This window comes from Vulpes vulpes, chromosome 12, assembly GCF_048418805.1.
Source record: "Vulpes vulpes isolate BD-2025 chromosome 12, VulVul3, whole genome shotgun sequence".
Classification (NCBI taxonomy): domain Eukaryota; kingdom Metazoa; phylum Chordata; class Mammalia; order Carnivora; family Canidae; genus Vulpes; species Vulpes vulpes.
Window position 1 is genome coordinate 125,790,553 of NC_132791.1, and position 71,839 is coordinate 125,862,391.

Genomic DNA, 71,839 nt, shown 5'->3' on the forward strand with positions numbered 1-71,839 from the left:
AATAAAACCTTAAAAAAAAATCTCCATCTGCTTCTCTCTCATAAGGACACTTGCCATTACGTTAAAGCCCACCAGATAAATTCAGGAAAATGTCTTCATCTCAAGGTATGTCATTTAATCACATCTGCAGATCTCTTTTTGCTAGAGTGTAGAGGCTGCTTTTAGGCAACAGGCTTGCTTGCACAATGGAATGAAGAAAGGACTCACAGCTGGCTGAATACAAACCGGTCCATCCTGCGACCCAACTCAAAACATCCATAAGCCCTAACTGACCAATGAGTTACTTACACCTGGACACAGGTACCAAAAAAGGCAAATTCCACGCATTCTATTCCCATATCTCCCCAACTTCCCCATTTAAATACAGCCCCCACCCACTGCCCCTGGCAGACAGTCTCTCCTTTGCTGTCTACCTGTCACACCCTTGTCCTTGTCCAAAGCTCCCTTGCTGTGTATTCCATAAACTTCTTTGTTCTGCCTCAGGTGAATCTTTTCACCACCTATACCCACCAGCCTCCACCCAATCAGGTCACCCCACATTTGGGGCCCCCATCTGACCAGGACAGATACCACATATATTTAAAAGAACATTCTCAGATTCTAGGGAGATTACTTAAATAAGATTTTTTTTCTTTTAAGATTTTATTTATCTACATGAGAGAGAGAAAGAGAGAGAGAGAGAGCATAAGCGGGGGGGAACAGTAGGCAGAGGAAGAGGGAGAGCAGCAGGCTCCCCACTGAGCAGGGATTTCCCCATGAAGGGCTCCATCCCAGGACTCCAGGATCATGACCCAAGCCCAAGGCAGATGCTTAACCCACTAAGCCACCCAGACGCCCCACTTAAATAAAACCTTAAAACCAAAACCAAAACTGATTTAGGTGAGAAGAGACTTTATTTGAAAGAATTATCAGAGGAGGAAGATTATTGCAAAAGGGGGAGGAGGACTCTTCCTTGCCTAGGAAAAAAGTGGAAGGAGGGATCCCTGGGTGGCGCAGCGGTTTAGCGCCTGCCTTTGGCCCAGGGCGCGATCCTGGAGACCCGAGATCGAGTCCCACATCGGGCTCCCGGTGCATGGAGCCTGCTTCTCCCTCTGCCTGTGTCTCTGCCTCTCTCTCTCTGTGACTATCATACATAAATAAATAAAAATTAAAAAAAAAAAGTGGAATGAAAGAGTGTTTTGGGGATCCCTGGGTGGCTCAGCTGTTCTGCGCCTGCCTTTGGCCCAGGGCGCGATCCTGGAGTCCCGGGATCGAGTCCCGCGTTGGGCTCCCGGCATGGAGCCTGTTTCTCCCTCTGCCTGTGTCTCTGCTTCTCACTCTCTCTATGTCTATCATGAATAAATAAATAAAATCTTTTTTTTTTTTTTTTTTAAAAGAGTGGCTTGACCAAATAGTAGATCAGAGAGTGTTTCATCTTGAGGCGACCGAAGTCTCAAGAGGGGCCCATTAAGGGTGGTTATAAGCTGGCTCAGGCTGTGGCAGGGATAAGTCCCAGGCCTGGAGGAAGAAGAGGAAAGTAGCTAGTTGAGTTAACAAGTATTCTGTTCTGAACAGTCAGTGGGAAAAAGCAGTTTAGCCATCATTTAGGAAGGAGAGGATGGGAACTTGGAGGGTCTGTCTGGTTTTGTCCTGAGTGAAAACAACTCTGAGTCTTATCTGAGGCATATGGGAAGTGTGTGTTTCTTTGGAGCATGCCACTTCTAAGAATACCAAAGTATGGAGCATTAAAAAACATTTTTTTTTTTTTAAAGAGAAAAAGTATGGAGAGTGCAATAGGAAGGGCAGAGGGAGAGAGGAGAATCTTTTTTTTTTTTTTTTTTTAGAGGAGAATCTTAAGCAAACTCTGGGGGGGGGGGGGCACAGCTGGGATGTCCCTCCTAGAGCTCGATCCTAGGACCATGAGATCATGACCTGAGCCAAAAGCAAGAGTCAGAGCCACCCAGGTGCTCCACTATGGGTGCATTTCATAACCATTATTATCTTCCAGGAGCACAGGACTCAGGTAAAATTCAACACTGTCAATATATAAGGTTTAGTGGACTGTTTGCTTTACAAAACCGAGATCACATCACACGTACTTCTGTATATTTTGCTTTTTTTTTCACTTAAAAATAGCAAGATAAACTCTTCCCACCTCTTGGTACAGCTCTTTGCGGGAAGATGCTGTTGCACCATAATACTCAGTCACCCCTCTACTGGATGACCATGTTCTTCAACAGTCAAAAAAATGATTTTAAGTTTGGGGTTCCTGTTGCTGCTAAACTCGGGGTTCCTAAGGCCACACCATTTTTAAAAATCCATTTTCTTTCTTAGAACCTTGTCACAGAATTGCCAACTCATTTGAATTTACCTTTATTTTGCTCCTTCATACCCGTCCTCCACCCTCCTCTGGCCCTGGGAGGGAGGTGGTCGGGGAAAAGAAATGGTCCCACGCCTCCCTCTCTCTGTCTCTCTCTCTCTCTGTCTCTCTCTGTCTCTCTCTCTCTCGTCTTCTGGAGAGGATCGATGAGGATCGGGAACCTTTCCACCTCAGGTGGTTGTCTCTCCTCCGCGGAGAGGCATCCCACGGCGTGGCCCTGGCTGCAGGGCGCCCCGGGTGCCTGCCGCCAGCTGGTGACAGCGTGCGCAGCGCGGCCCCATAGAGACGCGGTGCAAAAATCCCCTTGGGATCTTACCCAGGTTTTGCAATTTAAAGAAACAGCTCTGAAGCGTCCTCAGTTCTTTTAGATGGTAGGTGTGTTTCGTGACCTAGTCAGAGGGAGGGTGGCCGGCCGGGGAGGCAGGGGAGGAGTCAGCCGGCCCTCTCCATTTAGCAAAGTTCCGGCGCTGCAAAGTCACTGCTCTTTGGGGCCGGTGTAACCTCGGCTCACGTGCCGGCGTCGACCAGGGGCCGTAACACCCCGGGGTGCCCGCGCGGTGTCGCCCATCCCCGCGGCCCCACCGCCAGGGCGCGGGAGCAGCTCCCCGGGAGGGGCCAGGTCGTCGCCTGCAGACGTGTGGGCCCGGCCGGGAGAACGGACGGTGGAGGCCTGGCGGCGGCCCAGCCCGGAGGAGGAGGCCCGCGAGCGAGCGCCGGGGGAGGGAGCGTGGGCGGGAGCGCAGGGGGCGGGAGGCCGCGAGCGCGGGGCCGGGTCCCCAGGCCGCCCAGGCGCCGTCCCCGCCCGCCCCGCCCCGCCCCGCCCCGGCCGGTCGGGGGTTCCGGGCGCCGAGCCTGCAGGGGCGCATGGAGGCGGCCTCGTCCGCGGGACCCGGCGCGCCGGGAGCGGCGAGCGCGCTGGGCAGCCTGCTGCGCGGGCTCCGGGGCCGGCTTTTCACCTGGTGAGTGCGGGGGCGGCGGGGGGAGCCCGGGGCGGCGGCGGGGGCGGGGGCGGGGGGGTCCCTGCGCGCTCGGGGTGCGGGCGCACGCGGCCGGGTGGCGGCGCGGCGGGGCTCGGGCGGCCCCACGTGTGGCTCACCTGGCCTCGTGGAGCCGCGCGCCCCGCCCTCGCCGCCCTCGCCGCCCTCGCGGAAATCGGGCGGGTGTGCTTGGGCGACCGGGGCTCTCGGCCGAGCGGGCGCGGGGAGGGCGGCCCGGGGATGCTGCGAAGGCGGCGCGTCCCGCCCACCCCGGGCAGGTGGGCAGCTGGCGATGGCGGCGCCGCCAGGCGGTCACCCTCGGCCCGCGATCCTCCCTCCACGAGGCAGTGAGTTCCCCCGAGTGAGAAATCGGGGTTAAGTTTGAGGTCCCGCCCCGAGGCCGCCCGGAGCCCGCGGCGCCCTGGCCCCGGGCGAGGGGGCGGCGGGGGAAGCGCGCGTCTGCGGTGGGCGCGCCCGGGGGCGGCCGAGGAGCGCTCCGGGGACCCGCCGCGGCCCCGGGCCGGGGAGCCCCCTGCGGCCGCCGCGGACCTGCCTCCTGCGCACGCAGGACCTGGGGACTTAGGACCCCAGGACCCCGAGCCACGGTGCTTGAGCTCAGGGCCTGGCCGGTTATGTGGACGCTGTCGTGCACTGTTACCACTCTGTGAGTGGCACTATTCTAGACGCTTCGCTGGCCGAGAAGCAAACGAGGCTGAGCATTTCGCCCAAGACCAAGAGATGATGACCCGTGAAGGGTGGTGCCCACAAAACCCAGTCACAACTGTGATTTAACCACTCCTGGCCGCCGGCACCGCGTCTAACAGGCATTTGCTTTTGTTGTTGTTGTTGTTTTGGGGTTTTTTTTGTTTTGTTTTTCCTTCTAATTAACGTAAAAAAGTATCCAATGAAAGATTGTGAAAACTCATTTTCTGGTTTACCAGATCAAGAATGGTGTGTGCATTTTTGTTGTGTAAAAGAATAGTTTGAAATAGATGCGTGTACTTACAGGGCAAAGTTGGCCAGAAATCACCTTGTGTCCTCCAGTTGTGTATGTCCTGATAAATGTCCACAGGTTCTCAGCTGGGAGGCAGCATAAGGTAATGGCTAAGGGCCCAGATTCTGGAATCCTATCCCGTGTGTGCCACTTACCAGCTGGGTGACCTTGGGCAAGTCACTTAAGTTCTCTGTGCCCCAATTTCTTATTTGTAACTGGAGATAATAGCAGTTTCTACCTGGTGGGGAAATGGTGAGGATTATGTGGCTGACTCCATAGCCTGGCTCATGGTATGGCTCTGTAGAGGCTACTTGTCATTTCCATCAGTCTCCATTCTTGGGTGTTGGGAGATGCCAGAGGCCCTGAGGATGGACAGACAGTATTGCAGAGAGCAGTATAGCAAGATGTAAGAATAAGGAGTAGCGATGATTTCTTTTTTCTCCTTATGTTCTAATATTTTCAAAATATTGGCATATTGTACAGTCAGGAGTATCTAATAGCTTCCTAAATATGAGATTTTTTCTGTCTCCAAGCACACTTTTTTGTACCTCCTTTACAGATTGTGACTTTCTTCCTTGTGTGATAGCTGTTTGTGGCCATCTTATATCACTGGCGGAGTGAGTCCTTCATAGCAGGAATTAAGAATTTTTCCTTTTTCTATGTCCCATAACCCTTAGCAGACTCCCAGAGCCTGGATGCGCTGGACTCCATCTCATGACCCATGAGATCAGGACGTGAGTCAAGGGATCCCTGGGTGGCGCAGCGGTTTAGTGCCTGCCTTTGGCCCAGGGCGCGATCCTGGAGACCCGGGATTGAATCCCACGTTGGGCTCCCGGTGCATGGAGCCTGCTTCTCCCTCTGCCTATGTCTCTGCCTCTCTCTCTCTCTCTCTGTGTGACTATCATAAATAAATAAATTAAAAAAAAAAAAAAAAAAGGACCTGAGTCAAAACCAAGTTTACACACTTTGGTTAAGCTTGAGCCACCCAGGCAGCCTGGTTGGCAGAGTTCTTTGTTCATTAAGGTTTCCATTCTTAATGTCTGGCAACCATCCAGACTTGGATTCTGTTCACAGTTTTTCCTTGTCTGACCCAGCAATCAGAAAAATTCAGTTTACTAGATATCCAGTATTCTGTATACTCAATATTTTATTTTATTTTTATTTTATTTATTTTATTTTTTTTTGAGGATCTATGATGTTCTAGGTTCTGGACTACTCTCTGGCCTACAGGGATGAGTAGGATTTAGTTTCATGGAGTTCACGATCAAGTTATGGTAAGAAGTTATGGCAGATGTTCTAGAGGTGAGCACAAGTACAGATGGCACAAAGGGTGAGGTGTAGGGTTAGGGAGCATGGCCGGGAAGGGGATCAGGAAATTAGAAGCATGAATAGGAGGTTTCTAGGTGAACTAGGAGAGGAAGGCCAATCCAGGCATGGATGTACGAGAACGTTTTGCTTAAGGAACTGCAAGTGGCTTGGTGTGAGGTGGGTATGGGCATGAGGAGGAAGGAGCACTGATAGTCGGTGGACAGGTGAGCACCTGTGATTGTCTGGCAAACGACCTGGCCCTTGGGCTCCTTCTTTCTGTTCAGTTTCCTCGTTTCAAAGGTTAAGGCCCAGACGTTTTTGAAGGAGTCATTTAGGGGTGTTCGTCTATTCATTCAGCAAACATCTCCTGAGTGCTCACAGTGTGCATAGCAAGGTCTCAAGCTGGCATGCACTCTGCTGAAGAGCACTGTTCTCTGGTGGCAGTGAAACAAAGATGTAGGTGGAAGGGCTTTTTATGGTTTGTGTAGTGCAGGATTGGGCAACTCTAGATCCTGCCAGTCTCCAAAGTAGCTCCTTCCTTCTCCTTTTCCTTTGTGAGATTATTAAATTAACATCTGCCTCCTTTACCAACTCCAAGAGGTGAGAAATACTACATTTTTTAAAAAAGATTATCATGATGTATTTGAGAGAGAGAGAGAGAGTGAACGTGTGCACGACAGCACACAAGCAGGGGCAGAGGCAGAGGGAGAAGCAGACGCTGAGCAGGGAGCCCATATGGGACTCGATCCCAGGACTCTGGTATCATGCCCTGTGCTGAAGGCAGATGCTTTACTGACTGAGCCCCAGGTGCCCCAATACTACTTACTTTTTAGTCACTACTATAGACTCTGCTGAGCACAGCGCCTACCTTACAATAGATACACAATGAACATCAGATGGTTGAATGAATCCCTAATCCCCAATAGGAATTTTATAATAGATCACATTTCTTTTTTTTTTTTTTTTAAGATTATTTATTTTAGAGAGAGAGAGACAGAGAGCCAGAGAACACAGGCGTGAGTAGGGGAAGGGACAAAGGGAGAGGGAGGGAGAATCCTAAGTAGGCTCCCTACCTAGCGCTAAGCCTGATGTGGGGCTCAATGTCCCGACCCTGAGATCACAATCTGAGCTGCAATCTGAGCTGAAATCAAGAGCCAGATGCTCAACCAGCTGAGCCACCCAGGTGCCCCCATGTCTCTCTGAAATAAAAACAAAAAGAAAAGACAAAAAAACAAAAAACTGCTCTTTCTCGTGGCGCCTCCGAGGCGGTAGGCCGCTTCGGGATGAAGCTGAACATCTCTTTCCCAGCTACTGGCTGCCAGAAGCTCATTGAAGTGGATGCTGACCGCAAACTGCGTACCTTTTATGAGAAGCGTATGGCCACAGAAGTTGCTGCCGATGCTCTGGGCGAGGAGTGGAAGGGTTACGTGGTGCGAGTCAGTGGTGGCGATGACAAACAAGGCTTCCCCAGGAAGCAGGGTGTCTTGACCCAAGGCCGCGTCCGCCTGCTGCTGAGTAAGGGGCATTCCTGCTACCGACCCCGGAGGATGGAGAGACGAAGCGCAGATCTGTTCGGGGTTGCGTTGTGGATGCCAATCTCAGTGTTCTCAATTTGGTTATTGTGGAAAAAGGGGAGAAGGATATTCCTGGACTCACGGATACTACTGTGCCTCATCGCCTGGGGCCCAAAAGAGCCAGCAGAATCCAAAAGCTTTTTAATCTGTCAAAAGAAGACGATGTCCGCCAGTATGTTGTTAGAAAGCCCCTAAACAAAGAAGGTAAGAAACCTAGAACCAAAGCACCCAAGATTCAGCGTCTTGTTACTCCACGTGTCCTCCAACACAAACGTCGGCGTATTGCTTTGAAGAAACAGCGCACTAAGAAAAATAAGGAAGAGGCTGCAGAATATGCTAAACTGTTGGCCAAGAGAATGAAAGAGGCCAAAGAAAAACGCCAGGAACAGATTGCCAAGAGACGGAGGCTGTCCTCTCTGAGAGCTTCTACCTCTAAGTCTGAGTCCAGTCAAAAGTGAGATTTTCTAAGAGTGACAAAATAAATAAGATCAGACACCAAAACCAAAACCAAAACAAAAAACTATGTTTATCACAGTCATGTTGTCTTGTATCTCTGTTTCTCAGTCTGGCCTTATTGACAGTTTAGGTGGAATAATTCTTTGTTGTGGCGGACTGTGTTGTCGGATGCAGCAGCACCCCTGATCTTAGCCCACTAGATGCCCACAGAGCACCCCCCAGTCCCTCCCACCCCTGAGCGGTGATGATCAAAATTCTTTCCAGACATTGTCACATGGCTCCTGGGGGAAAACTCCCCTAGTTGAAAACCTCTGATTTAGCCCTATTGTTTCTAACTGAGTGCTGCAGGGTGTGCCGTCCTCCAGTGATGCCCGCCCCCCCCCCCCCCCCCCCCCCCCCCCGGGGAGTTTCCATCTCTCAGCCGCCACAAACCACACTGTGACAAGTATGCTCACACGTGTCCCCTTGTGTACTGGGAAGAGCCAGTGGCCAGGCTCGGGCTCCTGATAAACCCCAGGCTGGAGACTCTGTGGGCGCCACAGCCTTACTGCTGATTGCTGTTGTCCTGTACCCTTCTGGCAGGCTGTTCTGGGACCATGGCAGCTGCCCTGGAAGGAGGAGGAGCCCTCTCTCTCTCGGCCCATTTGCCCTAAGAGCTTGGAGGGCGTGGGTGGGGGAATGATCTTTGGCTGGACAGTTTGAACCTTTTCATTAAACATCTCAGTAATGCAGGGAGTTGGTCAAGGGACAGGCAGTAAAGCGTAGGACAGAGGTGAGGGTGGACTTCACAAGCTTCCATCCAACATGACCTGACTGGGCCCCTGGCTGTCCCCTGCCCCAGGCTAGTGACCTCTCCCTCCTGCAGACAACCTTTAGGTTACTGCTTGCTTATCTCTGCTCCTTCCTTCAGGTTGATTGTGAGAAAAATGAGATGATGGCTGCTAGTGCTTATTCCTTTTTTTTTTCTTTTTAAAGGTTTTATTTATTCATGAGAGACACAGAGAGAGACAGAGACATAGGCAGAGGGAGAAATAGGGTCCCTGCAGGGAGCCCACTGGGGGGACTCTATCCCAGGATGTTAGCCAAAGGCTGATGCTCAATCACTGACCCACCTAGGTGCCCCTTCTTTTTCTTTTTTAAAAAAATATTTATTTGAGAGTGAGTGAGAGCGAGTGCGTGTGGGGAGAGGGACAAGCAGACCCCATGCTCAGTGTGGCACGGAGCTCAGTCTCATGGGGCTCAGTCTCATGACCAGGAGAGCAGCACCCTCCCTAGATGATCACTGTGCCACCTAGTGCATCTTGACAGCACTTCTAGACTCTTTCCGGGGCCCACCTCCAATCCCTGTGGTCACAACTTCAGAGTAGGCCTGTATCTCTGTCACAGGGATCTTGTCACAGCTGCCACCCCTGCCTGTCCCTGCTTGCGGTAGCCAGCTTGATGCCAGGTACCACCAGAGGCTATGGGTAGCTGCCAGCAGGTGGGGACTCACTCCATGCCCAGCTATCAGGTGTTTCCACAATCCTGTACAAATATGTTTACTTCTGTTGATGGTGGGTAACTTGCCCATGGGTACATGGCTGCTGAGGCAGAGGCCTGACAGTTTTCTTTAATTCCTTTTTTTAAATAAGATTTTATTTATTTATTTGAGAGAGAAAGAAAGAGAGTAAGGGAGAGGGAGATGGAATCTGAAGCCAACTCCACACTGAGCACAAAGCTCGACACAGGGCTTGATCCCACAACCTTGAGATCAGAACCTGAGCTGAAAACCAGAGTTGGACGCTTGATGGATGGAGCCACCCAGGTGCCCCAGGTTCCTTTGATTCTAAAGACCAGGCCTGCTTTAGTAGTTCAGAAATCCCTCTGCATCCTGTTGGGGCTCCCCTCAGGACCTGCCCCGGGTTCACAGACCAGGGACGCTTGTGGGGTTCCCTGGAGGGTCCTCAGTTGGGAAGTAGGAAGTGGTGGGCTTCTGGGTGGGTCTCTGGCACCCATCAGGTCTGTTGCTCTGCCTGGTTTATGCCAGATGTTTGAAGAAAGGGCTCTGGAGCTAAAAGAGAGCTGCTGGTTACCCGATAGAGCTCGAACTGTGGCTTGAGCTCTTCCCCCTCTTCCTCCCCACTTCTTTACCTTTACAATGATTACATTTCTGGTGATGTTCATTGTGGTAAAATGTATGTAGCATAAAATTTACCATTGTAACCATTTTTAAGGGTACAATTCGGTGACATTAATTACACTCACAGTGTTGCACACCTATGACCACTGCCCATTTCCAGAATTTGCTCGTTATCCCATACAGAAACTCTAACTCCACGTTCGCCTCTCCCCTCAGTCCCTGGGAAGCACTATTTTCCTTTCTTCTTCTATGACTCTGACAATTCTGGATCCCCCATGTAAGTGCAATCATGCAATATTTGTCCTTTTATGAGAGCCAAGCTTCTTGATGTTCACGATGGGGCCCCCTGTCACCGGCCCACCTCCCTTGCCAGGCTCGTCTCCCAGCATGTCCACCTGTCAGAGGGGATGCTGGCGACAGGGACATGCCTATGATCCCCCACAGACACCTTGGTCTGCACCCTTGCACCTGCAGCTTCCTCTGTGGATGCTCTTCCTGCCCCCCTCTGTGGCTAGCTACTTAAAGACTCTGTAGATGCCCAAGTCAGTCAGGCAGTCTTCTTCTTCCCTCTCCACACACATCTTGACTTAGGTCCCTTCTTCTGTACCTTTCAGACACTGTTCCTCATTCATTACACTTACCATATTGTGACATAAAGGTAATCATCACCAGCCTGGGAGAATGCCTTGTGGCTGGAGATGGCAGTTCATCTTTGAAATACCTGTACTGCTTACTTTGTGTCTGGCTTTGAACCGAAATGGTAGCAGTTGATTCCTTGGAACAGTAATAACCTGTTTGCAGCAAGATTTTGTAAATTAGGTGTAAGGATGAGGGCTGAAATTAAAGCAGGCTATTTTTGAAGTCTGAACAGTAGCCACCCTGAATTGCCTCCCAGGTTCGTTACTTGGGTATATCAGTTTTGGTAAGGTTATTAAAAAAGCTACAAAAACTCCCTTATAGTATTATTTATTGAGGATCATCAGAAAAACAAATCCTTTCACAGGTGAATTTTATGGATAACTTAAAACATCCTCCTTCAATCTATTAAAGTTTTTTTAAATCTAATTGAGTGGCAGTATTCATGTAATGGATGACTCACTTCTGTTAACTAATTCATAATTTTGGGTAGTAGTTCTTCAGCATTTTACTGGTTGTTACTGAATAACTTTCTAGGGCATGTTATTATTTGGTAGGTCCATTTGCAACTAATCCTGGAGATTTTGCCCAGAAAAAAATAAAACATTTAAAAGTCTTCATGGTAGGGACACCTGGGTGGCTCAGTCTGTTGAGTGTCTGACTCTTGATTTCATTCAGGTCATGATCTCAGGGTTGTGAGATTGGGCCCTGTGTCGGGCTCTGCACTGGGTGTGGAGTCTGCTTCAGATCCTCTGTCTCCCTCTCTCTCTCTCTCCGTTTCTCCCCTCACCTGTCTTCTCTCTAAAAAAAAAAAAAAGTCTTCATGGTATATTTAATTTTTTTTTAAGATTTTATTTATTTATTCACGATAGACATAGAGAGAGAGAGGCAGAGATACAGGCAGAGGGAGAAGCAGACTCCATGCCAGGAGCCTAATGTGGGACTCGATCCTGGGACTCCAGGATCGTGCCCTGGGCCAAAGGCAGGCACCAAACCACTGAGCCACCCAGGGATCCCCTCGTGGTATATTTAAAACAAATATATGCAACTACTTGCCTTTAAGTAAAGTGCATTCAACATAACACCTTTTCTTCTTGATTCAGGATCATCATTATGAAGTTTAATTATTCTGCTGAGTGGCAGTAATAGTAATATGCTGCTCAGGAGCCACTGAAGTGAATTATTTGTCATGTTTTTTCCTGCCTTTTTTCTCACAGTTGTCACATGTGATTTTTTCTGTGTTATTGAACATATCTCCAGAAGCCTGCATTCTTTCTAAATGATGGCTTCCAACTTGCTAACATCGTAGAAACTGGATAACCCAATCTCTCAGAATTGCTTGTAGTGAAAGTATAAATAGGCCCTGAATAAAGATTTAGATAATTTTCATTTTAATAAATTTAATAAAAACTTTTAGTCCACAGATTTAGGGACTTTTTTTTGTGTTAATTAAAGTCATCAGATTAAGTGATCACAGGAACTTGGCTATTTATGTTAATGATGTAGAGAGAGAGAATCTATGAAAAATCACAGTTAGGTCCCAAACTTCTTTCTAGTAATTCCGAAGCAGGAGTATTTAAGGAACATACTGACTTGGGTCTTTAACAAATCCTTCCTGAGAGTCTGAGGCTAGTATTGTGTGAGATTTACATCTTGCCAGAGTAGTATTGGGATGAGCCTGCTCAGGCGGATTTAGAAGAGAGGCGCCTGGCTGGCTCAGTCACTGGAGCATGTGACTCTTGATCTCAGGGTTGTGGGTTCAAGCCCTATGTTGCATGAAGAGATTACTGAAAAAAATAAAATCTTTTAAAAAAATTGTATTTATTTATTCATGAGAGACACACAGAAAGAAGCAGAGACATAGGCAGAGGGAGAAGCAGACTCCCCACGGGGAGCCTGATGCAGGACTTCATCCCAGGGCCCTGGGATCACACCCTGAGCCAAAGGCAGACACTCAACCACTGAGCCACCCTGGTGCCCCCAAAATAAAATCTTAAAGCAAAAGAGTATAGAAGAGCCATTTCTTAAACTTTTCACAGTGGTATCAAGCCAAAGATAAAAACAATAATTAATAAAGTCCTTGTTGAGTAAAGCTTAGTTGATACACTTAGAACAACCTCATTATTCCAGGGCTTCAGGGTGGGCTAATTCAGTGTCATCCTACAATAATTTTCTTCTCCGAGCATTATGATGCTGTCATTGCCAGCCCCACTGGACACGTGGAAGCTGAGACACAGAGTGGTCAAGTGTTTTCCCTAACAGTCACACAGTCACACAGTTACACAGTAGTAAGGAATGCAGTGAGGTTTTGCCTCCTCCCCTGCAAGGCAGTCTGGCCCTAGAGCCCATACTCCTAACCACTGTACTACCTTACCTCTTGCGAGTTAGGCAGCAAACTGGAAAAAAAAAAAAGGCCTTGAACAATTAACGCTGTGTCCCCTTCCCTCATTGTCCCTCCACCCCCTCCCCAGGCTCTTTGCTATTTGTGTCTCCAGGTGTTCCAGAAAGTATATAACATCACAGGATATAAAATATAATGTGTCTTCCTGGATCATCATTTATTTTCTATTTTTTTATTTTTAATTTTTTTATTTATTCATGATAGACATAGAGAGAGAGAGAGGCAGAGACACAGGCATAGGGGGAGAAGCAGTCTCCATGCAGGGAGCCTGACGCGGGACTTGATCCCGGGACTCCAGGATCGCGCCTTGGGCCAAAGGCAGGCGCTAAACCTCTGAGCCTCCCAGCGATCCCCTATTTTTTATTTTTTTACATAAGCTCTGCCCCCAGTGTGGGGCTTGAACTCATGACTCTGAGATCAAGAATCGAGTGCTCCACTGGCTGAGCCAGCTGAGTGCCCCTGATTTAATTTATTTTTTAGGCTCCAGTTGCATGGAAGTGGAGTAATAATCCCTGGCTCATAACATTCAGTTGGCCCATGAATGGCTAAATAACTTTTTTTATGCAGTAAGTTCCACAAACCCATCACCACCCTAGAACTAGAATCATGATGGTAACTCCCTTTTTTTTTTTTTTTTTTTAAGATTTTATTTATTTATTCATGAGAATACATAGAGAGGAGAGAGAGAGAGGCAGAGACACAGGCAGAGGGAGAAGCAGGCTCCATGCCGGGAGCCCGATGTGGGACTCGGTCCCGGGTCTCCAGGATCACACCCCGAGCTGTAGGCGGCACTAAAACTGCTGAGCCACCGGGGCTACCCATGATGGTAATTTCCATATACCCAGTCATGCCCTCTACCCACATTCCTCCCCAACCAGAGATAATTACCATCCTGAATATACCTCTCCCCATTCCCTTGCTCTCATTCTTTTGGGTACGATTTTGTGCCTCTGTTTATTTCTAAAAAGTATGCTTTTATTTATTTTTTACTTTATTAAAAGGATATCATACTACAGATAATCTGTTGTGATTTATTTCCCCTTCTATATCACACTGCCAAGATTCATCCGTGCTGTTGCCTAATGCTGCAAGAACCCTCACTGTGACTCTACAATATTCTTTCCTGTGCATATACCATAGTTTATTAAATCACTTAATGGACATTTGGTTTTTTTCCAGGTTTTTTCCTATAGCGAAGAGGATTTCCAGGAACATTCTTCTACAGGTCTCCTATTGATCACATATAAGCACTTTTTTTTTTTTTTTAAGAGAGAGAGAGTGAGATCATGTTTGCATGAGCAGAGGGAAAGGGAGAGAATGTTAAGTAGGTGCTGCACTCAGAGCAGAGCTCAGATCTCACAACCCTGAGACCACCACCCCAGCCAAAATCAAGGGTCAGATGCTCAACCAACTGAGCCTTTCAGGCACCCCAGCACTACTTTTACACACACGCAGGTGTATATAGAGCTTGTGGGAGGGGGCCAACTAGGTGGTAGAGTATGTGACTTTTCAACTTCACAGAATGCCAAACTGGTTTCCCAAAGTGGTTGTGCCAGTTTACACTACCAGCTGAGTATGAAAACAAACACCTGAACACTTGGTATTATTAGACATAAAGTTTTGACAGTGGAATGAATGTAAGATGTATCTCTCATCTGCATATCCCTGATCACCAGTGCAGGTGGGCCTCTGTTCACTGGCCTTCCACGTTTCCACTTCTGAGAGATGCCCCTACTACCTGTGAAAGAATCACATTTTGCACATTATTTCTATACTAAATGGTTTGCCCTATACACAGTGCAATTTACATGGATTTTTAAGGATCACCCTTGAAAGTTGATGAAGCTTGGGGCTGGCACCAGCTTCCCGTGGAAAATGGTAATTTGCTTCTCTTTGCCTAATAGGGGTGTTCCGTTGAAAAGTTTGGGAGTTGGCTGGGTTAAATCAGATGCCGGGAAGCTGACTAAGGAGGGGAGTGAGTTTTTCTGGTGTGAGCCCTTGCGGAGTATTGAAAAGCTCACAGGAAATCTACCTTCCGCCTCCACCTCCCGTTCCCTCCAGGCCGAGTGCCAGGAAGTTTCTAGATCAGGCTCAAACTGCTCTTTTCTGGTGCCTGGTTGGTGTTTGGTGAGTGTGTTAATTAGAAATCCAGCTCACTGCTGGTGTAGGTAAAACAGAGGATTTATGACTTTACAGAGTTTGAGGAGGTTCAAGTGCCAAACCGCAGAGGGCAGGGACACAGCTGGAGCCCGGAACCCAGCCGCACCGGGATTCTGCGTCTGTGTTTGGACTGGCTTTGGATTTCCTTCTTTTAACTGCTCACTGGTTGATTGTCTTCACCCCAGGATCCCATTTGACAGTTTAAACCAGACACAGAAACAAGCAATTTTGTTTTGATAATCCACAGGAAGGCTCATTTAGATTTTACAACAGTTTAAAAAATAGTCCTTCCAAACTTCTGATTGAGCCTCAGAGGGCAGGCGGTAGTAGAAATTTAAAGTTTCGTGGGCTGGGCTGTGGCTTCTTGACTGCCTCCTGAGAACAGGGTTAGTCTGTTTTCTTCTGTGCTTGTGCCAGACCAGGGCGGGTGGAGAGAGGGTGGTGTGTCTGTCATAAACCCTCATCATCCAGACTCTTGAAACAGCATGCACTTGTTACCCTGTAGCGATCCCATCCTTCAGAATCTACCCTTCCTCCATCCCCAACCCTCCTTGCCCACCGGCCTGGAGCTCCTGTTCCTGGCCTCTGTGTGTTCACATGGGTGCCCCTCGGAGAATTCTCACAGAAGTGTCCAGGGATTGGGAGGGTCCTGCAGGGAAGAGGCCAGTCCTCCACATACTGACCACAGTTTATGCTGCCCCCTCCCCACATTTAGGCTGTAGGGCTTGTGGTCCTCACATATCCAGAGAGAATAGGTGATTTGTCCATTCATTTCATGTTTTCTCATTTCAACCAATCACAAATCAGAGGATGGAGGGAGGCTATCACATATAAATATTATGTCCTCTCATTTTCATTAAAACATCCCTTAGTAAAATAATTGTTGAACATATATAATCAAATGGGCCATGCTAATCAATACACACTGTTGGAGATGCAGGATAATTTGTTTCTCTTCATCTCCTTGCATAGTTCAGAATCTTCAATATTATGATTTATTTTTGTTATCAGGGAGGCAGTGTGTAGAAGGGGGAAAACAGAGACAATGATTTTTTGATTTAAAAAAAATTATTCATGAGAGACACACACAGAGAGGCAGAGACATAGGCAGAGGGAGAAGCAGACGCCCTGTGGGGAGCCCGATGCAGGACTCAATCCCAGGACCCCGGGATCATGACCTGAGCCAAAGGCAGATGTTCACCTGCTGAGCCACCCAGGTGCCCTTGATTTTTCGACCTTAGGCAAGTTGGTCACTGGTGCAATTGTACACATTCCTATCCCATGAGAGGTTTCATGAGTTTTAAATGGAGTAACTTAGGTAAGCACTTAGCATGGCACCTGCCACGTCGTTATTTTTATTAAGCCACCTCACTTTTATTAGGCTGAGAAAGGCTTTTGAGTCCCTAATAGATACCAGTAGTACACTTCCAGTGGGACAGTGATGATGAGCTGCACTGCTTGGTTTGCCCTCCAGGTTCTACCAGATGCTAGCTGTGTGATATTGGGCATGTTGTGTGACATCTCTGTTCCTCAGTTTCTTTATAAATAGCAATAACAGTAGCACCTGCCTCTTAGGATTGTTGGGAGGATGGAATTAATTAGAACTGTGAAATCCTGAAATTGTTGAGCCTGTGCCTGGTACATAGAGTGAACTCAAGTGTGTTAGATACTGTTTTCACTGTTAATAGTAACAATTTTAACAACAATGATGGTAATTACAATAGTAACCCTAAAAAGGGTAACCACAACCATAATAATAACAATATTAGATACTGTGTAGATATGTATATGGGGGAAGCACAAAAGTATCCATGGCATAGTTTCTGCATGTATAATCTAGTAAAGCAAATGCAACATAACACACTACAGGCAGGTTGTAGAAAATGGTTCCAGTGCTGTAGGAACTGAGAGGTCATCATTCTGGAAATGAGCACCTTTCTAATTTTCTTCCCACAATTATTCTTTTAGCGAAGGGGAATGGAAAAAACCCAGACTTTTGAGCTTAATTTGGATTTTGATCTAGCGCTCTTATTTACCTTATGAACCTTATTGAAAGACTTGAATTTCAGCAAGATGATACCTACATTTTAGGGTTGTATGAAAATCCGGTAAGTTCATGTACATAAGAGGTTAGTACGGTGGCTGTCACTAGTCTCCCTTCCATTTATGGCAGAGGGGGTGAGTATTAATTTGTTTCCTCTGTATTCTTGACTATCTAAGGGTCATTCAGGACAGAACATTTAAGAAGAGGTCACTGAATTTATAATTTTTACTTTCGTTTGCATAAAACTAGTTTGATGGCATGGTTCCCTTTTCTCCTTGGCAAATGGTGAAAGTGTTTAAGTGTAGGATGGCTCTTGATCAGCATTGTCTGCAGTTAATTTGAGACCTGTCTTGTTACTAAGGAAATTCATTGAGATGAATATAAATAGTTCTAACATCACGATTCGAGTGTCGTTTTAAGGTATCACACCCGTTGTTGACCTAGTATTACTTTTTTATTACTGTTAAAATAACACCACAAATGTAGTGGCTTAAAACAACACAAGTTTATTACCTGACCAGTTCTGTAGGAGGGAAATGGGACACAGATGAATCCAGGCTAAAATCAAGGCATTTGACAAGGTTGTGTTCTTTCCTGGGAGGTGTGGGGGAGGGTGGATTTCCTCGCTCTCCTGTTGGGAGGCCGCCTGGCTTCCTGGGCTCCTGGGGTCCCCCTCTGTCCCCCTCTGTCTGCAAAGCCAGCATCGCTGCCTCTCTTGCTGACTCTCCTCTGACTACAGCTGGGAAAGGTTCTCCCTTTCAAGAAATCGTGTGATTAGATGTGGCCTCCCTGAATAAATCCAGGATAATCTCCGCATCTCAAGGTATTTATTTACCGGTGATCCCATCAGCATAGGCCCTCTTGCCATGGAAAAAGGAAAAAAACTGTTTTCCTGTACTCAGCACTTTACTTCTGACCACAAATGTATGTGGATTTTTCTTACAGCGCCATTTCTCCATACAAACTTGAGTGTCTTATGATTTAGTTATGACACTGCCTGGAGTTAGCAAAAACCCCATAGGCTAAAGGCCCAGTCCCCCAAGATTGCCCTCCTCCGGCTCCCCACCCCCTATTTTAGACACCAGTCATGTTTCCCAGGTTGACACCTTGTACTTCTGATTGTCTGACTACACAGCAGAGGTTCCCATGGCCTCTGCCTTGGGCTCAGTAATTTGCTAGAGCGGCTCCTAGAACTCAGGGAAACAGTTTATTAAATTACCAGTTTATTGTGAAAAGATAAAACTCAGAAACAGCTGGATAGGAGAGACACATAGGGCAAGGTATGGGGGAAGGTAAAGGGCGTGTAGCTTCACCGCCTCACCCCCCTCATCCTCACCTCAGCACATCAGGGTGTTCATGGGACCTGGAAAGCCTCTGAGTCCTTTAGTTAGGGTTTTTTTTTTTTTTTTTTTTTTAAGATTTATGTATTTATTTTAGAGCAAGAGTGCAGGGTGGGGAGATGGCAGAAGGAGGGAGAGAATCCTCAAGCAGACTCCTGGCTGAGCTCTGAGCGGGGAGCCCAAAGTCGGGCTCCGCGTGGGGCTCAGTCCCAGGATCCTGAGATCATGACCTGAGCTGAAATCAGGAGCCAGATGCTTAACATACTGAGCCCTCAAGCGCCCTTTTCCATTAGGAGTTCTAGGGAAGGCTTCACTATGTAGGCACAGGTGATGAATGAAATCTTTGGTCATTGGGGATTGGCTCTACCTCCAGCCCCTGTCTGCTCCCTGGGGTGGGGCTGAAAGTCACACCCCCATTAACTCCTGTTGGTTCGGGTGGCAACCGGCTCCCCTCCTTTAGGGGCTTTCCAAAAGTCACCTCATTAACATAAACTTGGTGTCATTGAATGTCGCTTGCTATGAATGACTGAAGATGACCCATTTCTCATCACCTTTAGAAGCTCTGGGGGAGGGGCATGATTAAAATGTATTTTTTTTTAAGGTTTTATTTATTTATTCATGAGAGACATGGGGAGAGAGAGGCAGAGACACAGGCAGAGGGAGAAGCAGCCTCCCCCCCACCCCCATCGGGGAGCCTGTTCCGGGACCCTGGGATCATGACCTGAGTGGAAGGCAGATGCTCCACCACTGGACCCCCCAGGTGCCCCTGTATTTCTTATTATCTCACGGTATGTGAGGTGACCTCTTCACAGGTTCCTGGGGCCTAGTGTGTTGGCATTTTTGAGGAGCCATTATTCTGTCTACTACATTTGGTGGTAGAATCTAAACATGCCTCCAATAAGAAAATAGAGCACAAAGACCAGACGCTGGAAAAAGGTAAACAAACAATAATTCATAAAAATATCAAGGAATTGTTTTCTCAGCTCATCTAACCCACACTCTTTGAAATAATCAACCAAGATTTGCTAGACTCTCTTGAAGCTGCAGGATACATTTGAAAGAGATGAAGTGGCTGCTCCTCTGGATGAGCTACCTCTACGGGCTCTAGTCATGGAGGGTAATGGGCAATACGGACCTTTCTGCTGGGCAGCAGTTCCTGTTCTCTTTCTCTTGACCTGAACAACTTGTCTTCATTGACCAAGTCTCAGATGAAGAATCCCTTGATGAGGAAAGCCTCCCACGGAATCTGAGATTAGGTTACATCCCATTCAGACAATTTTGAGAACGCACATGGACCTAGATGTAGGTACAATGCTAAATGAAGTGAGTCATCTTGTTCCTTCAGTGTTTTTCTTCCCTGCTGAATTATGAATTCCATGAGGGCAGGGCCTGTTATTTCTTTGTACTCTGGAGTCTGGCGGGGTCAAGAACCGACAGGGTAGTAAAAAAATATTGGCTGAATTGAACTGGATGCCATTAAGAAGATGGTAATAAAAAGGTCACTGTGGCCTGGTGAAGTTGCTGCCAGGTTGGACTATTTCCACCAAGCAGACGAGGAGAATTCTCACACATTCTGGTCTCTAGTGGGAGTCTGGGAGTGGTGTACTAGTGCAAGGGCTACACCCTGTCTCCAAAAAGGCACAGATATAAACTTGATTTGATCGTCCCTGAGACAGATCAGCTAGGTGTGCCATGTCCAGGCCATAGGTGTGGTTACCTTCAAATACTTCAGCTGGCTGTTCTCTCTGCGCACTTCTGTCTTTGTTCAGGGTTGTGTGTGTACAATTCAGTAGCCAATCAAGGCAGTGCATGCTGGCCCCTTCAACTAGTGCTCACTTGATTGTCTGCCAAACTATTTTTCCAGAAGATTTGATATTGCTAGCTTTGCCTTATTGGCTGTGGGATGATGTGATGATTAAAGTGGACACATTGCAGAAGGTTGTGTATTTTAGTAGTGTGGGTAGTATTAAATCGGTTGGAGTGTGTTAGGATATATTTGCCCATAAAATTCCAAGTAAAATATAAAATAGTTATAATATTATGGTAACTGATTTTATTCTATGATAACCGAACCTGCAGTTATCGTGGACTATATTATAAAATATGTGGGAAAATATAATATTGAAGTCATATTCAGTGATCTGGATAAAAGGCCAGGCATTTAAAAAAGCGCTCAAATCATCTGATCTGTACTTTTGCAGCTTTATCCATTTTCATCAAATATTGGTTAGAGAGAGAAAAAAAGCTATAGATCATCTGTTTTGAAGTTATTTTATTTTTTTAGATTTATTTACTTATTTGAGAGAAAAGGGGAGCGTGTGTGTGAGTGAGCCAGGGAATGGCGGGGAAGGTCAGAAGGAGAGGGAGAGAGAATCCTAAGCTGACTTTCCGCTGACCATAGAGCCCCATAGTGGGCTCAATTCCAGGACCCTGAGATCATGACCTGAGCTGAAACCAAGAGTCAGACACTTAACCAGCTTCATCATCTGGGCACCCCTGAAGTTATTTAATCATGTAGGAAGGAACATAGTAGGCTAGCAAATGCACTTAGTGCTGGGGGTTTCTATTTTGCACCTGATTTTGCCACTGTTGAACAACATTAGTTAGGTGACCAATTTCACCCCTCTGAGCTTCACTTTCTTCATCTGTAGTTCAGTGGCACTGTCCCGTGGGTCAAAAATTAAAAACGAGAGGGTACAGAAAAGTTTTTGTAAATGACAAGGCACTGTAGAAAACAGGTATTCTGATGGGGTCTATTAGCATGAGTGTAATAAATAATACTTGATTCTGATGGATACCACATTGGCAAATCCAGGGAGCTTTAAGTCAGCAGTTTGGAAACCTCAAATTGTCAACAAAGAATCACAGGTCATAGAAGACTGGGGGAGAAATGAAAAAGAGAAGGTGAGCTCTGAATCCAAATTAGCACAAGGATTCAAAATGAGTCAAGAAGGCTTCTGAAGTCATTCTTCGTGCTGGCTTCGGTCCCTTTGCTTTCTTAGTTCTTTTTTTTTTTTTTTTTTTTTTTTTAAGATTTATTTATTTATTCATGAGACACACACAGAGAGAGGCAGAGACATAGGCAAAGGGAGAAGCAGGCTCCTTGCAGGAAGCCTGATGTGGGACTCGATCCTAGGACTCCAGGATCATGACCTGAGCCAAAGGCAGACACTCACCGCTGAGCCACCCAAGAGTCCCATCTTGGTTCTTTTAAGAAAGAACACAGATTGGAAAAAAATAGATTTCTCCTTGCTAGAAAATTTGATATGTACAAATGGAGAAAGAAGAAAACAACCAAAAAATGTCCTATAATCCCACCTAAAAGCTCTGTTAATTTTAAGGTTCCATCAGGCAATTTAACTCATCCATCACTGTAGTCATTGACTTCTTACCTCTTCCACTAGCACCCTTAGGTTGTAGACCCTCTGGTGTTCCCAGAGTCAGAATGGAAACAGTTCCCAGGCCCCTGTGTGGCTCAGTTGGTTGAGCATCCAACTCTTGATTTAGGCTCAACTCTTGATTTAGGCTCATGTCATGATCTCAGGGTCATGGGATCAAGCCCCATGTTGGGCTCTGTGCTGGATGAGGAGCCTGCTTGAAATTATCTCTTTCTCACTCACTCTCTCTCAAATAAATAAAATCTTTGTGGGGGCAGGGGGAGAAAGAAAGAAACAGTTCCAGGAATGAGCAAGGTTGGGAAGGTCCAGAGGTTGAAGTTCGTACTGGGTGAAAATACACTGAGGTACAATTAAAGTGAATGGGTGCAATTGGGTAGGTTCCTTGCTGGGTTTAGACCCCATATTAAGCTTGCTCTTCTCTCAACTTCTGTTGTATTGTTACAGAATACTGAAAAATGGGTTAGTCCCACTCCACAGCCTCTAGTCTAAGAAGTTCAATAGGACATATTGTGAAGATAAATAGAGGAAACATGTTTTGCAGATTTCAGAAGTGTCCTTTCCATTGTTTTGTATAATAATCTAAATATAGAAAATTTGATGGGTGTTATTTGTGGCACAATTTTTGGAAAAGCTTGCTTCATTACTTAGTTTAAGTACTGGACTGTGGTTTTGGCAAACCTTTATGAGCATGCTTCTAGCATTGTAGATAAGAAAGCTGACATCTGAAGCTCTGGATTCCTGTACGTTGGCGGAATATTCCAGTTTTCTGTGTCTGGGACATCATGGTCAGTTCATATGAGGAGATCATCAGTCTCTAGATAAAATGATTCTTTCTTTCAAGCTCACATTTATGCCTGAAAATAAATGTGTTAATTTATAATCAGAATTGTTGCTGTTAATTTGACCGCTGCTCACAGGAAGACCATCCCAATAGAAAAATCTGCATAGGAGATACAGGATCTTCAGTTGTGTGGTGAATGTTAGAACAAAGACAAAGGAAATTACAAGTCTGTCCAAATCACCCCCCACCTTCATGACACCCATACTTCTGCTCTTGGTATCTGCCTTCCAATTATGAGACATGTGATAATAGATCAGGGGACTCTTGCTCTCCCTTGTAGGACGGGAAAAACTGGTAACTTGCCAAATTTCCTTTTTCTGGAATTTATATTGTCCAGCAGAGCAGAACACTGTCACTCCATCCATATCAATATGCAATGCAACTTATTTTACATTTTCATTTTATTTTATTTTTAAGATTTTATTTATTAGAAAGAGAAGGTGTGCACGCACCCCAAGCAGGGGGAGGGGCAAACAGCGGGAGAAGCAGACCCCCCTGCTGAGCAGGGAGCCAAATTGGGGGTGGACCTCATGACCCTGAGATCATGACCTGAGCCAAAACCAAGAGTCAGACGCTTAACAGACTGAGCCACCCAGGTGCCCCTCATTGTAGTTTTGGTTTGCATTTCCTTGATGATGAGTGATGTTGAGCATCTTTTCCTGGGACTGTTGGCCATCTGAATGTCTTCTTTGAAGAAATGACTGTTTATGTCTTCTCATTTTTTAATTGGAGTATTTGATTTTTTTTTGATGTTGAATTGTTTAAATTCTGTATATATTTTGGATACTAACCCTTTATGGGATATATCATTTGCAAATAGCTTCTCCTGTTCAGTAGGTTGCCTTTTAGTTTTGCTTCCTTTGCTGTGCACGGCTTTTTATTTTGATGTAGTTCCAACAGTTTATTTTTGCTTGTGTTTCCCTTGCCTCAGGAGACATATGTAGAAAAATGTTGCTACAACTGATAATAGAGATTACGGTCTGTGCTCTCTTTTAAGGTGTTTATGGTTTCAGGCCTCTCATTTAGGTTTTTAAGCCCTTTGGAGTTTATTTTTGCCTTTCACCCATTTTCAATACTTATCAACTCATCTTGTTTGACCTCTACACTTCCTCCCTCCTGGATTATCTGGAAGTAAATCTCAGGCATCATACAACTTCATGCATAAATATTTCAGTGTTAATCTCTAAGAGAGAAGGACCTAAAAAACATAGTCATAATACCATTTTCCATCTAAAAATTAACAATAATTCCTTAATATCAAATATCTAGTGCGTGTTCAAATTTTCCCAACTACCACATAATTTTAAAAGTTTCTTCACATCGAGATGCATATAAGGTCCACACGTTTCAGTGGGTTGTTATATTGTTATATTGACATCTTCTGTAGGCTTCCTCTTGCTCTTATTTTCTTGCAGTTTATTCCTGAAGAAACTGTCATGTAGAGTTTACCACATTCAGGGGTTTGCTGATTGTATCCTTCTGGTGGGTTTACAGTATTTCCTTCTCAAAATGTTTTTAAATGCATAGAGTAACATAAATGGGGTATAAATGGGGTTATAATGGCCACCAGTTACATCTGTTTGGGTATTGAACTATTAAAAACACACTGTGATACATGTTGGTGTATATGTTTCTTTTTTAAAAAAAGAACACATTAAATAAGGGATCTCACCGTGGGAGTTTATCTCTCATGATGTGCAGTCCTGATGAATGTAAATGGTATTTTGAATTTCAGCAACAGTTGCCATCTGATAAGAAAATGTTTGTGATTCTTTGGCAGCAAGGTCTTAGGCACTCATACTACTGCTTTAGTTAGTTGCCGATTTCATAATGGAAGGGAAAATTAAACTTCAGTTAAATGTTACTGAAAATCCGAGTGTATTTTTTTTCCCATCCAAGTTCATAGTTTCTCCTGAATATTTTCATTGACCCGTCCATGGACCTCATTAAAAACCCCGTGGTCCTTCCCCCACCTTTGGCAAGAATATTTCATAGATATTGTGTACTGCCATCAGGAGATGCATAATGTTTGCTTGTTTCTTTGTTATGCTAGGAGCTATTGAGGTTTGTTGCCTAGATTCATTATGTTATTAGGGGTTGTAAGCTATTCTGTTTCTGTCATTCCATTTTTAATTATTATTCAAGTATTTCTACATAGACAAATTCTGTCATCCACTCATTACCCTGAAGTATCATTTGTATAGGAAGGGGAGGGTAAATGTTTGCTTCTTCCTCTTTATATATCAGTTTTCAAAATAATGGGTTGTTGGTTCCCTAGCATCCTTTAAAATGACCAGTGAGTTTTACTTTTATTTTTTATTTTATTTATTTTTATTTTTATTTTTTTAAAGATTTTATTTATTTATTCATAGAGACACAGAGGGGGTGGGGCAGAGACTCAGGCAGAGGGAGAAGCTGGCTCCATGCAGGGAGCCCAATGTGGGACTCAATCCCGGGTCTCCAGGATCACATCCCAGGCTGCAGGTGGCCCTAAACCGCTGTGCCACCGGGGCTGCCCTATTTTTATTTTTTAAATATTTATTTGTTATTTTAGAGAGAGGGAGAGATAGAGAGGGAGGGAGAGAGATTCTCAAGCAGACTGAGTGGGTAGCCCAAGGCTGGGCTCGATTCCACGATCTTGAGATCACAACCTGAGTGGAAATCAAGAGTCAGACCCTTAACCCACTCAGGTGCCCCATGAGTTTTGTTTTGTTTTATTTTATTTTATTATTTTATTTTATTTTATTATTTTTTAATTTTAAGCATTGCTTATTAATTTGTGGATTCAAATGTATTTCATGTATTTCAATCCATTGCAGTTGTTGTTCCTGATGTTCAGAATGTCTTTTCGTCATGACTCCACTAGTCTTTTGATCACTTTCTTGCCATCTGGTGTGACAAGGTATTCCAGGCTTATTTTGCACAGTTCTTACTCCAGGTCTGAAATCAGCCATTCTCCAAGGGGCCTTAGTTCTTTTTAGTGGACAATAATATTTAGTTGCCATATCTAGGCACTAAATGTGTTCATGATTGTTGGTTGGTCATTGTTTCAGACTGGCTTTTCAGTGCACACAGATAGGAATTATCTATTTTTAAGTTATATAAAATGTCCTTTGAGTTAATTCTAATTTTCAGTGGCGTTCAGAATAGTAAGGGGTTTTATTTTTTAAAAGATTTTATTTATTTATTCATGAGAGACAGACAGAGAGAGAGATTGAGAGAGAGAGAGAGAGGCAGAGACATAGGCAAAGGGAGAAGCAGGCTCCATGCAAGGAGCCTGATGCAGGACTTGATCCCAGGTCTCCAGGACCACACCCTGGGCTGAAGGCGGTGCTAAACCACTGAGCCACCTGGGCTGCCCTGCCCGGGTTTTAACTTACCCTGTTCAATCTTACGTCTTCATCTCCTTTTACCTATGCTATAAATCAATATGTTAGTATAATTTCTGCTTTATTCTATGGAATATATACACAGTCCCAAAATAATATCAGCACCTTGGTGGCTCAGTTGGTTAAGTGTCCAGCTCTTGATTTCGGCTTAGGTTGTGATCTCAGGGTTGTGAGATTGAACCCTGCACCGGGCTCAGCACTGGGCATGGATCCTACTTAAGATTCTCCCTCACTCCCTCTCCCTCTAACCCTGCCCCCCATCTTCCCAATACTGCCTCCAAATAGTTTAAGATATTTTACAGTTCTTGCTGTTCCTATGGTCTATTCCATTAGGAACACATAGTCAAATTAGTGTTTTAAAATTACTTGAAAGAATTCTTCTCTATTTTGTTTTGCTACCAACTTGAAGCATCCTTAAGTCATGTAACATTTAGGATTTTATTTTATTTTATTTATTTTATTTTATTAAATTTATTTCTAAGTAATCTCTATACCCATCATGGGCCTTGAACTCACATCCCCAAGATCAAGAGTTGCTTGCTGTACTGACTGAGCTAGCCAGGCACCTGTGTGTGTGTTTTGTTTTGTTTTGTTTTTCTTTTGGATGTGCCTTTTTAAAATTAAAAAATTTTTGTTGTATGATTTTGTAAAACATTCACATGGCTCCCAAGACAACCTGTAAAACAAGATATATTCAGACATATACCTTTTACTTTGCTCTCTTTCCTGACCTAGAGATAACTTGTAAAAACAGTTTTGGTTTTATCTTTACACTTAAAAATAACAAATTTAGGTAAATGCTAGTATTCCAAACCCATTTTCCTCCACATTTGCTGCTTTTTAAAGTATACCCTGGCAGTCGTGTTCTAGCAGCATATAGAAATGTCTGCCTGGCTTTTTATAGAGCACAGTACTCCTTTGTGTTTATTCGGCTGGTTCCCTATTGTTAGACATTTAGGTTTTTTCTTTAGTCTTTTACTATTATTGATAGTGTTGTAATGCATAGCCTGTACATATGCCTCTTTTTTTTTTTTAAGATTTTATTTATTTATTCATGATAGTCACAGAGAGAGAGAGAGAGAGAGAGAGAGAGGCAGAGACACAGGCAGAGGGAGAAACAGGCTCCATGTAGGGAGCCCGACGTGGGATTCGATCCCAGGTGTCCAGGATCGCGCCCTGGGTCAAAGGCAGGCGCCAAACCGCTGCGCCACCCAGGGATCCCATGTACATATGCCTTTTATATTTTTTTTCTTTTTTAAAGATTGATTTATTTATTCATGTTAGACACAGAGAGAGAAGCAGAGACACAGGCAGAGGGAGAAGCAGGCTCATGCTGGGAGCCCGACGCGGGACTCGATCCTGAGACCCCAGTATCGCGCCCTGGGCCAAAGGCAGGCGCCAGACCGCTGAGCCACCCAGGGATCCCTGCCTTTTGTATTTTTGCCAGAGTATCTTTGTGATAGACCCCTAGGACTGAAATTGCTAGAAATGCACCCTATCCCCAGGACCTCCCCCAGTAAAGATTGTGTCATTTTGCTTTCTTACTAGCAATGGTCAGAAGTTCTGTTAAGCTATTTGAAGTGTCAAAAACAGATTCTGACCAGATTGCTGTCATTAATTCCATGGATTCCTAGAGTTGAGAGACCTCAGAATTGGAAGCACTGCTCTAAGGCCCTGCTACTCAAAGTGTGGTCCATGGACTAGAAGCACAAGCATCATCTGAGACCTTGTTTGAAGTGCAGAATCTCAGGGTTCTCTCCAAATTTACTGAATCAGAACATGCAATTTTTAAATATTTGTTTATGTGAGAGAGCATGAGCATGAGTGGGGGCAGAGGAAGAGGGAGAAGCAGACTCCCTGTTGAGCAGGGGCCCGATGCAGGGCTCCATCCCAGGAGCCTAAGATCATGACCTGAACCAAAGATAGTCGCTTAACTGACTGAGCCACCCAGGTGCCCCCGGAATGTGCAATTTAACAAGATCTTCAGGTGTTTCACATCACATTAAGATTTGAGAAGCACTGGTCTTGAATTACGGTCTTTGGTGCTTTAGCCACCAGCCAATGTGGCTACTTAAAGTGAATTACATTGAAATACAGTAAAAACTTCAGGTCCTCATTCATATTCCTAGCCACATTTCACATGCTTTCTAGCCACTTCTCAAACATTTCCATCCCTGCAGTAATTCCAGTGCACAGCGTTGGTCTGTGGCTCCAACGACCTCTAACCTCTAGCCGTGTATGGCTGTTTTAATTTAAATTGAAGTTACATAACATTCAAAATTCAGTTCCTCATTTCCATTAGCCTATTACAAGTGCTATGCTTTACAAGTGCTTTATTGCTATGTATGGCTGGAGGCAACTGTATGGAATGGTGCATCAATAAAACATTTTTGTCATTGCAGAAACCTCTGTTGGACAGCTCTGGTCCAAAGGTTTCCAAAAGTCTGGGTGAGCCATAGGAAGGCAGGAAAGAACATTCATTGAAAGCCTAAGATGGTAGGTACTTTTTATATAGGTTACATTAATTAACCTTTAACCCATACAGGTGGTTTTATACTTATTAGAAAAAAACAGGAGTTCACCTGGATGGCACAGTCAGTGGAGCATCTGATTCCTAATTTCGGCTCAGGTTCTTCATTACATGAGTCATGGGATGGAGCCCTGTGCTGGGCTCTGCACTCAGCTGGGAGTCAGCTTGGGATTCTCTCTCTCCCTCCGTCCCTGTCCTCCCATTTGTGTGCGCATTCCCTCTCTCTCTCTCTCTCTCTCTCTCTCTCTCTCGGACTCTCTCTCAAATAAATAAATCTTAAAAAAAAAAAGACAGTTTTGAGAGACTAATTCAACTTCATAACACTAATAAAGGGTGGAGTTAGGCCATCTGATTTGATTCTTTCCACTGTAGTCACAGGAAATTCTTTCCTAGAGATCACATCTGGGGTACAATCTCCAGCCTTTTATCAAACAAAACACGATATTAACCACTGTTTGCCACTTGCCTGCACCTGTTTCTCTTCTCTTTCATGTTTCAGATTTCCATCTAGGCCCCAGTGTTCTCTGATTCCTGTGCTCATATTCGTTCCTCTAGAACCTTGCTTGCATTTACTTCTAAGTGTCTCCTAGCTATACAGTATTTGTCTGCCTTGCATTTTAATATTACAGAATTTCATTAACATTATGACATCTCATTTAACATTACCACATCTTAAGAATGAGTTACATTTATTCACTAATCTCTTAAACATTTACTGAGCATCTGCTCTAAGTGAGACATAATCTAGTGGGGGGGAAAGAAAACCCACACTACCTTTCCTTACCAGCCTTTCAAAAAATTATTTATTTATTTATTTATTCATGAGAGACAGAGGCAGAAACATAGGCAGAGGGAGAAGTAGGCTTTCTGTGGGGACCCCGATGTGGGACTCAATCCTGGGACCCCAGGATCATGCCCTGAGCCAAAGGCAGACAGATGCTCAAGCACTGAGCCACCCAGCATCCCACCTGCCTTCCTTTTAAGGTAATGATATATACTAGTATGCTTTCTAATCTTTGAAATTTGGCTTCTGTGGCCTTGAATATGCCTTTTTAACAGACTGTAGGTTCTTCAGAGTGCTAGCTCCTCATGTTTATTAGAATTACGTGATACACTGATGGCTAAATTTTTGAATCATAGAAATGTAGATATGGAAAGACTATAACCTGTTATCGAGGTTGCTTCTCACTCTGTAAAGAAAGACTATTTTCTAGCTTGTTGCCAGTATAATTTAAAATGCTCTAGTAATAGACACTGGATAATCTTATATGCTGAGTGTGTGGATTTGGTCTAAATGAATATTTCTTTTCAGAATTGTTACAGGATTTTTATAGATGGGCTGGAAGTTATTGTTCTGTGCCAGGTATTTACAGGTGGCAGGTGTGATGGATTTCACAATCTCCCCAAGGAAGCTGTGCTCAACACAAGTCTTTTAGCCCTAATATGAAATCCTGCTTTAGCTGACAAGGTGCACCCCAGCAGCACAGATTTATTGAGACATAAAGTGAAGAAAGATGATTTGCATTCCAACAATGCATTTTATCACTCATTTGAAACTTTTTTTTTTTTTCCAGATAAAAGGGGGAGAATAACTCAGTGGTTTGCTATCCTTGTTGTATATTAAACTCACCTAGGAGGTTATTCAGATAGACTGGTATTTGGACCCTACCTCCTGAGAATCTCATTGAGCTGGTTTGGGCTGAGGTCAGGTTTGTTTATTTGTTTTAAATCCTCCAATGATTTTTTAAAAATATACATTTTACACTTAAGTTGAGGACTGCTGGTCTAACTTGTAAGATAAGAGCTAAAGAAATAAATCAATCTGATCATTGTGTCTCATGTATATTTGATGTAAAACTAGTGTTTGAAGTAGGCAAGAACTCGTAGAGCTTTTTCTTCTTCATTCCTGAATCTTCTTGGAAATTGTTGACTTTTCTGGTCCGTAATCAGGTGTTTCATCCTCTGTGAACCTTCTCTTGCCAGTCTGGATCCTTTCTTCCCCTTGGGCACACACCCAACCCTGACACTTTCCCGTTTTGTTGTGGTTCTGTGTGGTGGGATCTCCCTCCTTGACTAGACAGAAAGCTAGCTCCTTGACATGTTTGAAAATGGCCAGTGTCCATTAAGCACATACATGTACCAGACACTATGTTGGTAGACGTAATGTCCCTGTCCTCTTGGAGTATAGAGTTGGAGGGAAGAGATCCATAAGCAGCGTGCTAGGTGCTATCATAGATGGAGGTGGTACTTTTTCAGGGCACAAAGCGTGAGCCTCCTGATCTGCTCTGGGTAGAATAGGGTCTGGGACTGGGAAATACTTGGGCCTTTTAAATTCTGAATCTCGGGCAGCCCAGGTGGCTCAGCAGTTTAGCGCCGCCTTCAGCCCAGGGTGTGATCCTGGGGTCCCAGGATCAAGTCCCACGTCGGGCTCCCTGTATGGAGCCTACTTCTTCCTCTGCCTGTGTCTCTGCCTCTCTCTCTCTCTCTCTCTCTCTCTGTCTCATGAATAAATAAATAAAATCTTAAAAAAAAAATTCTGAATCTCCCTTTAAAAATTTTTTTATCCCCTCCTGCTTTTTTTAAAAAATGATTTTATTTATTTATTCAGGAGAGACACAGAGAGAGGCAGACACATAGGCAGAGGGAGAAGCGGGCTCCATGCAGGGAGCCTTACGCAGGACTCGATCCTGGAACCCCGGGATCACAACCCAGGCCAAAGTCAGATGCTCAACCGCTGAGCCACTCAGGTGCCCCAAATTCTAAATCCCTTTTGCTTGGCATGTGTTAGGCACCCAACAAACTTTAGTGAATTGAAGACTGAAGAGCTTCTGGGCTGAATACATGAATAAGAGAAGTTAGAAGATAAGGTTTCATTAGCAAGTGTGTGCATGAGTATGTATTTTGGAATGGAAGGGATATTAAGATATGTACTTTTATATTTTCTGGAAGAAGAAAGAGGGGCAATAAAATGCTTTGAAACTCTTTTCTTCTTTCCATCCTTAATAGGAAGTTCTTAAATTCATACTATATTCAAGTGGTAGTAATGTGGCTGGCAGTGGCCACATTCATTTATCTCCTGCCTGCTTTCCCACCCCTGCCCCCTAAGTAGCGATGACTCTTGTTTGCTGTGCTTTCCGGTGGCCTGGCTCTCGCAGCGTGCAGCCACCTGAGGAGGCATGTCTTAGAGTTGGACCACATCCTGCCATTGAAGTTCATGGCGGGGGAGTTTCCATCTGAAAAACCGTGACAGGATATGTCCCATGGTTAGGTGCACGTTGCTTCTGGCAGCTTCCCTTAGAAAGGGACAAGTTTTTTTATGGTTTAGAGAGGCCCCCATGTTCAGTTCCAGATTCGTGGGAACTTGGACCTTGTCCAGATGCTTAAATGTGAAGCCATGGTAACAAAAGTTGTGTCCCTGTCCCCAGCTACATACTCAGGATCATGTGAGGAAGGGGATCTAAATGAAGAAATGGTTCCAATTCTCCTGCATTTCATTGTCAACTGGTATCCTACTAACACACATTCTCCACATAATCCTCACAACTATCCAGAGAAGAAGTATCATTACCCTCCTGTCACAGATGAGAAAAATGACTGAAGGGCTCCATAATTCACCCACAGTCGTCCAGTGTGGAGGAGGGAAAGGAAGTCAGTGCTCTCAGCTCTTAAAAGACTAAATAGATCAGGTTCAAATTTGCTTAAAGAAAGGGACCTGAGGCAACATCCTGTCCTCCCTGGAAGAAAGTCTCAGGAGTACAGAACTTTGGTGCTTCTTCACATGATCCTGAGTATGTAGCTGGAGACAGGGACACGAAATGGATACATGTTCCCATGTTTTGGCTTTGGTTCTCTAACTTCTGTAGACTCCTGGTGCTCTATATAGACCAAGTAGCAAATTTCTTTTGTTTAGCCTAAAATCTAGAATAAGTTTCTCCTTTAGAAAGAAGTGAGCACAAGGGGAAGAGGTCAGAACCCCTGGATCCATGTTGTTTTATCACGCTGTGATGGGTAGAGCATCCCTAGAAAGGATGCTACCCTTGTGGGAGCAAGTGCTGAACTCTGCTCACCTGGATGAAAATTTCCTTCAGTAGCCTAAAAAAATGTCTTTACATCTGGCCGGTTACTGATACCATTCTTCCTCTCGAAGGGTGGAGATTCCTTCAGTGCCTTCCTTTTGAAAGTAACATAGTAAACAACATGAAATAATAGAACCTTTTGAAGAGCCATCTAGCAAAGCAAATAAAATCAAAGATGCTTCTGCTAGCCTAAGAGCAACGATTCCACTCTTAGGTATTTCTCCAGAGCAAATGATTCCTTTAAATTTCATGAAGCAAATAGGAAGTCATTATATTTGTAGGATGCTCTGAGTAGTCCCCATCAGGCCATCCTGAGTGCTTATAATCAGGCCATCCTGAGGAGATTATATCTTAGCATATCAGCAACCCATTTGTAAAAACCAGAAAAATTCTTAGCTATGTACATTGGGAGACATAGGCGAGAATATTTGCAGAGGCATTGTTTATAAGAGCGCATGCACACACACATACACACACACACACATTCGAATACAACCTAAATATCAAGAAGGGAATGGATCAAGTGATGATCATGTAGTAGAAAGGAATGAACCAGAACCAGTGTAGCAACATGGATGACTCTCCCATAATGATCAAAATAGTGAGTTGTAAAAGTAAACATACATATTATGCTGTTCATATAGAATTTTAAAATAGGCAAAACAATACTATTTATTGCTTAGGGATATTTACATAAATATTAAAATATATGGAAATGTATGGCATAAATACCAGGAGAGCTGAGGCGGGGGACAGCAGGAGGAGGATGTGTTGATGTTGCCTCTATTTTATTCTGATAGATACATAAATACATGTTGGCTATACATTATACTTTGTTATATTATATATAAAATAAAAAATTAAAGCTGTGAAAGAGTAGTCCCAGATGAGACTGGCAAAGAGAGCCAGGAGTCAGATGATGGGGTGCCCTATAGGCCATTTTAAAGTTTAGTTTTTGTTTAAGCATAGAGGGATCCATAGTAAGGTTTCAGGAAGCGTGGGAGTGGTTAGCCTTCGGGACACCGACTCCTGCTACTGAGTGGAGATTGGGTTTGTGGAGAGTGGCACAGTTCACACAGTAGAGCGCTTTCTCCTTAAACTGCCATTTTCTCCTGCTTCCAGAATGTTCTTCCTTCCTTGTTCTTTCCGTCTTCTCTGGCCATACCTCTTCATCCCCATGTTTAATTCCTCATCTTTCTCAGGACTGTTAGTGTTGCTGTTTCCGAGAATGTTTTTTTTTTTTTTAACTTCTTTTCTTTTTTAGGTATATATCTTAGTATCATGTATATCCCAACTTCAGTTACCATCTCTTTGCTCTTGATTCTCAAATTTGTTTCTACAACTTAGTCCTTTTTCCCAGCTCTAAATTGCCTACTGGATATTTTTTCTTGACTGTCTCATAATTAAAGTCCAGCATATCTGAGATGGAGTTATTATCTTGTGCAGATGCGCCTTTTTCTGCTGCCCTTTGGCTCTTGGTTAACCATATTGAGATCTATCCAGTTGCCTGATTTAGAAAACCAGGTATTCAGATCCTCTCTGTCCACTGTCCTCTTTAACTGGTTTTCATGTTAGGCATTAAGGGAAGGTCTTGGTGCTATGTGCTATGACATATTTAGGGACTCAGGAATGATTACTGACTTGCTGGTCACTTTACTCTGTCCCATTTAGAATATTTCAGTGATCTCACCACCAGCAAGATAAGATGCGAACTTTAGAGCATTATATCCAAGGCCCTTCTTGATCTGGCTTGTGTGGACTTTTACCATCCTCATCTGCTACCATATTCCTCTCTTACCTCTTTTGCTGTTACAGCAACCCACTTGAAATCCCTGATTGTGCCATATTGCCTTAGGGCTGTGTGCCTCGGTATATGCTGTTCCTTTTGCTTAGAATGCCTTTCCTTGCTGTGTTTGGCGACCTGTTGAAGTTTTGTAAGCTAGCCCATTGTAGCACTTGTCTTGCCCTAATTCCTAGTTTATGTGTCTCTTTATCCCCAGTAGACTCTGAACCTCTGAGGTACAGAGGGTGCCTATTTAGTTTGATTGTTTTTTTTAATTTGAGAGAGGGTGTGTGCACACATAGTGTGAGGGAAGAGCAGAAGGAGAGGGAGAGAATGTTAAGCAGGATCCATGCCCAGCACAGAGCCCAACAGGGGGTTCCATCCCATGACCCTGAGATCGTGACTTGAGCTGAATTCAAGTTGGACACTTAACCACCTGAGCCACCCAAGTGCCCCTCAGTTTTTACCTTCATGTCCTGGCATGTGGCAAAGGCTCTACCAGCGTGTTTAGTGTTGACTCACCCAGTGGACTTCTCCTTTCTCTTTCTGTCCCTGTGCTAGGATTGTTTGAGGTCAGTTGCAAATTACTGAAGCAACATTCCAGAGGAAAAAAATACATTGTAAACTCTTAGAGACAAAGAGATCTTCTTTGTCTTCTGCATTCTTAGTATTTTCTACTTTGCTTAGAGAATTATTTATATAGAGAGCAATTTAAGCAAAAAATTGCAGTGTTCCCATTCCTGATCTCTGATCTTCCAGGAACTATCTTCATAATCTATTTTCAATTCCTTTTTTGTCAGTCTTCAAGTTTTCACTCATACTGCCTTCTGCTCATCTCCCAGATGTTTAAACTTCCTTGCTCCTTTAATAAGATGATGATGATGATGATAATAATAATAATAAATCTGTCTTCAACACTGTTGCTTATTCTTCCATTGGCAGTTAGTTGTGTCTCCAACTAAGGTCACTGGTGTCAGGGTTATGGTATCAAGCCCCGTGGTGGGCTCTGCACTCAGCACAGTCTGCCTGAAGACGGACTCTCTCCCTCAGCCCCTCCCCACCATGAGCTTGCTCAGTGTGCACACGCGCTCTCTCTCTCAAATAAATAAAATATTAAACAAACAAACAAAAAGAAACCCAGAGATCATTTCAACCCTTCCCCCTCAGGGTTAATGGGCTGCTAGGTTCTGTGCACTCAGCCCCTGTGGCATCTTTCATGTCATCCTCTACTTTTCATCGGCACTGACAAGGCTTTGGTTGGTTGTTAAGATGCCTCTTTTTTTAAATGCCAAAGGCAGAGTCTGGGTTTTTCTCTTTTATGGATCCAAAGTGCCAGCTTCTGGAGCTAGGCTGATTCAGAGGCTTGGCTGCACATTGGAATCACCCAGGTAGCTTGGAACATCACTGGTGCCTGGGATCCACTGCCAGAGATGATGCAGTTGGTCCTGGTACAGCTGGACATTGGTGTTCAAAATCTCCATTATTCGGGGGTACCTGGGTGGCTCAGTCGTTTAGCGTCAGACTCTTGATTTCAACTCAGGTCATAATCTTGGGGACATGGAATCGAGCACTGTGTCCGGCTCCGCACTCAGTGGGGACTCTGCTTGAGATTCTGTCTCTGTTCCTCCGCCCATGCACACTTATGCATGTGTCCTCTCTTAAATAAATAAATAAATAAATAAATAAATAAATAAATAAATAAATAAATAAATAAATGCTTTAAAAAAGTGTCCATGATTCAAACATGCAGGCTACCTTGAAAGCCATTGCTTCTTAGTTGAAGAAATCAAGTCTCTGGAAGAATGAAAGATGAGAAAATGCTAAATACTTACTGCATAGGAAGAATTTAAAACTAGAGTTAAAGTTGCATTAAAGAAAAATCACACATACACTTCAGATAGTATATGACATAGCTTGGAAATCAGTCTCTATGTGATCAGTAAAGTGGGGGAAATATGTATTTTTCTGGGAATGAAGGGGAAAATCAGAAATGTGAAAGAGTAAAGATACAGTGACTCAAGATACAAAACTTTAGTTTTTGTGTAACCAATAAAGTGAAATAAAGAAGCACCTGGAATAATTAGAATATTTCTTTGTGTGGACTGTGTGTGTGTGTGTGTGTGTGTGTGTGTGTGTGTGTAAAGAATAACTTGTGAATTATTCTGATTTTCTCCTTTATTTTCTAGGAATATTTTGAAGACAATTGCCCTGGGTCAGATGTTGTCCTTGTGTATATGCGGGACCGCCATCACCAGCCAGTACCTGGCAGAAAAATACAAAGTGAACGCCCCTATGCTTCAGAGCTTTATCAACTATTGCTTGCTGTTTCTATTTTATACAGTGATGCTGGCATTTCAGTCAGGTAGGTCAAATGTGGAAATGACCTTTTCAACAAATTATTTTCATAAAAATGTTTGGCTTCTAGATATTTAGAAAATAAAATGTGAAGTAAAGCCAAAAACAGAAAATTATTTTTTCATAGACGTTAGTAGAAAAGTATGAATGCTATGAAAATAGTGACTGGACATTTATGTGTAATTCTCTGAAATTGTTGATTAAAACAGGAAGCACCAAACTATTTCAGAAGTTGTCAAAAAAAAAAAAAAAAAAAAAAGGCACTGGGGTGCCTGGCTGGCTCAGCACAGGATTCTTGATCTTAAGGTTGTGAGTTTGAGCTCCATGTTGAATGTAGAGATTACTTAAAAAAAATAAAATTAAAAAATAAAAATACAAAAAAAGTGTAGATGCCATTATGAGTTAGGTTATTTTTTTTCTCCTGTGGTTGATACATTTAAGAGAAAATACTAAAAAACCCTTAAAAAGAGGCTCACTCTGCAAAATATGTATTTCCAGCCAAGTGGAGAATGTTAAATGGAACGTCGGTTGCATGTGGATCTAGTCTGTGTTGTGAGAGAAACAAAGACAAAGAATTGACAAGGAATTAACATCTTTATCACTGGCTTTTTCTTTTTAAGAATTTATCAGTTTTTTCCCCCAAGTTTTATTTATTTTAGAGAGAGAAAGTGCATGCATACAAGCAGCGGGAGGGGCAGAGGGCAAGAATCTCCAGCAGACTCCCCACTGAGCCTGACATGGGCTCCATCCCACCACCCTGAGATCACCACCTGAGCCGAAATCAGGAGTCAGAGGTTTAACCACCTGAGCCACCCAGACGCCTGGGTGAAATTGTTTTAGAATCATAGAATTATGATTTCTAGCTAGCTAGAAAATGGGAAAAGCTAGATTCTGGCCAATATTATTGTGTCAGGCATCATTTTAATTGTTTAATGCATTTTGGTTATGTGTTACCTCACTGGATCCTCCCAAGGAAGCAAGTAGGTGTGACTATTATCTCCACTTTGCAGATGAGGAAACTGAGGCATGTAGCACCTAGGTGACTGGCTGTGAGTCATATAGGTGGGATGTGGTGGAGCTAGGATCCAGCCCAGACAGCCTGCCTCTGAGCCCCACTGTCCCCACCGCTCTGCACCAGGAGCTACTAGTCCTGGCAGACATCCTTCCCGCAAGGATAGAGCAGGACTCATGAAATAGTCCTTCATGAGAATAAATGATATGAAATTGAATTCAGAAATGTGAAGACGATGGGTATAACCCAAACTGATCGAGAAGGGCAGACCTTCCATTTTCATCACTTTAAGGTCTGTAACAAATCAGTAGTGTTTGCGAATCATCATATAATGTGAACCTGGGTGCATCAGTGGTGTTCCAGTGTTGGGATCGGTGATTGACTTTTGAAAGAAAGTGGAAACCAGTTGTGGGAGGGGGAAAAACATCTTATGGGGAAGGTGTCAAATTTGACAAGAGCTTTAGGAGTTGGAAGTAGAATTGGATACATGGTTGATAGCTTTGGACTTTGCTCCTCTGTAAGCATTGGCCTTAGGAGAAAGTCAGTGTGACTCATAAATATATCGGTGAGGTCTCCCCAAAGGGATGGTTGGTGGGCACCTGCCATGCCATATTGTGTTGAGGAAGACTAACTTTGTATTTTCAGATGTTCCTGCTAATTGGGCTTTAATGATAATTATTTGATTATGATTCCCACTTGTAGGTTATTATTATTATTATTTTTTACCATAAAGCCTTCTCATATCTGTGCTAACTATATAGCTCCTGTCTACTAGATCCTCAAAAGGAGTGAATTGCTGTTAAACTTGAATAAAGTAGAATTTGGGAGATAAAAGGTGTTTCTTCAAGGGTCCCACCAAGTCTTTTTTTTTTTTTTCCAAACCCATCACTGACTTAATTTTCTCTTGAAAGCACATCTCTTCCAAAAGAATGACCACGTATAGAGGTTAAATAACCAATGAATTCATAAGAAAACATTTGATTTTTTTTTTTAGAATAATCTGTACTTGTCCGAAATGGCAGCATCCAAACCCATACCTGGATATTATATTTCTGTTACAGTAGGAAAGGAAATCTAATCACTTTTGTCCTATTTACTTTGTCTCTGGTGTTTTCTTTAAACACTTGATCTATGCTGACAGCTTGGGTCTCAGAAAAAAATGCTATTGTAGGCATTTTGGTTATAAGTAATGGAAATTAGGAGTGGCCGCATTCAAAATACATAGTAAACCCTTGCTTTGACTCTTCAATCTCTAAATTAACTCACCTAGCATCATTTTCAAGTCACATGTCCCAACCCAAATTTTTTTAATCCAGGTGGTGATAACCTTTTGTGCATCTTGAAGAGAAAATGGTGGAAATATATCCTGCTTGGACTAGCAGACGTGGAAGCTAATTACCTGATCGTCAGGGCATACCAGTACACGACTCTCACCAGCGTCCAGGTAAGGCGGCATCCTCTGACCAGTGTGGGTTTTCCAGGTTCAAGAAAAGAATCTGAACCCATATGTGCTAACCAAATTTTATTGAAAACCTGTTCCTTGCAGAAAACCTAAACATAGGTGGATACTATCTGTTTCTTCATGGAGCATATGTGCTAATGAGTAAAACTTCCTGGAATTAGTGAAAATGGATACAAGTTAATAGGTTCCCAAACTGCCAATGCTGTTGCAGAAGAGAACAGCTTCTACCAAAATAAGCATAAATATTTAGTTGGCAATTGATGTTATGATGTTGACAAGAGTTCTTTTTTAAGTTTGCCTAAAGATGGCATATCAAGGGAATATACTTTTGTGCTACAGACCAGTAGGAAGTTTTCTAGAAAGTAGATATTCAGGACAAAGAACCATTGAGATCACTGGAAGGAAACTTGTAGATATCTGGGGTAGAGATTAAGCATCTTGGGTAGCCAGAGGTAAAACTGGTATCCCTGTTCCTTTTTTAGGTTTATTCTGGCTGGATTGAAAGAAAAATGTTCCTGCAGAGCAGAACTTTTTAATTCAATGTTGAGAAGACTGATTCAGTTGTCTTAATATTAGCAGACTCTGAGCTGTATCATGACACTGACTCACCACTGCTAACAATGAAATGGTTTAAGAAGGGAGGTGAAGGTGAGAGACTCTGATACCAGGTTTAGTCTTCACAGTATAGTAAATTTGCAACTTTTGGGTGCATCAGTTTTCTCACTAGGAAGCAGAGATGTCCTTATTTCATCTCTGGAAAAATTGTAGTATAATGAGACTTATTTGACTTGGAAGACATAAGGATTGATGAAAATTCAGTACTGTCCCAACATGAATATACATTAAATGCTACTGTTATTGGAAATGCATCATATTAAATATTTCCTCTTCTGGGGATCCCTGGGTGGCGCAGTGGTTCAGCGCCTGCCTTTGGCCCAGGGCGCGATCCTGGAGACCTGGGATCGAATCCCATGTCGGGCTGCCGGTGCATGGAGCCTGCTTCTCCCTCTGCTTATGTCTCTGCCTCTCTCTCTCTGTGTGTGTGACTATCATAAATAAATTTTTTAAAAAATTAAAAATAATATTTCCTCTTCTGTAACCTGGTACTAATTTGTTTTTTAAGGTTTTATTTATTTATTCATGAGAGACACACACACACACACACACACACACACACACACACACACAGAGGCAGAGACACAGGCAGAGAGAGAAGCAGGCTTCATGCAGAGAGCCTGATATGGGACTCAATCCCAGGACCCCAGGATCACACCTTGGGCTGAAGGCAGATGCTCAACTATTGAGCCACGCAGGCATCCCAACCTTGTGCTAACTTGTGCTAAGCATTGTCTTCATCAGACCTTTTGGTTTGGGGAATTATGCGTTCAGACAGATAACAACAGGAGGCACACAGACAACCCAGCATTCATAAAAATTAAAACCAGAAGTTATCTAAAGGATGAAGTTAATCACAAATAAGATTACGTGTGCTTTTAATTATGGGTACTAAGCATATATGTATGTAGACGATGGCATTGTTCTAGTCACATCTACCCTCCTAATCTCATATGCAATTTAATTGCTTGATTATAATTCCCAGAAACTTTGGTTGCTTGATGACCAATGATTGTCAGTTTTGAATTGGTACAAGGTCTAAACATAGCTAAGCAAAAACACTTACAGTTGGGTCTTTGTGACTGAAGTCCATGCCTTATTATTGAAAACAATTTCTTTGGGCATCTGGGTGGCTCAGTCAGTTAAGCATCTGCCTTCAGCTCAGGTCATGATCCTGGGGTTCTGGAATCAAGCCCCACATCAGGCTCTCTGCTCAGCGGGGAGTCTGCTTCTCTCCTGACCCTCCCCCCTGTTTGTAATCTCTCTCTCTCATGCTCTCTCTCTCAAATAAATAAAATCTTAAAAAAAAAAATAAAAAGAGAGAGAAAAAACAATTTCTTTCATTCTAGCCTCTTAGAAGAACCTAAGCATTTGGTTGTCAAAAGTTAGGTGCTTTTGATCCTCGCAAGGAGTATATTATAAAAAGGGCATCTAAGAGCTAATGCTCCCTGCTGCAGTGGGTGGTGACTGTCACTGGGATTCCTTAAACTGATTCTCTGTTTGGGTAAATCTGCGGGGCGGGTGGAGGCTTGCCTCAGGGGGTCTCTGTACCTCCTCCTTAAGGATTCCTTCAGAGATTCTGTAATTGCAGCCACTGATGAAGTTCATGACATGGCCATTGGCATTGCGTGGACTAGGGCTCCCACTTGACGGCCACCTCTGCTCATCCCCACCCACAGCCAGCTTCTCCTCCATTGCATTTCTCTGGTCTTTCTAGAACACAATGCTTTTTGAAGCCCTGTCCTCCATTCTCTAAGGCTTAATTCAATCTCACTTTCTCCTCTGTGCACTATCTCTAATAAAGTATTTCTAACAAAGTCTAACTCATTTTGTATGTATGCCTCCCCTACCCGAGGGTCTGACTTAGTACCTTGCCTACTGTGGCTGAACAATAATTTTTAAAGATTAAATTAAGTAGGGAGGCTCTTGGGGCTGAAAGTATCAAAGAGAAGACATCCATCACCAATAGTACATGTGAAAAGGGGAATTGATATAGATAGATGGCTAAGTATACTGGATATCAGATGAAAAGTTGTGGAACTTTATGGTAGGAAGGGACCTGGGGGATCATTTGTCTGATTTCTTCATTTCATACTGTCATGCCAAGGGACTCAGAGTGCACACAGCTGGTCAATGGCAGGATGACACAGGCAGCTCCCTTATATGGCCACTTACTGCCCACCAAAAATTGTTAAAAATAGAACAAAAAAATCTTTTTAGAGATTTTATTGATTTATTTGGCAGAGAAAGTGATTTATTTGGGTAGGAGAGGGAGAAGCAGACTCACCACTGAACAGGGAGCCCAATGCAGGACTTGATCCCAGGACCCTGAGATCATAACTTGAGCCGAAGGCAGATGCTTCACCCACGGAGACTCCCAGCTGCCCCCCAAAATAGAACAAATTTAAGTTTGATTTTAAGACACAATTTAAGGATAGGGAATCTCCTGTGAGAGTTTTGAGAGTGACCTTTTTTTACTTTTTATATTTAATGACTTTGTTAAGTCATTATGGCTGGATTCTGCTGGTGTCTTCAGGGACAGGCTGTTATCATTTGCATCGTTTAATGGTTTGTTATTCAGGCAGGCTCAGTAAACCACTTAGGGGATTAGAGTTCTGCCTCTGGAATAAATAAGGAGGCAAGGTGCCCGGCCTCCAACAATGACATTGCTTGAAAGGCAATCAGTCAGCAGCTGTGGACGGGATCAAACAGGCTGCTGGAGATTTAGGGCCTGCCCTGTCCAAAACTAGACAGATACAGAGGGAGTCAGAGACAAGGTTAAAAAAAGAACAGCAGGAGCAATAAAACGGGTTCAGGAATGTTGTTAGTATACGGAATATATTTTATCCTTGATTTCACTTCACAAAATCTGTGAATTCAAGAATGGAGTGAATATAATCTCCATTTTCCCTTTATCTTACAAGTGATTTTGAATTCATTGTGATTTTGGCACTGCCTTTTAGGCTGGCAGTATCAGAGGTATAGCAAGTATTTTCTGGACCCACAAACAGCAGGTGATGGAGGAATGAATATACGTTGAAGATGTACAAGAGGATTTGCTGTGAGCTAGGGTGGGGTTAGACACTTTGTCCAGGGACACGGCGTCTTTAGCCTTTCTGACGATCACCTGTATTTCTTAGTGGCACTCAGCCCAACTACAATTAAGTATCTGCTTGCTTGACTATTTAGTCTGTCTGTCTAGCCTTTTGCATGCTCCTGAGGGCTGGTCTGTGTCCCTCCTGTTTTCTACACTCCAGCTCTTCTCTTCATGTGTCCCACATGTGAGATGGGAAAGTATTCGTTGAGTGAGTGAGCTGGTGCAGGAGGGAAGGCAGGTCAGCCTCCTGGGCCTAAGGATGAATGCACAGCACAGGCTGTCAGGCAGGATTTCTGGGGTCCTCAGCTGGTTCTCCCACTTCTTCCAAATCTATAGGATTTGAGGGCAGCTCATTTCACCTGTCTGTGCCTTTGTTTCCCTCATGTGTAAAAATGGGGATTGTGATTTCAATCTCACAGGGTTGTGAAGATTCAAAGAGTTAATCCAGGTAAAGGTAAATCCAGGTAAACCACTGAATGAAATATCCAGAGCTGGCAGTAATCGGTGCTCACTCTAATTATTATTTACCCATCTTTTAGCCAAGGACGGATGCCTGAAGCTGTTTGTTTTTCCTTCCCTGCAGCTTTTGGACTGCTTTGGGATTCCTGTGTTGATGGCTCTCTCATGGTTTATCCTTTATGCAAGATACAGAGTGATCCACTTCATCGCTGTGGCTGTTTGTCTGTTGGGCGTGGGGACGATGGTCGGTGCAGACATACTAGCAGGGAGGGAAGACAACTCAGGTGAGGCTGTGGTACTCATTTCCCGTTCAGTTCACAGAAAAAAGTTTTACTCATGTTTTTACTTTTCTCTTGAAAAGATATATGGCAAAAGACAGAAAACATGTCCTGGTTAGACTGTCTTTTAAGTTTTACTTTCAGATTTACTTGCTTCTGCTATGGGAACCTCTTCCACAAAGCACACTTCATGTTCCTCCTCACCCATGGTCCTTGCTCCTTTTTGTCACACTAAATAGTTTTGTTTTGTCTCATGAGAGAGAAGTGTCTTTAAATATTTGCAGTAGTCTTCTTTTGGTCCATACATTTAGATTAGCTACTGGAAAACCTACTGTAGGTTCTTGGCTTTTTATCAAAAGGAAACTTGGTGTCCACTGGATGACTGACTTCTTTTCCAGTCGCTCTGTGCACGAACACTTGGACATTCTTTGGGTCAAAGTTCAGGCAATTGATGGTATAAAATCTAAAAACAGTCTTTGAGTTCACAGTGAAGGGAGTGACTTCACTGTGTCCTTTGATTGAAGGACAATTGCCTTGACCAACTCACTTCCTTCTCTGTAGTTTTTAGTGAATTCCCTTCCATAAATTCCATTAATTTCTATGTCATAGAATCATTTCCTAAAGCCTTACATTATTGTATGTACTCCATCTTCCAGTCTCATTGTCTCCTAAGGGGTCAAAACATGAAACATCACAGCAGGATTGTGCCAGAAAATGAGAGGAGGAGTTAGAGTCCTTAAATGTCCAGAAACCAGGGTTTCTCCTTCTGTAAAATCTTATTTAAATGAATGCTAACCAGATGAATTCCCAGAAACAAGCTAGAGCAGATCCCCTACAGTGATACCTTCTACCTTTCTGTGTCTTATCTTCCTGTAGGTAGTGATGTACTGATCGGTGACATCTTGGTCCTTCTTGGAGCATCCCTCTATGCTGTTTCCAACGTGTGTGAAGAATATGTTGTGAAGAAGCTGAGCAGACAGGAGTTTTTAGGGATGGTGGGCTTATTTGGGACACTCATCAGTGGCATACAGCTGTAAGAGTCTAAAATCTCCTTTAAAAACCAAAATAAGCACATATATGGTACATGATTACTTTCCAGCTACTAATATTCATTGTTGATTTGGCCCCCATTCCCATTTGAAATCAGTAACATGTAAGCAGCTATTAGAAGATTCTAGAAATAGCAAGGATTTTGCCTCATTTTCTCATGTGTGTGCAATGCTTAGGATTTCTGCTTACAGTGTGGTAGAGGCATTACCAGTACAGACTTTATTTTTCAATTATTTCCAGAAAATAGTAGCTCCCTATTCAAATGGAAAACATAATGCCATGCTGGCTGCTATTGGAAAAGTGCTTTGAATGGTGTCAAGCATGTTTGTGGGCTCCTTTGTTTTTATTCTGTGTTACTTTTTTTTTTTTTTTTTAACATTTTTTTTAATCTTTATTTATTTATGATAGTCACAGAGAGAGAGAGAGGCAGAGACATAGGCAGAGGGAGAAGCAGGCTCCATGCACCGGGAGCCCGATGTGGGATTCGATCCCGGGTCTCCAGGATCGCGCCCTGGGCCAAAGGCAGGCGCCAAACCGCTGCGCCACCCAGGGATCCCTATTCTGTGTTACTTATATTAAAGATATTTATTTTTATACCCTAAGAAAAATTTAAAAGTCAACATAACTCCTCACCTTAGCTGAAGGATAGCAAATAAAATGCTTATAAACTAGTGAAAATGAGTATTTGGATCTCTCGTTGACTTCTTGTTTTAATCTTATAGATTGATTGTGGAATATAAGGATATTGCCAGCATTCAGTGGGACTGGAAAATTGGTACGTACATAAATGATCATCTTTTTTTTTTTTTTTTTTGGTCAGTATCCTTTCCTCCAAGTGACAAAAACATACGTTGAGAAATAAATACTTCATTTAAGTCATATTTAACCTTTACGTAAAATCACAGAGTAATTCGGTACACAGAGAGCTCCAGGGGTTTACAGTGAGTTTTTTCTGAAAATGAACCTCCACAGGAGTTAATTCTTAATCTTTACCTTCAGGAATAGCTTTTCTTTACTAGGAATTCTGAACAAGGCTGACCTTTGGTCACACCGACTTTCAATTAGATCTGCATGGCAAGTCTTCAAACTTCGTGTGCAGCTTGTCTGCTTGATGTAATCTGTGAAACATTAACCCAAATAATGTGATGGCGTGTCATCACCCACCACCTTCCATTATGACTCTCGCCTCATATTCCTGGGCATCTGCACAAATAAATAATGTAGAAAACAGTGGTGGAACAGTTAGGAAAGACTCGAGCCACTTAATGGTGGGTGGAAAGAAGTTAAAAATAGTCTGTAAAATGTCATAGAAGTTCACATGCTGTGCTTGGATAATTTAATTCAATTAAGTAACTTGGATTGCTAGAGTGTGCGAGAGTGTGAGTGGGGTGGGGGTGTTGAATATGGGGTTGGAGTTGAAAGAGTGGTTGTGGACCTAAATAGCGAGACCCCTCTGTGATGAGCTGGGTCCTGAAGAGGGTGGTTACACTGTGCTTTCTGGAAGTGCTCAGTTTAATGAGATGAACAAAAGATAATGAATCTAACAGCCAGCTGCCTTGGATGAATAAAATGACTTTATTCTGAATCAGGTTACACAAATCATGTCCAACCGGTGAACCAGATAAAAGCACACAAGAGATACTGGGTGATTTTTCTTAGTGATCCTGGTTTCATTGTCCTTTTATCCTGGCGTCCTGCTGCCTGGGGTGGGTAGATGAAGTGGCAGCCAGAGCTGTTAGTAACGCCGTGAGCAAGTCCATGGCCTTCACCATCTAACACCCTGTTGCAATTTTGAAGTCCTTCCTCTGTGTCATATCTGGTTATTATTATTTTTTTTTCCCCAAGCACTTTCTGTGTCTCATGTGCAATGCTGAGCATTAACAAAGTGGCTTTGTATATGGTGTGTTAAAGGATCAGGGAATTTCTCCCATAATTTTAAGTAAGTACTCCACTTTTTTTCCCCATAGCCCTACTGTTTGTGGCGTTTGCCCTCTGTATGTTTTGCCTATACAGCTTCATGCCACTAGTGATTAAAGTCACTAGTGCCACTTCTGTCAACTTGGGCATCCTGACAGCCGACCTCTACAGTCTTTTCTTTGGACTCTTTCTGTTTGGCTACAAGGTAAGCAAATTGAACATGTTCAAAGAGGAACACTTGCTTGGTCTAAAAGAAGTAATAGGTGTTTTTAATATTTTAGATCCAAAAATAAAACCTCATCTTACTGGCAAGAATTTCATTGGACAGTCCACACTCCAGGCAGATAGCATCTTATTAGTGTTATAAGAGTTTTGATGTTACAGACTTCTGAAAGGGTCTTGGGTACCCTCAAGGTCTTGGGAGCACACTTTCAGAACTGCTACACTGGAGTCTTTCTTTAGTACACCTTCAGTGAATGCTTGTTGACCAGCTTGGAACAAATAAGTTAGAATATTGACTGTTGCTTGATACATTTCTTTGTCCTTGTAAAAATTTTGTATCCAGGCAGAAATTGTTTGGCACTGATTTACACTATTCCCAGGAACTGGCCATGAGCTCACAATGCCTAGTTCAGTGAGTTCTCAGAAATTTTTGCTTAACAAGCATAGACCATTTTGCCTTGCAAGGTTACAGAAACTGGGTGTTATCTTTACAAACTTGCTGGTTAAGGTGTTCCTGAACTAAGACGGGAGGAGTATTTATAGCTTTTTCGTAGCATCATTAAAAAGTAACAGATGCAGAGTGAATCAGAGAAATGATCTGACAGGCCCAGATTTTTCTCTTTTTGAATGAGAACAATTGCTGAGGGCTGCAAAGTGAGCCTTAGAAGTGAGCTGTGGTGCTGTGCTCGCATTTCAGGTGGCCGCCACTAGGGGATGATGGTGTTTCTACTCTACGGTGAAGCTTAGTGGTGATAGGTTATCTATGGGACATACGGCCCCACTCACCTGCGCTTTTTTCTTTTTAAACCCAGTATATTGATTTAGCTTTAGTAGTTTAACTTCTTCTAAGTAAAATAGTATCCAGGTGGGAAGGAGGAAGTAAGGTTACAGAAGTAAAAGCTTTGAAGGGAAAGTATACCTGCCACTACCTATTGTCAGCTCCCTTCTGTAGATATTTGCTCTTTCACTGCTCTTAATGTTTTTTTTTTTTTTTTAATATTTTATTTATTTATTCGTAAGAGAGAGAGACAGGCAGAGGGAGAAGCAGGCTCCATGCAGGGAGCCCGACGTCTCCAGGATCACACCCTTGGCTGAAGGCAGCGTTAAACCGCTGAGCCACCGGGGCTGCCCATCACTGCTCTTAATGTTAACATGAAAAAGCCTTTTTGTGTGTCATTTTTTTGACTGTGTAACTTTAAACTGTTATTCTCAAAATTAGAGCATGCAAACTTTCAATTCTTTCTCAGTTCTTTTGCCTTACGTATTTTTGTCCCTGCATGTCTAACAGCTCACTCTTAGATCAGATTTGATTGTTTTTGTTCAAAGGCCGTTTCAAGACTTGTAGAGCAAAGGGGAAGTCTGGTGTGATCTTTAGAGTAAATTACAGAGGTGGAAAACCTTTTAAAGAAGAGACTTTGCATTTTAGAAACAGTTTTTAAAGACAAAATTATAAGCCCAATATACCACCAGTTCTTTTTTTTTTTTAAAGATTTATTTATTTATTTATTCATGATAGATGTAGAGAGAGAAAGAGAGAGGCAGAGACATAGGAGGAGAAGTAGCCTCCACACCAGGAGCCCAACGCGGGACTCGATCCCGGGACTCCAGGATCGCGCCCTGGGCCAAAGGCAGGCGCCAAACCGCTGAGCCACCCAGGGATCCCCCCACCAGTTCTTAAAATTGTAGTATCTACAATAACTTTGGCTCTGATTTTTTATTTTATTTTTTTATTTTTATTTATTTATTTGTTTATTTATTTCATGAGAGACACACACAGAGAGAGGCAGAGACACAGGCAGAGGCAGAAGCAAGCTTGCAGGGAGCCCGAAGCAGGACTTGATCCCAGGACCCCGGGATCACACCTTGAGCCAAAAGCAGATGCTCGACTGCTGAGCCACCCAGGTGTCTCCTGGCTCTGATTTTTTTTTAATGGATGGATGAGAAAGAAGTTTAAGAATTTCCATACTCCTCAGTGTCAGACTCTGCCTCCTCTGAAATTGATCTTGAAACAATACTGACCAAAGTAGCAACAAGAAACTTCCTGTATAAATCCAGACACAGGGACGCCTGGGTGGCTCAGCGGTTGAGGAGAGAGCTGTGGCTTTGGAGAGGGCTGTGGCTGTCCCATTCCTTAAAGAGCTGTAGAGGCTTAAGGTTAAGAAATAATTGAGCATCTTTAAAAAAAACTAATGTGGGGAAGCCAATGATGACTCACAGAAGCTCAGAGCTGAAGATGACCAGCACTGTACTTAATATTCATTTCAAAACCCTATTTAGTTCCTCCTAATTTTGGGACAGTATCTGGTTTTTTTCTTCTTTTTTCTCTTCCTCTCCTCTCTTTTCCCAATCTGTTGTGTTTTCCTACTGTTTTTCTTTGTCATCCCTTTATTAGAATTCCTTTTAGGTATTAGAACTCTTTGGGGGCATACTATGAAATATTTATTTAAAAATATCTTATTGGCTTGACCAAAAATAATGTGCTCTATTCTTTTTTTTTTTTTTTTAAGATTTTATTTATTTGAAAGAGAGGATGAGGATTGGGGAGGGCACAGGGAGAGGGAGAAGCAGACTCCCCCTTCTGAGTGGGGCACCCAACGCAGGGCTTGATCCCATAATCTTGAGATCACGACCTGAGCAGAAGACAACCGACTGAACCACTCAGGTGCCCCAGCATATGCTCCGTTCTTAACTTTAAAATCAGATTAGCAAGACCATTCATAAATTTGAGTTTACTGTTTCAAGGAAAAATATGATCCTAGGCATTTAATTATACATTATTTTCCTTAACTTTTACTACATCATCCTTGGTCAGTCTTTAGCTTTTCTCTTTCTGTGTTTTATCTTTCATGCTGTTGAAAACAAATATTAATTTCCTTAATACTTGAACTTTTGTATGGATCCTCAGTTCAAATCAGAGCAAATAGAGTGTATAATATTATTTATTTGAACTTTGGGCATATGTCAGAATACCATTTTCAGTATAATACACAATGAATTGATGTTTTGTCTTCACTGCATTTTGCCCTGGATGGTTGTTTTCCTGAAAAGGGGGTGGGTTGGAGAAGGTCACCAGGAACTCCCGTCTGTCCTTGTGGTGTGTCTGTCAGAATGGGCTCTTGCTGCAGCCAGAGCTGCTGGGAGCAGAGAGTGTAGGAGATTCCTCCCACAGGGCATCGTTCCCTGTGGTCTTCTGGCCTGTACCCTCTCTGGGTTTGAGACTTTTCTGAAAAACGATGTCTCATGAGCTCTAAAAACCTGCATCTACCCAGTCCACCATAAATTTGATTGTGTAGGGATGCCTGGCTCAGTGGTTTGGTGCCTGCCTTCGGCCCAGGGCGTGATCCTAGAGTCCCGGGATCGAGTCCCACATGGGGCTCCCTGTGTGGAACCTGCTTCTCCTTCTGCCTGTCTCTCTCTCTCTCTCTCTGTCTCTGTCTCTGTGTCTCTCATGAATAAATACATAAAATCTGAAAAAAAAATTGTGTAACACTGGTCTCCTGAAAGTTAATTTATTAAACTTTAACAACATGGATTTTATGGCATAGCACACATGAGGGATTGTTGGGGACTTGTCACCTCTGTACACTCACATTTTATCTTAGGTGTTTTTCTGTTTCATACCAGTACTTCATATGAGGTACTTCGGGTCTGAAATTGGCTCTGTCATGGTATCCATGCTGACCTTTGATTCTCTCCCCTAAGTGGGACTGGTTGCAAGGTGAAAGTACAGCTGGACTATCACAGAGAAAGGCAGAAGTTCCATTTCCTAGAGATCCAAGGATCCACTTGGCTGATGTGGCAGGTGATGTCATCTAAGACCATGCATTGACCAGTATACACACGGGAGGGCTTGGGGCAACTTTCTCCTTAGGCAGCTTTCAGAAAAAAGATGATGAGAAGGGAATCCTTAAAGCAGAGTTGGCAAAGGGCAGCAGCAACCGTGTTTATCAGAGACCGTGATCCATAGCCTGTTCTTCTCCTAGTTTTCCGGGCTCTACATCCTGTCCTTCACCATCATCATGTTGGGGTTTATTCTGTACTGCTCCACCCCGACACGCACAGCTGAGCCTGCAGAGAGCAGTGTGCCGCCCATCACCAGCATCGGGATCGACAACCTAGGACTAAAGCTTGAGGAGACCCTGCAGGAGATCCATTCTGCCGCCTTGTAGCTGGAGAAGGAGATGCCCACCCAGGTTTCCCCGGGAAATGGGGGGCTGTCACTGGAGGCAGGCTGAGCCTGCTAACCCAGAGGGGACGCTTGGAAAATTACTACCTGGGGAACGAGCACTGCAACACTGGATTGCATCCAGGGGTTAGATTTTACAAAGGAATACAAATAATGTATCAAAAGTAGAAAGATGAAAATAGAGCAGAAGGCAAGATGGCTAGGATTGCGTTTCTGTGGGTTTGAGGATCCATCCCTGCTAGCGTCAGGGAAATGGGATGCCCCACACGGTGGGGCAGACACCCAGGCATGATCCAGCCTTGAGACAGAGCCCGGAGCAGGTTGTCCACTGGGCTGGCCAGTCAGGATTGGGCAGTCCAGGGTGGTCGTGGAGTAGCTTTCCACCGTTGGAGGCTTCTGGCTTTTGTCTTGCTGAGGTAGTCCTTGTCCACAAGCCTTGTGGCCTTTATGCCACACCAAGTCTGCTGATTGATTGCATATGGCAGCAAAATGGGTGGAGTAGCACTTGAGAAATCCTGAGAAACAAGTGTGAGTACCATAGAAGCTAGAAGGAGGGTGGTGCAGAAAACCTAGGGACCCTCTCTGCATTGTTCTCTACACTACTTCTCACCAAATATTTATAATGTGCCATGAGATTTTTATGATACTTCAATACAAAGTGCAAGCATGTAGCATCATTATGTCAACTACCACTCTGCCACTTTACAAAAACTCTGTATGTAAACTTTTTTTTAATGTAATAAAGAAATCGAGAGTAAGTGTTCATGTTATTAAAAATTTTTGATTTCATGGAAGTACAGTCATTGTGTGGTTTCTTTGACTAACCAGTTCCCCTTCTGGATTTTCAATGACTTAATATATTAGGATTTCTTCATAGGCAACTTTTCAGAATCATGTCTTCTGTAAGGTAATGCAGACCCATCCTGGGTTAAGTTGGGATGGAGGGGATTTCAGAGAGAGCCCACAATCTTTTGCTGGAATAAACTTTTTATTTATTTTTAATTTTTAAAGCTTTTTAAAAAAGATTTTGTTTATATGAAAGGGCACAAGCAGGGGGATTGGCCGGCAGAGGGAGAAGCAGGCTCCCTACTGAGCAGAGAGTTTGACGTGGGGCCCATCCCAGGACCCTGGGATCATGGCCTGAGCGGAAGGCAGACGCTTGACTGACAGCCACCCAGGCACCCCCTTGGGCATTTATTAAATGAACTTTGTCTTTGGTTAAAGTTAAAAACATTTAAGGGAAGACCTCAAGTAAGGCCTTTTGTGCAGGCATATACAGGCAGTATTGTCCTGCCCTGCTCTACTGTTTCTCGAACCTGAGCATCCAAAATTAACACTTAGAATTCAGTGTTCCAGAGAAGCAATGCTGTGAATGACAGTCGGCAATTAATAGTACTGCAAAGCTGTGCATCCTGGTTTAAATAAGTTTGTAAAGACTGAGAGTTTCACCAGTCTCTATAATACCACTTTCATGGAAAATGTATTTTCAAACATCTGGCTCACCTACAAGCTTTTGAAACAACACATTCTTAAGCTGAGAACCTCTCCTAAGTTCTTTTCCAGCCTATTAGGACAATATTGATTTTTCAATGTTCTTGTAGATATTCATGCCATTAAAAAAAAAAAAAAGCCCCTGCTGAATAGTATAATAGGGCTGCTGGATTGTTCCCTCATGTTGTATAGAGGTAACAAATTGTGCATTTGGCCTGTGGTCATGCCGGAAGAAGAGTGCTGGGGTCATTTCACTGCGCTTTGAAGGTAGGTTCTCCTGTGGACAGACGGCGACCCGACCGACCGACCTTCTCTCACCTTCCTGGGCCCCGCGGCCCACGTGTTATCCACGGCGTGTCCAGCAGGTGGCGCTTTAACAGGTGGAACAAGACCTGTGACCTGAACCGTCCTCTTTCATCTTCGCCTCCGCAATGCCCCATTAAATCAGAGTGTTTTGTTTTCAAAGAGGGTGTTGCGATGGGTGCCCTCGGCAGGGCGCCGTCTTTGATGAGCAGCCAGAGGATGGCGTTCCCAGGCTGAGCCGTCTCTGGGAGGGCACGCGGAGTCCGCGGGCCGTGGGAACACCGAAGCCAGGGCTCCTTGCAGGGCCCGCGCTCCTGCTCCTGCAACCCTGAATGCCGAGGGGCTGGCGGCCGGGCCCTGCTGAGCCAGCACAGCTCCTTGGCAGAGGAGCTGGGAAGATTTTCGTGCAAAACCCAGCCTGTTACTGCAGGTTTCCCTGCAGCCCGGAGCCTGTCTGCCTAGTCACGACTCTCTCTTCTGTCATTATTATGGTGATGTGCCATTTTCATCCACATTTAATCACTTAGTATCTGGACATATCCTCAGCCCTCAAAAGATATCCATAAATCAGGGAAATTCAGCAGATAGCCACTTAGCTGATTAAAAGGCAAGAGATTTATGAGGAAATTAAGTAATGCTGAACATGCGGTTCTCCGGTAGTCTTAGGGCGCTTTGAGCATCCAGCAGCCAGAGATGCTATCCCCAGGGGCGTCCGGGCTCTTTAGAACAGCAGAATTTTTACTTGTAGGATTTAATGTCCCAAATGTTTGTTTGGACACTTTATTTCAATATTGTCTAATTTGAGCAATTTTTTTAAAAAGATTTTATTTATTTGAGAGAGGGGGTGGGGAGGAGTAGAGGAAGAGGGAGAAGCTGAAATCACGAGTCGGTTGCTCAACCAACTGAGCCACCTAGGCTCCCCTTGAGCAATCTTAAAGTGCAGATACTGGGTGCCTGGGTGGCTCAGTGGTTGAGCATCTGCCTTCAGCTCATTATGATCCCAGGGTCCTGGGACCCAGTCCCACATCGGGCTCCTTGCTCAGCGAGGGGGGGGGGGTCCTGCTGCTTCCTTTCCCTCCATCCCATCCCCCTGCTTGTGCGCTCTCTCACTTGCTGTCTCTTTCAAATAAATTCTTTAGAAAAATAAAATGCAGATACTTTTGGGGGAGGAAAGTTAGGTTGAAAGGGAAACAGAAGTGATGCCCATAAAAAACATCAAAGTCATTTGAACAATTGTTGACAACATGACCATATAGCAAGTATTCAGATGGTTCCCTGAGATCATCCCACCATCAGTGGTTACTACCCACTGCTTGCCCAGCAGAGAGGCTGGATTCTGGTATGATGGGGAGGATTCACAGAGCTAGAAGCTGGAGTTTCCACACGGAGTCCCACCTTCACTGACCACAGATGTGATGTTCTTCCTGCTAGGTGACTGTGCTTTTCCACTTTTGCCCAAGTATTTCATATTTTTTCATTCTTCCAGATGTCTTTCTTGACTTTGGTCTTGTGAGCCCATGTGAGACTTCATCCAGCTTGGTCTTTGTGAAAAGGCTGCTAGAGCAGTGCATACACCTTTCCATGTGGGGACGTGCACAGACACATCACCATCACATCACCACTGTCACCAAGAACACCAACTCTTCCCCCACCCCACCCTCCAATATCTTATTTCTCCTGAAATTTGTCAATAAGATTGATTGCAGCTGCCTTGGAGAATCTGCCCCCACTGTTGACACACCTAGAGGCATTCCTTTGAAACTTCAGTTCCCTAGTCCATCTGTTGGTTGAGTGTAAATGGCACCTTTACATGGTAACAACTGGTATACAACGTTTATTTGGTCTATCTATTGTGAATTTGGAGGATTAGACAAGAGGGGGAGAGCCAAGGGCTGAATTCCTGATTCCTGCTCAGGTGAGAGCCATATCTGTCTGGTGGGGAGCATAGTGTACTTCCCTGAGGACTCTTGGGTCATGAACATGGTCATGACCCCATCTCATTGGGGAGCAGAGCAGGAAGACTCGAGGTCAGGCCAGGAGACTCTGGGAGGCTTTTTTGTAGGGAGCTGGCCACTTTCCTATTGCCTAGAGTTCAATGACTGCATGCTAATCTCCTAGGAAGAAGGTTGGGTTATAGGAGGACACGCTTGTGGATTCCCCAAGACAAGGATGCATGGGACAAGAAGAAATTAGGGAAGCTGGGAGTCCGAGGTGGCTGGTATTATGGATGGCACCCCAGGGGTTTCAAAAGTTGGTTTGTAGAATCGATCTTTTTTTTTTTTATGTTTTATTTATTTATTCATGAGAGACACACAGAGAGAGATGGAGACACAGGCAGAGGGAGAAGCAGGCTCTCTCCAGGGAGCCTGAGGCAGGACTCCATCCTAGGACCCTGGGATCACACCCTGAGCCAAAGGCAGACTCAACCACTGAGCCATCCAGGTTCCCAGAATCAATATCTAAAGTAAGAAAATGGGGATTCTGAGGCTCCTTCCACAGTTTAGCTGTCGTGGACATTGCTGCGATAAACAATGAGGTGCAGGTGTCCTGGCGTTTCACTGCATCTGTATCTTTGGGGTAGATCCCCAGCAGTGCAATTACTAGGTAGTAGGGCAGTTCTATTTTTAACTCTTTGAGGAACCTCCACACAGTTTTCCAGAGTGGCTGCGACAGTTCACATTCCCACCAACAGTGCAAGACAATGGAATATTAGTCATTAGAAAAGACAAATACCCACCATTTGCTTCCATGTGGATAGAACTGGAGGGTATTATGCTGAGTGAAATAAGTCAATAGGAGAAGGACAAACATTGTATGGTCTCATTCGTTTGGGGGATATAAAAAATGATGAAAGGGATTATAGGGGAAAGGAGAGAAAATGAGTGGGAAATATCAGAGAGGGTGACAACATGAGAGACTCCTAACTCTGGGAAATGAACAAGGGGTAGTGGAAAGGGAGGTGGGTGGGAGGTTGGGGTGACTGGGTGACGGGCACTGAGGGGGGCACTTGACGGGATGAGCAATGGGTGATATGCTATATGTTGGCAAATTGAACTCCAATAAAAAAGAAAGAAAGAAAGAAGAAAGAAAGAAAGAAAGAAAGAAAGAAAGAAAGAAAGAAAGAAAGAAAGAAAAAGAAAATTGGGATTCTATGAAAATCATGAATTTGAAGTCTACCTTCTGCATTGTATTGCTAATTTACCTAATTAGCAACCCATGTGACTATTTTACCCTTCTAATGAAAATGTAAGATCCATGTGTACAGATCTTGTCCTACTTTGTGGCAAACTGAAACCTTAATGGAATGAGAAAAAGTTCATAAACATTCACTTTAAGACATTCACCACAACACCTAACATAAAGCCTTAAAAATAACAGGGACTCAGTAGTACTGCTTTTCTATTTACTGATCATGTGTTTCTCATGTTCTATTCAATCTTCAACTTGTGAATCATTATTTTTGGTTTTGGAAAGTAGATCATAATTATATGATAGAAGAAACCAAAAGATGATTTGCTGTGTGTGATGATGCTGGATAGTATCCATGAACTGCTCATCAGTCTCTCCCAGGTAGTCTCATTCTTGGCATCACTGCAAAAGGGCAGAACAAAGAATTCTAGATGATAGCAGGGAAATGCTGCACTAGCTGGGAGAAACTCACACCTGGATCAGTAGGTTGTATTTCCTGTGGTAGACAAGTGTTACTGAGAAATGACAAGCAAATTAAACAGAAAGGAATAAAAGGAAATTATGATCACCCCAGTGTTAACATGAACATTGGGGAGAATGACTATATTTGGAAGCCAGAATTTGCACGTCCATATAGATAGCTAGCACTTTTATAGAATCTCCAAGTGACTGCTTGGGTGGAAAGAACATGGTTCTCTGATTAAAAATCTGGATGATCTTGAGCAAGTCTTTGCCCCTTTCTTTGCCTCTTTCTCTCATACCTCTTACTCATCCAGAAGTAGTATGTGTCTGGCAGTGTGCTACGTTTCCTTAAAACATGCATTATTTATTTAAATTTCACAATATTCTAAGGAAGTAGGTTCTATTTATGCCCCTATTTGACAAGTGAGGAAATTGGGGCTTTATCTATCAGGGTGGGCAGGTTATGCTGCCATAACAAACAATGTCAAATATATTACTGGCTTAAAGCAACAAAGATTTAATTTTTGGCCATGCGCCATGTCCACTGTGGATCTGCTTCAAGTTGTCCTCGCTCCAGGGCCCTGGCTAATGGAACAGCCCTAACAGGGAAAGAGAAAATCATAGAAAATTTTTCCCTGCCTCTCAAAGGCTGTCTGGAAGTGACAGGTAGCACCTTCTTTTATATTTCCCTGCCAGAGCAAATCACTTGGCCATGTCCAAATTCAAAAGGATGTAGAAATACAGATCTGCTGTGTTCTTGGATAGGGAGAAGCCTGAGTGTATTTGTGTGCATCTATCAGAAGACCTAAAGAAGTTAAGCAACTTTATGAAACGTAGATGCTCATCTGTGTGACTCCAGAGTGCACACTCTTGACCACCATACCAGGATGCTGTGGTGAAGTAGTAATGCCCGCTTTACCTATCACTGTTGAAATGGCAGTCAGTAATATGAGAAGGAAGTAAAAAAGAGTAATCAAATTGCAAAGTATTGTTTTAATTCCTAAACAAAATAATCATCGTTTAGATACATGGATGTTTTAGTAGAAGCAGAATTGTGAGCCTTAATGCATCTTGATTGGTGGCAATCATTCGATAAAGTACTTGATTTGGTAGCACCCACGCCTGCCAGAGAGTCTTTTTCATCTCTGGGAATTTGTAAATAAACTCTAAGCTTCAGGGGTTGGTTGCTTTCTAGACATAGACCTGAGACCTGGGAAACTATTAAAAATGCCAGCCAGAGTAATTAATGTTACTATGTTAAACCTTGTAAAAGATGGAGGTGTTTGTCTACCAATTTTAAAAAAAATATCAAACAAATAAAAAACAACCAACTGGGGACCTAGGTGGCTCAGTGGTTGAGCCTTTGGCTCAGGTTGTGATCCCGGGGTCCTGGGATCAAGTCCCACATTGGACTCCCTGCAGGGAACCTGCTTCTCCCTCAGCCTCTTTCTGTGTCTTTCGTGAATAAATAAATAAAATCTTAAAAACACACACACACAAAAACCCAACCAACAAAAAACCCCCCACAAAAAGCAAACAAACAAACAAAAAAAAAATCAAGCCAAACAAAACCCCTGGGTGAATTGGAGGTCACAAGGCATCTCTGGGCCTGAGCAGGGAGGTTTTCGGGAGGAAACCAGCAGCCTTGTGATCACAAAGCAGCGGGGTATGGTGATGAGGCGCACAGCCCCCTGCAGCCCTGGTTCCCCTTCCAGCGCTGAGCACCAGGCAGCACCACCCTTCTGTCGATGTTTGGGCCCGCTGCCCTGGGGTGGGGGTGGGGGGTATGGCTGGCTCTGCCTCCCAGGGCTACATGTCAACTAGTTTGAGTTTCATATCTCACTACTTCCCTGCTCGTCTTGAGACACCCAGTTAGTTGTTTCTGTTGAAGGAGAAAGAGCCAAAAGTCAAGGAAGCATGAAGTGACTTATCATTATTGATGTCACAAATATAAACTGCTCCATAATATGGAGGCACAGTTGCATCATGCTTCATTTACTAATGTGTTACTCGAGAGCTCATAGTCCTTGTTAGTCAGAAATGCTCTTTTAGGGGCTCTCCCATTTCCCTGACTTGCCTGAAAGGCCAAGGTCATTCATAATGGTTAGGGGGTATGTTTGACCCCCTCCCTGCCCCTCAAGGCAGGAGGACCGTTTCTGCTTTGTCAGCCCCTGTTTCTTCTCCCCAGTGTGTGGTGGTACCGTGGGGAAGCTGGTTCTCAAGCCCAGCAGATGATGCCACTCCTTTCTGGGTGAGGCCTGGGCTGATTCAGGTGTGCACAAACTTGATGTGGCTCATTGGGCTCCTCCAGAGAATGATCCAAAGTGGCTGAAGCTTGGTGTGTGGCAGTTCTTAACGCTTAGCATTTGAATTTATACACAGTCATCTCTTACAGTGTCAGCTGAGCTCACTCACTTAAATTGGTGTCTATTGCCCAGAACTACTGACTTTGTTTCCAGTTTAGAGGTCCACGCTTTCAGGGATCAAACAGTTTTAGTTTTCAATCTTCAAAACACAGAATATTTCCCCACGTAGACCATCAGTCTCCCTAAGGGATACCACTTGGAAAATATTACTGCTTTGAAGGCCATGATGATAACTCACTTTTTTAGAGGAGATTCTCCAAGAGATTCATGTATGTACACACCAAATTCTGGGGCAGTAACTATTTTCAACGAATTTAAGCTATCTTATCCCCTTTTGAAGGGAAGCTGCTGGTAATGAGGCCAGAGCAGCTTTCTGGTGCCTTCTTGGCTGTAAAAGAGAGAGGGGAAAAAAAAAAAAAAAAAAAAAACGTGCCCATACGTTTGTTATCTGGACAAAGTCATTTCACCATATTAAATTTAGGATGAAAAAAATAAATTTAGGATGACTTACATTTAAGAATAGATTATCAAGTTGGACATATCTAACAATTTTTATATAGAAATATAACATTTACTAGGGATCATTTCTCTGATGCAGATGAATAACTATTTGTGCTTTATTGCCATCAGAGTAAAACATGTTGCCAACAGTATTATTTTAGTTTTTGGCCCAATGGAATGATTCGTTTGTGATTTTCTCAGAGCAATACAATTTATTTCCGACAGGGCAACTGTACATTTTGTTTTATCATCTTCTGATTTCATAGTTTTATACTCTCTATCTCTTGGTATGGTCAGCCAACTCCTGCCTCCCAGTCATTCCTCAGCCCTCACTAAGGACTCTGACACTGGCTGCCATCTTCCCACCCAACTGCTCCATCACTTGGATGATTTGTGCCCATGTGGATGAACTGCCCACACACACGATGAACTACACTCACAATGTATTTATGTCCTTCATACCAAACTGTTACCTTAACTTCTATTACTGTCGTGATAAATATATAAATTGTTATCAGAAATGCTCTATATATCAACTTTATCCTATGTTCTTTGGTTTCCATTAGTATTTCTGATGGTTTGTTCCTCACTTTTTGATCTCAACAGCTCCATTATCAACTTTTTCAGGGCAAAGAGAATGTATAGATTTTGAAGTTGATTGCAAAAGCAGCATTCCATTCAGAAGTCCTGGTTTCCCTCTCCGTAGGTCACCAGATCCTGATATGGAGTAAAGTCCCCAGCGACCTCTGGAAACCATGCAAAGATGATTATTACACCTGCGGTTTGACTAGGGCACACCAACTACCGCCTATCTTGTACTTGTACCCTTAGTTGTCCTGCTGGTAGTAGATCCTTCACAATTTGGCACTTTATGCATTCCAACAGCTACTTTTTCTTTCGTCAAGTTTTTATCATTGACAATATCCAACTCTATGAACTCCAAAATTGCATGATTTTTGTCGGTTGGCCTTCATTTTTTTTGTCTGATTTTTGTTTTTGTTGTTTTGTTATATTGTTTTTGTTATGGAAAAGCCCAAAGATTTCCAAGTCCATTTTCAACAAGCTGTCAATAAGACTGACAGGCAAATGCAAAATATCATCAGATGCAGGAAGTCACTCCATTTATATGTCTCCTACAAACAAGACAAATGACTCACCTATCAAATGTATAATATTTACAGAATGCATAAAGAGCAACTGGATACTTCCATTCAGAGTGTCCTGTTGTACTACAGTTATTTCCCTACCTTCTGATTAGCCAAGGACTAGTTCAAGAAGTTTGTTTATAAATATGAGACCTCAGGTACAACTCTTCAAATGGCATATATACCAGGTCTCACCCCATTACTCACATACTGCTCTGCTGTGCTAACATGGGGTCCACACCAAAGGCCCTTTGAGATAATGAGAACTATCAGCCTAGTGGCTTTCTATCAACAAGATTGGTTATTGCAACTTTAATTATAATAGCAAAGATTTGGAAACAATTGGTCCATCGATGGAAAGGTTAATAAATTTTGGTGTATTTGCAAATGTAATGCCACTCAGCAATAAAAAGGAATGCACATATGATACATGTAATGATGTGAATAAATCTCAGAAACATGAGTGAAAGAAACAGGAACAAAAGAGTACACATTGTATGATTCCATTTATATAAAGTTCAAAGACAGGGAAAGCTAATTTATAGAGAATAGGGAAATAGTTTATAAGGAATAGAAATCAGAATGGTAATTGCTTCCGGGCAGCACAAGGATCATTGGAAAAGTGCACGAAGGAACTTTCTAGGGTGATGGGAACATTCTGTATCATGCCTGGAAGTACTGGTTAATGGGTGTCTAATCATCTTATGTATGCCCACTCATCCTCTTACTCAAACCTGTCTTGTCTGGCACTGTTCCTTGCTCTGTATGACCCACCTGGATTCTCCCTTACACCTTCCAGCTGTCACCTGTCTTGGTATCTCTTGGGATGGGAACCCAGAGTAGGTTGTGAAGGAGGTCCTGCACAAAGAGGGTGTCCTACAAGCTCCATGTGGACCCCAATACGGCAGTGAACAGCATCTGGTCCAGAAGTATGGCTGTGGGATGTGACCTTCTAACCCTAGGATTGCTTCTCCCAGGGGATTAAGAACCTGCCACCAGATACACTAGGAAATTCAGGTCTGCTCTTTGTGAGAAGAGATATTGGCACCCCAAAATAGCCATTTCCTCAAGGACTCATCATTGCTATAGTAAAAACAAACTACTATAGGTACAAGTTCTTTAAATTATAATTTCAAATAAGTAAAAACGCAGATGAGTGTGCCTTGTTCGGCAGAATAATGCCTCAGCAAAGAAGTCCAAGTCCTAAACCTGGGAGCCTGTGAATATGTTACCTTACATAGTAAAGGGGACTTTACAGATGGGTTCAAGTTAACAATCTTGAGATGAGGAGAATATCCTGGATTACCTGGTGGGTCTAATGTAATCAGAGGCCCTAGTAAGTGAGAATGGGAGGCAGGAGGGTCAGGGAAGCAGTGACAATGGAAGCAGAGTCACCATGGTGTGCCATGAAGATGGAAGGGGGGCCATGTAACATGGCAGATGGGTAGCCTGTAGAAACTGGACAAAGCAAAAAAACAGATTTTCAGAATTCCTGGGTGGCTCAGCAGTTAAGTACCTACCTTTGGCCCAGGGTGTGATCCTGGAGTCCTGGGATCAAGTCCCACATTGGGCTCCCTGCATGGAGCCTGCATCTCCCCCTGCCTATGTCTCTGCCTCTTTCTGTGTGTCTCTCTTGTGAATAAATAAATAAAATCATTAAAAAAAGAAAAAAGAAAAAAGATTTTTCCCTTGGAGCCTCCATTAAGGAACAGAGCCATGCTCAAAGCTTAATATTGGCCCAGTAAGAACCATTTCAGACTTATGATCTCCAGAACTGCAAGATGATATTATTTGTGTAAAGTCACTAAGGTTGTGGCAGTTTGTTGCACAGCAAATAGAACACTATAACCATCTGTGGTGAACATAGGCTTCTATCCAGGTGTCAGGTGGAATGGGACCAGAGTCATCCCAGACTCTAATCTTACCAGCTAGCAGAGTGAAGGTGGACAGGAATTGTGCTTAAGTCATTGGGCCCTAGATCCTCTTCTGTTAAATGGGGATGATGGCAGCTTCATCTTTCAATTATTTTTCTCAAATATTTGTTGGTCATTACCCTAAGCCCAGGGAAGTGCCTGAAAGAGGGCAACCTGTGTTTAAACCGCAGATCTTTCATTTACTAGCTTCAGTCTTGGGTGGGTCACTTCACCACTCTCAGCTTTTTCTCATCTGCAAAATGAGAAGGATGGTGGTGCCTACCGCCATATGGTATTGTTTGGAGGGTTTAACTAATCAATACGTGTTACACTCTCAGAGCAGGGCCCGGCATTTAACAAGTACTCAATGCACTCATTATTGGGGTAATACTATTTCTGTGACTTCAGGTAAAGTTATAGAATGATGAACTTTTGCTTATGTGTAATATTGTGCTCTAAAAAAGATCACTTCATGGATTCCTATGAGGATTGCAGAATGCTGCCTGGGCCTCAGTAAGCAGTCAAAAACACTAACTCCCTTTTCTACTCATGCTTGTGGTTAATGTGGGGGATTTTCCTAGAAACTTGGAGGGGAATTGTATAGTGGTTGAGTGTTTGGGCTTTGAAGAAAGACCTATAGATTTGAATCTCCTATAACATTGTGACATGGGGTAGGTAACTTAGCCTCCCACCACAGTTGCGGCAGGACTGCTCTAACATTTCCAATGGGAGGAGCTCTGCACGGTGCCTGTCATGGAGTAGATGCTTGTTAAAAGGTGGCAAGTTTGGTAGGAGGATGCTACCTGACTTTCCTGGTGTACCTTACAATCAGAAGAACACACTGTACATAGTAAATGCTCAATAAATTTCTTCTGAATAGATCTAATTTCAGAAAATAATATTTTGGGGAATTCTCATTTTGTGGGCTCATTTGGTCTTTTCAAAAATTGTTTTCCTCCTATTTACACAAATGGTCAATTGTTGTTATGAAAAACTTAATACATGTAAGAATAAGAAGGTAATACAAGTTCCTCCAAATCTTAAAAACCAGATATAATCACCATCAATAATTTGGAGAATGTCTTTCTAGATTTTATTCTGCATGTACTCACATGAGTCAAGTTTGTACATACATGCACACACATCTACCTGCACACACATCTACATGCATTGAACTATAATAGTACCTATCATTTTGTGATTTTCTTTTTTTCTTTTCTCCCGCATTCAACAAGGTGTCATAGATATCTTTCCAGGTAGAGAATATTGAGCTTCCTGTCTTAAGAGGTGAATACTTGAGGGATCCCTGGGTGGCGCAGAGGTTTGGCGCCTGCCTTTGGCCCAGGGCGCGATCCTGGAGACCCGGGATTGAATCCCAGGTCGGGCTTCCGGTACATGGAGCCTGCTTCTCCCTCTGCCTGTGTCTATGCCTCTCTCTCTCTCTCTCTCTGTGTGTGACTATCATAAATAAATAAAAATTAAAAAAAAAAAGAGTTGAATACTTAAGGGGTGTCTGGGTGGCTCAGTGATTGAGCATCTGCCTTTGGCTCAGGTCGTGATCCCGGGGTCCTAGGATCGAGTCCTGCATCGGGATCCCCGCAGGGAGCCTGCTTCTCCCTCTGCCTGTGTCTCTGCCTCTTTCTGTGTCTCATGAATAAATAAATAAAATCTTTAAAAAATTGAATACTTGAACCAGTCACCTGAGGCTTGGTAAGTTTCAGAAGTGGACACTAGGTGGCAGTGTTGAAACAATAACAAATTTGCAAAATAAATACCAGTTACAAAGGAACAGGAGGCCCCTGGGACTTCATTCAGCCAAATCTTGTTATTGACATTCTGATAATTAATAACTGTTAAAAGGACAGTTATCTGATTAAGATTGTATTATTTTAGAGGCTCCATATTCCCCCAGCTTGGGCTGCAAGCAGGAGTTCCTAAGACTTAAGGATTTATAAGACTACTTTCAGATCTATTTTATCATCCATCTGTGAAAGTGAAAATGTGCCTTCTATGGAAGGAATAAACAACTTGCCGTCTCTTTCACACTCTCTTCCCATCCCCCATACCAGATACAGCAGATGGACTGACACTTTTGGTGCCTCCCCACCCTGAAAAGCCAGCCTGATTCTTGTATTTATCCGTTGCAGCCAAAGCCCTGCTCCGAGGCCATCAGGCAAGAACCAGCTCCCCTGCCAAGTCTGGGGCTTGGCTCTGAGATTCCAAGTCCCAGGGACGTAGGGCCCCACGCTTCCCATCAGGGGCATCCACAGATGGATAGCAGGTCAGCCAAGACCTTCAGAATCCCAGTCTTCTTTGAGCTATCTTGTTTTTTTTTTGTAGATACTTTCCACTTCTGATCCCCACATCACACACGCACACACGTACACACACAGCCTTTGGTATTTGTGCAGTATGCTCTATTGGGAAGAGTGCAAGATGCAAATCAGGAATTTCAGTTCAGCTACTAACCAGCCTTAGTGACCTTGGTTAAATCCCTAACCCTATTTAGCCATCTTGGTTTTGTTAAGTAGGAGCATTATGAGGACGCCTGGGTGGCTCAGTCAGTTAAGCATCTGACTCTTGATTTAGACTCAGGTCATGATCTCAGGGTCATGAGATCGAGCTTCGCCTCAGGGCTCTATGCCCAGTTTAAGATTCTCTCTCTCCTTCTGCCTCTTCCCTACACCCCTCCTCCCTCGCCCGCCACTTGCTGGGTGTGTGCGTGCACTTGTGCTCTCTCTCTTAAAAAAAAAAAAGGACTGTTAGAGAACTACAGATCCAAGATGGAGTCATTTATGCCAGGCCAAGTCACCAAGATGGGGGTTAATACCTAACCTGATTGCAGTCCCAGCCTCCCCCAGAAATGTAGTCCTTTGTGTTGTTTTTTTAAGGTTTTATTTTAAGTAATCTTTACACTCAGTGTGGGGTGCAAACCCACAATCTGGAGATCAAGAGTCTCATGCTCTACTGACTGAACCAGCCAGGTGCCCCCAAAATGTACTCTTAATTGGTCAGTCAGGAATATTCTGGTCAGCACCAATGACATGATCTGTCAAACAGGCCCTCTCTTCAGCCCCCAAAGGAAGCTGAGGTAATCTGCCTCATAAGAGCCCCTGCAAGGTGACCTTGCCTGAACAATCCTTTCTTTTCTTTTGCTAATGACTTCTTACCTACCTCCTCCTTTTGAAAATCTTAATTTTTAAAAAGATTTTATTTATTTATCCATGAAAGGCACAGAGAGAGAGGCAGAGATGTAGGCAGAGGGAGAAGCAGGCTCCATGCAGGGATCCCAATGCAGGACTCAATCCCAGAACCCTGGGATCATACATGAGCCAAAGGCAGACGCTCAACCACGGAGCCACCCAGGTACCCTGAAAACCTTAAATTTTGTACAATTGGGAGTTAACTATTTAGTTAACTATCATGAATAGCTTAATAACACCAATTAGATTTTCAGATTTACTCTATTGAATTTTTATCAGCATGAGTAATAACAGCTAGCTCCACTGTGTATTAAATATGTAGACATTGTGTATACATGCGTAGGACCCTGCCATCCACCCCCATAAATTAGAAAAAAATATTCTGAATTTGATCATTTCTGTTTTTAAGAACAGCTGTCATGGGAAGAATCAATACTTTTTGAGATTCTTTACATTCATTTTATGATTTAGTTCATTTTTATTTTGCACTCCACTGACTTCAAATGCTCCGTGGTAGAGACTCTTTCAAGTTTAGTCCCATCAAAATACTCTGTGATTCAGGACATGAAGGTATTTTCAGAGTCAGAGCTCAGTCCTGTCACATTCACTGACCCCATGTGTCTATTATAGCACTGAGTCACAGACATAAATTTCATCTTACGGGAAGTGGCACGAGGGGAAGAGAAGTGGCTTTGTTCATACAGACTCTATGAAAAGCTACAAGTCGCACTTGCTCTGGAAGCCGACCCTGCTGGCTTCCGCTGGAGAAAATATCTGTCTTGATTGCAGAACCTGTAGAGGGAAAGTTTGAGGAGATGGTTTGGGAAAGGACATAACTGAAAATTTAAAGGCGATCTAGCTCTCTGGTCATGATCACAAGCAACCAAAAAGAGGGTTAACTAGTGACCCAAATGAAGTATCGTCAATTTGATAACATTACATTCAATTTAATTCAGTGAAGTATATTTCAATCCAATTAACAGTTTAAGGGGGGGCGGGAGGGGGCTCGGGAATGTGAAAGAGGAGGCGAGTGTGTGACAGACGTCATCCCTGCCTTCAGGAGGTATAATCTGGAGGAGACCGACGTGCACACAACTGTCTTCTCTGCTGCAGTCCAGTAAACCCCGGGACTTAGTACATCCCGTTCATCCGCCCTTTATCCTCTGCCTGGAACACAGGAGGGGCTCCTCGTTGTGTTTGGACGAATAAACACATAATCCAGGCAAGGCCCAGTGTGACAGCTGCTATCAAAGAGTGAGGTTGGAACCCAGATTAAAAGGGAGTGGGGGAGCCTGCAGGAAGGAGGTGTCTGAGCAGAGCTTTGCAGGGTGGTAGCATTTTTGAGGCTGAGGAGAGGGCAAGAGCCCCTGATCTCTCTTCCAGGAGGGAAGGCAAGGAGCTGGGCAAGGAAGGGAGAGAGACAGGGCCGCGATGAACTTCAGTACACACCACCCCACCCCTGGGCTTCCTGTGGCGGGCTCTGGGTTAGGGCTCTGGGAGCAGTACCTCAGTGAATCTCGAGACATTCCTGTGAGATGTGTACTCTGATGAGCTCATCTTCCAGATGGGGAAGGTGAGGCACAGAAAGGCTGAGTCCTGTGCAAGGTCACACAACCACCAAGGGTCCACGCCGGCACCCAAACGCAGGCAGTCGGCCTCTCCCGAGGTTGTGGCCTTAGCCACTTGGCGGTGAAATTGTACAAGTGGGCACGGACTGCTTTTCTCTCTGCAGCCGCGGCCCTGGGCAGAATCCGTGAGTGGCTCCAGTCAGTCGCATATGGCACAAGCGACACTGTCAGCTCCACGCCTGGACCACACGCGCTGTGGTCTCACCGTGGAGCCTCCTCACCTGCTGCCGCCCAACCCAGCCTGAGTGGGCCCGCTGGTCCCAGAGACCTGGCCCATTACCACCTTCGTTCTGCTGACAGCAGCCCATTCCCAGAACCTCCCAGCTGATCCTAGCCCAAATTTCCAATCCAGGAAATCAGGCCCTACATATATTGTGTTTCGTTTAAGCCCCTAAATTTGGGATAGCTTATTATTATTTTTTAAGATTTTATTTGAGATAGAGAGCGAGCACAAGTGGGGGAGCAGGAGAGAGAGGAGAAACAGACTCCTCATTGAGCAGGGAGCCTGACATGGGGCTCCATCCCAGGACCCCGATATCATGACCTGGAGCCAAAGGCAGATGCTTCACTGACTGAGCCATTTAGGTGCCCCTGGGATAGTTTATGAGGCAACAAAGACTAATTGGTACCCAGCGACTTTATGCTGTTTCTGACTCTATCACGTTGAGTAATACATCTCATACATGATTTTGTGTGTGACCTCACAGTTACTTCATGAGATGGGATTTTAAAAAAAGGAAGAGATTGCAGGAAGTTAAGTTGCCCAAGATCAAATCACTAATGGATGGAAAAAACAGGATTAGAATGTATGAAATGTATTGTATATACATATACTGACCCACCCAGGTGCCCCTGGGAACTCCTACGTAGCATAATTAATGTGTGATTAAGTGCCTGGGATCATCTTTTTTCCCCCTGGAACAAACAAACTCAAATTTATAAATAATCTTGCTAACTTGATTTTAAAGTTCAAAATGGAGCATGCTGGGGCACCTTGGTGGCTCAGGGGGTTAAGCATCTGCCTTCAGCTCAGGTCATAATCCCAGGGTCCTAGGTCTTGGCTGTCCCCGTTTGCACCAAATCCTGGAGAGTTGAACTGGATGTCTGGGCCTAAGATGGAGTGCTTCTGCCTGGGGGTGCCACATCAGCCAACAAGAACTTGGAGAAGTTTTTTATCCCTGCAGATGTTCTGCTTGGTGGGAAACACAGTGTATCCACTCAGCCAATCCTCAACTGCCAAGCCAATGGTGGGCTCTAGGTTACTTCCTTATTCCTCAATCTATATCCTCTAAAAGCATCTTGCCTTCTGCCCGGTTTTGCAGTTTTCCAGACCTTTGGGGGGTGGAGACTACCCGCTTCACAAAATACTAAATAAAGTTTGTCGGTATCACCTAAATTGTCTTTTTACATAATTTTTAGCAGTATATAGGGGCAAATTCTCCCTCTTTCTCTGTCATTTGTATCTCGTCTCTTCCTTAGGTAAAAGGATGCACACTTTACACTGTGTTTTGAAACTTGCTTTTTTCATTCAATCCCAGAGATTATTCCATAGCAAAATAAGAGATCTCCCTTATTTCCTTTTATAGTTGTATAGTGTTCTGCAGAATGACACGGATGTACTGTAGTTTATCCAAATGGTTCCTTATGGATGGACATTTGGATTCTTTCCAATCTTTTACTGCAATGACTAGCTTTTTCCATGTGGGAGGAGGTAATCCAGAGGATGGGACCCCTGGCTGATCCAAGAACTGGGTCTGGGAAATTAGAAGCACCTCACTCACTCCCCTGTCCTTGGAATGTAAACCTTCTGTTCGCCATGCCCACTGTGGGCACCGTTTTCAAGGACACAGCCTTAAGAGAGCAATGTGGTGTTAAGACCATCTGGATGGTACCCATGACCAAACTCAGTTAAGGCTTCTTTATAAAGTTTTAAGATATGGTGGACAGGTGTGAAAGTCTACATGTCTTATAAGTACCCTTGCCTATCAAAACTGTCACCTGCCGATTTGGAGTGACCCCGGCCTCTTTCTGAAGTCTGTCTTTGCTTTCTGTGTACAGGGCCAGTTTGGGAGCCAACAATTCACACTATTGCTGCTGCTGTTGCTTCTTCTTCTTTCTTCTTCTTCTTCTTCTTCTTCTTCTTCTTCTTCTTCTTCTTCTTCTTTTTCTCTTTTTGAGAGAGAAACAGTTCATGCGTGAGAGCAGGGAGGATGGGCAGAGAGAGGATCTTAAGCTGTTCCACATCCAGTGTGAACCCTGTTGTGAGGCTCAATCTCCTGACTCTGAGATCATGACTGAGCCAAAATCCAGGGTTGGATGCTTAGCCAACTGAGCCACCCAGATTCCCCAGTCCACTACTACGTTTTAATATAGTAAAGGATGTTCTGGCCAGTACTGAAGCAAACAAAAAAAAGGTGTAAGAGGTATAAAGATGAAAAGTAGAGGCCAAGGACATGTCACCCCAAGATGAGTCCCTTTGGCATGAAGATTATCTTAAGTTAAACAGCAATCAAAACCTAGACAGAGGACCTGCCCCAGGAAGAGAGCTATCACCATAGAGAACTGCATCATACTATGAGTTAGCATAGTTGACAGGGAGGAACGTAGCAGGGCATGTTTGATCAAAGTCCTCTGGGTCCCATTGTTTCCGAATACCCCAGACATTAACTCTTTTTCATATTCCTGTGAATTGCCTTCCTTTCCTTTGAAGGACCAGACCCCTATCCCCTTCCTTGGTTCAGAATGACACATATACTTCATTTTGCCAGACTGACTTTGGAATTTTCTTGTGTGTGTGTGTGTGTATTTCTTGTATATACAAAATTAAATTTGATTTTCTCTTGTTAATCTGTCTCATGTCATTCTGATTCTTAGTTCAAGGACCTTGAAGGGGATAAGACATTCTTGCTCCTCAACAGAAGAGATAGAACCAATCTATTCAATGTGCAAATATATTAGAACTAATACAAATGTTCGATGAAATTGTTGGATACAAAGTCAAATTAAAAGAAGCAACACCATTTCGCTAGGCCAGTAATAACAAACTTGAACATAATAGAGAAAGAATCTGTTGACAACAGCAATAAACCTTGCACAAGAGGATAATTAAAATATAGTGGCTGTAGACTGAAACAGAAGTTTTCAACTAGATATTCATGCAGCAATAGATTTTTATTTAAAATTGTGTCAAAGTGGTAGAAGAAAAAGTTTGAAGTCATTTTCTTTAAATATTTTATTTGTTTATTCATTCATTCATTCATTCATTCATTCATTCCTGAGAGACAGAGAGGCAGAGACACAGGCAGAGGGAGAAGCAGGCTCTCTGCAGGGAGTTTGATGTAGGACTTGATCCCAGAACCCTGGGATCAAGCCCCAAGCCAAAGGCAGACGCTCAACTACTGAGCCACCCAGGTGCCCCAGATTGAAGCTATTTTAAAAGTACAAGTTTCATGAGAATAGATGCCTAATTGAGAACATTATATAAAGTACATTATAGTTAGTGACTCTGGGAATCAGGAATAAAGGGGAAAAAATAAAAGGATAAAGTAAAATAAAAGAAATAAAAGAATAAAAAGGTAAGAAGAGTGATATTTTGCATGGACTAATGATGACCGTGTGTTAAGAATTAGGATTCTGCCTAACTTTTCATCTGAGGTAAAAACAAAACAAACAAAACCAAACCTCATAAATAGACATCCCTGCAAATCCGCAGGGACGAGGTTCATGTTACATTGGGCAAGCGAAGGTTACATAAATGGATCATTAGAAATCGCACGGCATGTTGAGAAGCTGTATGACAGATTTTCCAAGCATGTAAGTATTTTGTTGAAATAAATTCAACAACTTGTTAAATCAAAGTCTTTGTGTCTTAACTAAAATGGCAGGTGTGATACTTGCATCCTTCTGAGATGTGACTATAAAAAATTCACCAGATTTTCTTCCATGAAACCTAGTTAGTAAAGTGTAGGGGTTTTCCACTATCGTGTGGTGATTGTTACTCCATAGAATTTAAAGTGGGAAGCAACTCAGTGACTTGAGTCACAAAGATTCATGGTTAGAATATTTCTGCCTGATGGGATATTCTGCACAAATACCACCTCCTGTTGATGGAATTCACATCAGGGCCCCTCTGGGTGATGGTGTTTAGAAAGTGCACGGTCTTAAAGAGGGTTGAGTTTCAATTGGCCTAATCCACTTGGCTAGAAGAATGAGCTCTAGGCAGTGTGGTCAAAACAAAAGTATCCAAGGGAACTGTGTTCCTTTGACTCATAACATATTTTTAGAAGAAGCCTATTAAATGGTTGTCCCATCCAGTTCTCCATGTGATGCTTAACAGTCCTTAGCAAAATTTCATTAATTAGTTATTTCATTACAATTGAACATCCTTGTCTGGAAAGCTCATTAAGCCAGTAATAGGGATTGTGTTACCCTTTTCATACATTAACATATTTATTAACAAAGTGTATTGAATACTAACTCTGTGCCAAGCAATAGCATACAAGGTTGAAGAAGATAGAAAAACTTCCTACTCTATGGGCCTTTCTATCTGATTAGAGAGAGGAATCTGCATAAAGAGTATGTCCCTGAATAATCAGCATTC

General features: G+C 43.5%; 1 protein-coding gene and 1 pseudogene across 3 annotated transcripts; both read left to right on the top strand.

Moving 5' to 3' along the window:
- The first annotated feature begins 2,823 nt into the window (after positions 1-2,823).
- Positions 2,824-51,837, top strand: SLC35F2 (solute carrier family 35 member F2). Of its 3 annotated transcripts, XM_072729902.1 has the most exons (9): positions 3,219-3,318; positions 28,399-28,492; positions 36,572-36,747; positions 39,069-39,196; positions 43,510-43,669; positions 44,540-44,696; positions 45,436-45,488; positions 46,681-46,835; positions 50,836-51,837. In XM_072729902.1, exons 3-9 carry the CDS (start codon positions 36,603-36,605, stop codon positions 51,019-51,021), a joined length of 984 nt encoding a protein of 327 aa, XP_072586003.1. In that variant the 5' UTR covers positions 3,219-3,318; positions 28,399-28,492; positions 36,572-36,602; the 3' UTR covers positions 51,022-51,837. The 3 variants fall into 3 exon arrangements, with proteins under 3 accessions (XP_072586002.1, XP_072586003.1, XP_072586001.1); XM_072729901.1 differs by lacking the exon at positions 28,399-28,492 and having other exon boundaries at positions 2,824-3,318; XM_072729900.1 differs by lacking the exons at positions 3,219-3,318; positions 28,399-28,492 and adding an exon at positions 3,562-3,683.
- On the top strand, positions 6,886-7,714 carry LOC112925882 (small ribosomal subunit protein eS6-like; annotated as a pseudogene).
- Positions 51,838-71,839: the final 20,002 nt, after the last annotated feature.

Bases quoted from the DNA above. Each gene is read 5' to 3' on its own strand.
- SLC35F2 (XM_072729900.1), top strand. From the start codon at position 3,577: ATGCTGCGAAGGCGGCGCGTCCCGCCCACCCCGGGCAGGTGGGCAGCT. The intron at 36,748-39,068 runs GTAGGTCAAATG...TTTTTAATCCAG, and splicing joins GATGCTGGCATTTCAGTCAG to GTGGTGATAACCTTTTGTGC. The intron at 39,197-43,509 runs GTAAGGCGGCAT...CCTTCCCTGCAG, and splicing joins CGACTCTCACCAGCGTCCAG to CTTTTGGACTGCTTTGGGAT.